General features: G+C 43.0%; 1 protein-coding gene across 5 annotated transcripts; it reads left to right on the forward strand.

Moving 5' to 3' along the window:
* The first annotated feature begins 19,074 nt into the window (after nt 1–19,074).
* Nucleotides 19,075–41,440, forward strand: BTBD3 (BTB domain containing 3). 5 transcript variants are annotated; one of them, XM_054196872.1, is made up of 5 exons: nt 19,075–19,136; nt 30,912–31,176; nt 31,760–31,850; nt 32,354–32,472; nt 36,528–40,912. In XM_054196872.1, the coding sequence occupies exons 2-5, from the start codon at nt 31,034–31,036 to the stop codon at nt 37,558–37,560; spliced, it is 1,386 nt and encodes a 461-aa protein (XP_054052847.1). In that variant the 5' UTR covers nt 19,075–19,136; nt 30,912–31,033; the 3' UTR covers nt 37,561–40,912. The 5 variants fall into 5 exon arrangements, 4 of the variants coding, with proteins under 4 accessions (XP_054052847.1, XP_054052848.1, XP_054052849.1 ...); XM_054196873.1 differs by lacking the exon at nt 19,075–19,136 and adding an exon at nt 19,191–19,288; XM_054196874.1 differs by lacking the exon at nt 19,075–19,136 and adding an exon at nt 19,473–19,595.
* Nucleotides 41,441–71,569: the final 30,129 nt, after the last annotated feature.

Below are 71,569 nucleotides of genomic sequence, written 5' to 3' on the forward strand. Positions count from 1 at the left end.
GAACCAAGCAGCAAACAATTGGCACCTGGGCTCTATTGAAGACTAAAAGTGGAAAAAAATGGCTTAATTGAAAAATCTGCCCATTGTGTGTGACTGCTAGCCTCCAAGGGAAACAAACAAACCCATTCAAAGGGGGGGAGGCGAAGAACTGGAAAATCCTGTGCTGCTGTGCAGACTTGGGGTCTTTAACTCTTCCTGTCCCAAGGCTACGGGTAGAAATATTTTTCATAACCAAAACGCCATCTGCCTTGTTAAAACACTTGGTTGGATGAATAGTTTCTTAACTCATCCTGGCATCTTCAGCTGGAGCTGCTGGGGTCTCCCAGGGCAGCGCTGGATGCACGGAAAACCCTGATGGCAGGGGCACGAGTGGAGGGATGGTCGCTGGTTTCTTCTTCTGTCTCACAAGTGTCATAAAAATACGGACATCTCTCTCTCCCGCTTGCTTCAGTGTTGTTTGGGAGGTCTCCACAAGTTGCCTAGATGTGTTTTCAATCCATTTCTGCTTTAAATTAACTTTAATAATAACTTTCTCTAAGAGAGTTTGCAGGTTTCTGCTGCAGAGCAGGGCGGCGGGGCTTGGTTTGCTCCCTGCCATCGTGCCCAACCTTCCTCAGCAGTGAGTTGCTGAGACCCCCTTGAAGACAGCTTGGGAACCCTCACGTGATTCCTGAACCTGATCTATGCTGAGGATGTCTCTCTCGCAGCAACACGCCTGGTGCTCTCCGGTATGTGGCACACTTCACTTTTTTTGGTTTATTGTCTAGGAAGAATGTCTTATTTACGCAGGGCTTGCCAAAATTGGTGCTCTGATAAATACTGGATAAGCTAGGCCAGTGCCGGCTTCTTTGGACAAGCAGCTTTTGTGCCAAAGCTCCTAACAATAGTGCTGGGTGGCTGCAAGTTGTCATTTGCCATTGAATTATGGCATCCAATTTTCTTTTGCAGAGCACATAGAGGCTTCAACCCCGTTGTCTGCCACGTGAGATGTCACAGCCCTGATGGCCCCGGGAAGCGTTACCTCCAGCTCGAAGTGCTCTGGGCTTCAGCAGGCAAAATGCTGTTTGCAACAAGATATGAGTCCCGAGTCCTCAAAGAGGTCACTTCTTCCCATAACACTACAGATGCCCCTCACGCTGTTTGTTCTGCCTGCTACCTTTTCATTTATCCAATTGCCGAACCGCTCCTCCTGCATTTTTATAAAGCTATGTTTGAATATTGGCTGATTTGCAGGCTTTTGAAATGTGGCTCTTTGGGGTGTCTCTCCACGTTTAACCTTGCTGTTGAAACAAGTCTGACGTGGCTGGTGTCAAAGGCTAAGGATGGAGCTAACTTTAGACTATTCATAGTTGAAAACGTAAGACTTTCCCTTCCAAATTTGGCAAAACGAACCATGAGGCAATTGGGTTTGTGTGCTGTAAGACATCCCCAGCAATGACTTCATTGGACAGTGAATTCCATTGTTTTGAGGGCATGGTATTATTTTTTTTTTTTTCAAATTTAATATATATTTTGCTAGCATGACTTATTGTTTCAGAGATATTTTTTTTATGATACAACCTAGTAGAGCTTCTTTTATTTTGCTTTTTCCTTTTTAATTTGTCCTTGGTGCTGCTAAAGCAGTTGTGCTGATTCTGAGGTTTTAGCGCGTGAAACAGTGGTGGTGGCGGGTTCTTACTATACCGGATCTCTCTGGTAGTGCTTGGAGCTGCTGCAGCATCTTTGTGATGTTCAGAGATTTGTCTTATTTCTGTTCTACACAAGCAGTGGCGTCATTTCAGAGGATCAGAAATCTCCATGCCTGTGCCCCGAGGGGATGCTGTCCTCAAGGCACTAGAAAGGATCCATCCCATGTCTGAAGTCCAACAATATCTCCATGTTTCTGCGCAGAGGTGCTGCTGCTACATCCTTTTTTAACTTGAGCTCTCCCGTGGTTTGAGCACTCCCCAGAAACACAGAAGCCTTGGGTCTCAGGCTTGGTCCATGGAAAGCACCTTTATTTTACGTTGCCCGTTACATTTTAACAGGCTGCCCAGGGAAGTGGTTGAGGCACCATCCCTGGAGGTATTTAAAAGATGGACAGACATAGTGCTTAGAGATACGATTTAGTGATGGTTTTTGTCAGAGTTAGGTTGATGGTTGGACTCGATGATCTGAAAGGTCTCTTGCAGCCTAGGCAATTCTGTGATTCTTTGATTTTAGATCTGTCTCTGGTGCCCCGAAGCTGCAGTATCTTTGCATATTTTCCCTTTCCTTCCTGTCTAACAAACCCTTAATTGTGCTGTAAAGAATGCCAAAGCTCTAACAGGAGAGTCTTCTCCTATCCCAAATGTTCTGCAGCTTTGGGGTGATGGATGCGAGTCCCCTGGGGGGTTTCTGCTGGGGTCTGTCCCTCTCTGGTCAATGCCCTGATGGCTAGGCTGGGTTGCTGGAGCTTTCTGTCCCGTAAACAGGCTTCCAAAGGTGTCCTGCTTGTTGAGGGAACCACCCTGGTCCCTTTGCCTGGAGATGTCTATGCTGTTGAGATGCAGGTGTGGGAGCGGGCGACGAGCACAAAGGATGTCTGTAGAGAGGAAAAAAAGCTTTTCCATGGACTGGAGGTTGGCTAACTAGATGGCTGTCCATTCAGAGAGCTAGTTGCTGGCAGTCCTACTCCAAGGGGTCTTTTTCTCATCTATCTTTAATAGAAAGCGCATACGCCAGAAGTTCGACTCGCTGCGTTACGGAGATAAGTCACCTGCCAGTGACTGTAGCGCTCTTTGCAGACTAGCCCCGGGCCCCGCTCTAACATTATCATCTTTCATATTGTTAACACAAATAATAGTGCCGGCGTGTCAGGAGTTCAACCGTCTGGCTAAAAGCAGCCCACAGAGCCATGGTACGTGCCTGCCTTTTTACTGTAATCTAAGACTTTTAGCAGCGTTGAATTATGAAAGCACTGCTGGCAGAGGCGGCAACGCAAGGCTGCCACCGAGCTGAAAGCCCTGCTCTCGTTTCCCACGCCGTGGATTTAATGCCTGTTCGTGTCACACATAAAGCAGGTTCCAAATCAGGTCCGTAACTACGTATCCCCCATCGCAGAGTTGCTCCATGTCTGGAAAAGCATGGAAGAAGCCCGGGCATGGGAGAGCAGGAGTGGCGTGGGCTGCAGCGCTGCTGGGAAGGGGAGAGGGGTTTAGTTGTTTGCTGAAGCATCTGCCCGTGCTATGCTTTCCTCCACTTGGTACCATCAGCCCCTTATCAGCCAAGGTTTTACCTTGAACTTCCGGAAAGGCACTGGGAGGGTCCATCCTCGTTGGGAGGATGATGTTATTAGAAAGGCTTTTAACTAATCGTATTCGAGCTCTAAGATTCCACAAGGAAAAAAAGGCCATAAATTCACATCTGCTTCGGCGTCAGGCACAGCTCGCTCCTGGTGCCACTTTAGGAAATTGCTCCGTCAGCCCTTACAGGGCATCACCACCCCCTCGAGGAGGAGGGCAGGGCAGGACTGAGCTCGGCGTGGAGGCGGCGGCGGCACTGCCAGCACAGCAGCAGATTAATATTTCAGAGGACATGAGTGAGCGGTGACTTTGTGGCAGATGAAACCAGCCAAAATCCCACGTGCATAAATACTCCTGCATCTGCTTCCTTCCCGTGCCGAAAAGGCAGCTCTAATTTGTATTCCTCTCAAAACCGAAACAAATGGGAAAATGTATCAATGTGATATTGTACTTATTTGCATTAAAAGTAAAGGATTCTCTCTTAGGATGCGACGGCGGCGCGCAGCGTGCAGCCTGAACATGTATTATTAACGCCATCTATTTGGCTACGGCTCTAGAAAACAACATGCAGAGGGGGTCCGGGTTGAGCTTATGGGTAAAGCACACCACGGGGATGCTGCAGCCCCAAGAAAGTGCACACTCCCGAATTTAAATTCAAACCTAAATTTAAGTTGCTAACATTTTAAAGAGAAGCACAAAAACGCTAAGGCATAGAAATGCAAAAACAAGCACCCAAGCCACGTCGACTCTGCCCTGGAGTACTGATACGAGTGGGAAAAGCGAATCTGGGATTACTCTCTTTCATTATTTAGTTTCCAACTAAATTGACTTAGTCACGGTTACTTGTCTGATTTGTGACGAAGGAAGAATTAAGGCTGTTGACTTCAATCACGAAATTGAAACAAATGTTGTTTCCAGCCTCAAATATCTGAAAACAGGCTCATTTTCCAGACTGTGGGGCTTGCTGGCTATTGCTTATTCCTCTCCCCGACATTATATTACACCTTACGCGCTCTTTCTCTTTTACGATACTCTCTGGTGTGCCCGTACTTATTAAAGAAAAAATGAAAAGTTCAAACACAGAGGATTGAGACTTAAAAATGTTATGGGTAACGGTGCAATAGTTGTCTCTTCTTCTTTCTCCTTTTGGCATTTTTATAATAGCTAAAGGTTTAGGAGCTGTTTTGTCTTTAGCACATGCAGTAGATGGTCAGAAGACTTATGTTGCCTGCATTGCTTCGCGGAGCCTTTCAATTTGCTCTTCTGTCCTCTCAGCGTGAAACGCGGGTCTGTTTGCTCCGCGAGGCCACTGTTTGAAGCCTGTCACAGCAAGGTGACCGGCCGTAACCCTCCCCAGGCACTCTGCCAGGCGGCCGCTGCTGCGCTCTCTGCAGAGGAACCGGAGCCCAGGGCAAAAGACATTCATTTGGTGGGGCTGAGGAAGCAGACAGGAGCCTGCTGTTGCTCCTCACCCGCCGGTGTGGTCCTGGAGTGAGGCAGTCAAGCTTCAAGAGCCATTTTCTTCCCATATTCGTATTTATAATTCAAGCTGTTGTGTTAGTATAAAAGCCCCTTGAATGGGGATCCCTGACCAGGGAATGGATGTGAAGGGACCAGGCGGGTGTCAGTAACGCAAGGTGGGTATTCAAAGTTTGCTTGGCACAAGAAGGTAGGAATGTCCTCCCACCTTTCAGTTCATCCCTGCACCGGAGCCTGTGGGCAGGAATGGAGTTCTCTTGCCCCTGCCCCTGAGAGGTTCATAGCCTGAATCCCTCAGGGGATTTCCAAGTGTTTGCACCATCCAAGTGCTGCTCTCGAATCTACGCAAGCACCTGCACCTCAGCATCCTTGGGCAGGGAGGCCCCACATCTTCTCCCTGCCCTGTTGAAGAACCATCTCTTCTTGCCTCTTGGAATTTGGCTCTTACTAGTGTCATCCAAAGGCACCTCCTTCTTGTGTTGGAAGAGAGAGCGAGCGACTGATGTCTCTTCACCTGCTCTGTGCCACTGGGGGTTGTGCTCTCGTCTCGTAGTTGATGAGGGCTGGAGAAAGACTTAGATCTTGGTGCAGGAAAATGGGCTGCCATCGCCTTTGACCTTTCATTGTTCTCCTCCAGGAGCTACAGCTGTGGAAATGGAGGACAACTACAGCTATAGCATTTCAACAGCTGCTGTTGACAGGGCTAATAAACACCATTTTTTTTAACTGCTTCCTGGGAAAAGTAAAAATGTGGTTCATACAGGATGCGATGCACAAAATGTGGCTTCCCTGAAAAACCCATGGCCGTAAGCTGGCAGTTAAACTTATCAACGTGATTGTGAAATGGAAGAGTTTTACTCGTGGTTTAAGTGCAAAACTTCAGTATGGAATTGAGCAGGGCGCTGTTACAGCATCTCTCTGCAACCGGTTACTAAGACAAAGATGAGAGCCAAGAGCAAATTGTGAAACTGATTTTTTTTTAGATATTTAATAACTCCTGAGCAAGAGCATAGCATCTGAATTCCAAACTAAGGAGTCTAGTGTCAGTTCGCATCTTTGTTAAGGTACAAGCTGCTGGAACTAGAGGTTTCATGAGAGTCAGTTTGCCTTTTTTTCTTTTCCTTTTCTTTTTTTCTTTTTCCTTTTTTTTTATTATTTTTAAAGTAACACAAGTTTCAGAACGTGTGGGGGGAAAAAAAAAGCTGAAAATGAGACCCAAATGTACGCTGGCAAAGCTCAAGCACGTCAGAACAAATAAAAGACACCTCAGTTGGTTATTTCTATTTAAGCCGCAGCAGTTTTGGAGGCTTGTTTTGGCAGATCAATTAGTTCCTCTGTGCTTTTTCACCTTCCGCAGAAGCAGTGGGAGCTTTACAAGTACCGTTTTATAATCCTCAAACAACCTACTAATGCTTTCGTTTCCCATCAGTTTGTTGCCAGGCACAAAGGGGTTTAATCACAAAATGATTGATAACTCTATTTAAACAGAACATTAGCCTAATGACGTATGAAACTGTAGCAGAGTTGTTAGCTTATGTACAAATGTATTCCTTAAAGAACGGCTGAAGTTGCCTTGTCTGCCTTCCGAATCGCTTCGCTAATCTCTCTGCAAATTTCTCCTTCGCATTAATCTTCTGCTGATGAACGCTCATTAGGCACATTGCAAGCACTCGCTTGGTGCCTGTGGCACTTTCCATCATCTTGGGAGGGAGTCGGTGGTGTAAGAAGAGACTTAGATGGTAGGTGACAACAGGACACCTATGTGTCATCCTACAGGAAGGACATGGACCTGTTGGAATGGGTCCGGAAGAGGCCATGAAGATGATCAGGGGGCTGGAGCACCTCTCCTATGAGGACAGGCTGAGAGACTTGGGGTTGTTCAGCCTGGAGAAGAGAAGGCTCCGGGGAGACCCTGGAACCTCTTCCAGACCCTGAAGGGGGCCTGTAGGAGAGATGGGGAGGGGCTCTTGAGCAGGGAGTGTAGTGACAGGATGAGGGGTAAGAGTTTTAAACTGAAAGAGGGGAGATTTAGATTAGATGTCAGGAAGAAATTCTTTGCTGTGAGGGCGGTGAGCCCCTGGCCCAGGTTGCCCAGAGAAGCTGTGGCTGCCCCATCCCTGGAGGGGTTCAAGGCCAGACTGGACGGGGCTTGGAGCAACCTGGTCTAGTGGGAGGTGTCCCTGCCCAGGGCAGGGGGGTTGGAACTGAGTGATCTTTAAGATCCCTTCCAAACTAAGCCATTCTATGATTCTATGTTCAAGGCTATGAAACGCTGCGCATAGCCCACGCCATCAGTGCAGCCCACGCTGCTCCACGCTTTCTCGCCATACAATGTGCTCCATCTCAGAGGTCACGAGGCCACGTATTTGAAGTCTTCCTGAACACTGCTATTATCTGAATTGTAGTGTGATTTTTAAATTTTTTTGATTTTTCAGAAGAGGTGAGCCTTTCAGCTACCTTATCCAGCGGTTTTCTTCAAAACACTGGTAATTAAGAGCCAAAAAGCACAGCGGAAGCCTTTAGGAATCTGGCCAGCGGCATGATCTCCTGGATGCTCTCTGAGCCCGCAGACCATCCATGCTACAGATAGGACTCGCGTCCTAGATTACTTTTTTTTTCCTCCCAAAGGCTCAAGGTGGCAAAACTCACGGAGGGTGAGCAATACATGGAAATAATGATGAGACAGCAAGAGTCTAATGCCGGCCGTACAACGATCACCATGTTTTGCAGTATGACATCCTCTACTTAAGAGCATGGCTTAATCAAGTCATAGCTGTGTTTTGCACAGTTGGGGCCTGCTGATACAATGGATATCTGGCTCTGATCGCTGTAACCGGTCAGCAGTTATTGGTATATGCCTTAAACCGCCATGAAGCTTTGTTTATTTCTAGTGGTCCCAGACATGCAGCTATTGTCTGGGAAGCAGAAGGACCTTGGTGCCACCTTTCACCCCTCACAGAACCCCCCCCAGCAGCACGTATTTTAACAAAGGACTTGGCCAACAGGACCCTGCAATTGCTGCAGATGCGTTAAGGGTTGTCTAAGGGAAACCCGGCTCTGTGTCGTATGCCTGGGCTCGTGTCCCAGGCAGCTGGGGTGGTGGAGCTTCTGCTGAGCCCTGCGTTTGCCATCTTCAATGGGAGATGTTTCATGAAAGGCTCCGGGCTATAATGGAGTTAATCTGCATGAACCGGAACTCACCTGACCTCCATGTGAAACCTCTGGTACTTTTCCATTATCACACACTTAGAGCAAATCAGTTTTTTTTTTTAGCCAGGGCATCTATAAAGATTATGCAGGCTACATCACCATTTTAGAAAGGCTTTTCACTGCACATTTATTTTTCTTCACTCCCTTTAATTAGTATTTGGCCAAGGAAAGCTCCAGTTCTAATGCTGCTTGTCCTTGGGTGACCAGCTAAGGAATACTTCACATGTCGTTACGCGGTTATCCTCTGTCTTCACCCCAAATGTCTCACTTTTGAATGAAAGGGTCCCTCCTGGCAGCTGATCCCCGTGTGTCCTGACAAGTCCGTCAATCCCGCTCCGCAGGGCATGTGTCCACCCTGGATACCTGATGACAAACGAACTATGATTGATATTCCCTTCACACCCTGCAGCTGCTGGAGTTGTTCTGTCACACTAAAGATTACCGGGAGAATGGTTTGCAAGTCTTTTATACCTAAAACACAGCTATTTATATCCTGAATACTGTACAGGAATGATGGGAAGTGAATCATCAAAGATGTTTTGATTATATGAATAAGATTCAATTTCAAGTTTATCCTAACGAGGCAAATATTCTTCCCTGGAGAAGCATGCGGAGTCTCCTGCCGCACCAGCAGCTGTACAGGGTAGGGCTTTGTCCCTTTCAGATCTGGCTAATGAAAGAGAAGGGCCTGGTCAGTAATTTGGTGGGAGACTTCTACGCCAAATTTGGCATGAGGGAGCGATTAGTCACTTTTATTCATTATGTCACAGATTTTTCTATCTGAATTCATACCAAATCTGCAGACCACACCATCCAGGAAGCAACTCAAGCCTCGGGCAGCTGTTTTTCCATTATTTTTTTTTTTTTTCCAGTTTTTCCAGTCCATGTCTCTTTGTAGACTAAGGAGCGTCATCTCAAAATCTGTGCTGTGCCCGTGCGGAGGTGACCTGGCAGCAAGCCGAGATGCAAAGGATGCAGAGAAGCACGTGCGATGCTGAGGGGACAAAAGCAAGAGCCCCCTGATTTGGGAGGAGATCTCCCAAAGCACCGGGGGGGGGGGTTATACCTATTTAGGACATAAGCTCTTCTTCATAGTGTTTTTTTCTGGGTTATCTCTCTCCTACTATAAAGTTCTGATTGTGAATAATAATTTATTAAAGAACTATATAATTTATTGTTATCGTTATTTATTTTATTTTATTAAGAATAAAGCAAAACAAATACTCATTTCTGTGGAAGCACGTTCTCTACCGTGCAGGCTGCCGCAGGTCGATTAGCCCAGTTTCGTGCACAGAAAGACTGTGCTGGTGGTAACGTTCTTCTGTCTGCCTGCAGGGGGAAAAAAAAAAAAAAAAAAAAAAATCCTTTTTTTTTTTTTTCACTTGGAGAATTGAAAATCGATGTTAGTTTTACTGGCTGGAGCTCAGCTATAGCAAAACTTGGGCCAAAATCTCCGCAGGTGTAAAGTGGTACAGCTGCTCTGGCTGGAGGGCGCTGGCGCCAGCTGAGCCAGCTGCTTTTTATTGCTTATTTGATCAAATTAAAGGATATTCACGTCTCGCGTCAATTCTGACAAAGAGACTTGCAAGCAGGAGCGTTAAGGATGGCAAAAAGTCATGCATGTGACCACTTGTTACTAAAAAATGAACCAAGCTTGCATTGTCAGCACAGCATCCCCAGGCTGTTGCTGACCCTAAGACCTTCCCTGCTCCCAGCGAGGTCAAACTGGGTTGTTATTGGCGTGGTGTGAGCAGTGATCACCCTAAAAACTGCGCGGGACCCCACTGTTTGCACCAGCGAAGGGCCTGCCCCATCGCCTCCAGCAGTTCCCAGTCCTGTAAAATCCCGGGAGCACACAGCTCGCGGGGACCGGGTGGTGTAAGTGGTGGGATATGGTCCTGACGGAGGAGGGCTGTCCCCTGCGGGTATCGGTCCCGTCAGAGATGCTGGGCATCTTTATTCATACAGTTTCTCCTGCCTCCGCAGAAAACCCGCTCAATTTCTTCCACGAAACCCAGATAAGCAAACTTTTCATCGTCTCCTTGAAAAAAAAAAAACCAAAGAAAAACTGCAATATATCTGCCTGCAGGTGATGACTACAATTGTCTCCCCTCCCTTCCCCACCCCCACAGAAAAAAGCATCTTTCGCTGCAGAAAAATCTGTCCATCATTTAGCGAAGCCGGCAGCTGTCGGGAGAGGAAAGACGCAGCTTGACAGGGGAAAAGAAATAGCAAAAGAGCTCCCAGAACATCGTACAGGAAAAAAATAATCTTAAGATGTTGACCTGGCACAGATGTGTGTATAATCAAAATAAAAACCAGCAATATAATGTCCTGGTTATCTCCTAAACGGGAATACTGTATACACTGCAAGGTGTCCCACTCCGAGAGCCTGCAGTTATATTTTTCTTGTGATATTTTTTCCTCCAGAACAGGAAATCTGGCACGTTTAGAGGTTGGTCCCCTTATTTCTGAAACCCCTGCACTTTTCTTTTCTTTCCCGTCTCCTTTCTTGATCATATTATGGTCTGGTTTTATCAAATTACTTTGGGCTTGGTAATTTGCAAGGGCACTGGTGCAGTTGCGTTAAATTTGTGACCTGCGTGAGAAATCACACGCTGTATCATTAAAACCCAAACAATTTAAAAAAAAAAAAAAAATTAAAATTTCTTCCATCTTCTCTCCTTGAGTTCGTGTAGTCTTTGGATTTTTCCTCCGCTTCAATATTCTTTCTGTCTATAATCCAGTTCACTTCCAGACCCTGCTGTTCAGCTGTTACTGAAATGTCGTCTTCAGAAACACCGAGCGGGGAAATGTTGATTTGTTTTGATCTCAGGGGAAATAATGTAACTCGGCGACAAGCCCACCAACAGCAACTCTTAATACACAGCTAGACACCTCGCAGAGAAATCACCTTGCTGGTAGGCTGCGGACATATATTTAATTGCATTTAATTCTTGAACGCTGATACAACTCATTTCAGCTGTTTGAATAATGGGGGTTTTTTGGTTCGCTGGCTGAACCAAAGCAGAGGAAAAAAAAACCAACCGATAAAGTGTTTGTTTTCATTTTCAGGTTCTTTAATCCTCTTTGCTACGTGGTCTTTTAACTCTCTTCTTGTAGTTTTTATTACGAAATGAACAGACAAATGGCGTTTCCAAGTGAAAAGCTGAAACGTTTCATGCAGATATTTCCTAAAGATAATTTGGAGGAGCGGAAAAATAAACTAAAACGCAGCATTTGGGTGCATGCCTCCAATCAGGCTTTCGGGTAACTCCTGCCCAAGCTGGCACCGTTTTGGCTGTGAACGTGCATTTTGCCAGGCAGCACTGGGGCAGGCACAAATGCGAGGCCAACGTGCACCAAAAGGACCCTTTTTCCCTGTAATCGCATTGTATTTCTCCCACCAGTTTTCTTACAAATGCTGAACCCTCAGACTTTGCGGCCTCTCAGGCTACTAATGTCACCGTGCTGGGAAGAGCTTTCCCACGAGCCATAATTTGCTCACAAAACGAGACTATTTCTTCCAGTAGCGACTCCTAGAACCCCGCAGGGCCTGGCCACGACTGACGTGGGCTTTACCAGCTTCCCAGGCTACCTGCTGGCCAGCCAGCTTTCCGAAAGCAAAGTATTTATTCAGAACAAAAGCATTTCAGAGGAAAAAATTATTAGAGCAGCGATGCGATGCCCACCTCATTCCAGAGGTGGTCAACCCTCTCCCCCTGCTCCAAGACCCAGCAGGCTGGTGGTACCGTCACCCACCGATGGTGCTATAATGGGACCATCACATGCGTCCTTTGAAGTGGCTTCCCAAATGGGGCGAAAGCATCCTCTGCCATCAGTGAATAAATCATGGATGGATTTGTCACTTGCATTATTTCCACATTTGGGGAATTGTAGTCCTTATCCTCCAGTATATCTAGTTCCCACTTGAAGCTTCTTCTAGACCACCTATTGAGCTTCAAAGTCAAGCCGCTAACCCAGACATCTCCAATGCCAGTTCACATCAAGGGCTAAATGCCTCCTGCTTCCACAGCACTTGGAGTTGAAACATCGGCACGTCACTATACCATTCCTGAAATACCCTACGCTGGCAGGGTCCTCCCCGTACCTCACCGTCCCCACACTATTCCCCCTGCAGGCAACCGCCCACCCTCTGGTGAGGGGGTGTCGAGGACCAGATGTGGGAGCAGAGACGAGGGGAGGGATGGAGGAGAGGAACGGAGCTGGGGGAAACCCAGTGTGGAGGATTTCAAGGGCCGCGGTACAAAGAGGTGAGCTGTCAGCCAGGTTCAGGGCCCTTGGAGCAGCTTGATACAAAACGAGACTAACAAATAAATAAACCCTGGGTTTTAATTAACGCGTTCTTTCATTCAGGCACAAAATTAAAAACCCATCCATCCTCAATCACCATCATCTTTTTTCTTTTTCTTTTTTTTTTTTTAATTAGGGTTTTTTGCTATACTAATTGTTACATTTGTCCAATTCCATCAAATCAAATCAAACTAATGACAGCCAGATGGTCGCAGCTCTCAAGATGCCTCACTCAGGGCCAATCCATGCCCTCTGCTGTGCAGAAGCAAAGCACAGAGGGAGCCTGCGCTCTTCCTCCAGGCACCGAAAGGACAGGATTAAAAAACACATAGTTAGTCAGCAGGAGGCAAAGCTGGTGACGATCGCTGCAACTGGCTCTCCTCATGGAGCTGAGGTTGGATGATCCACCCTGTTCATACACCGTAATCAAAAAACACGCAGAGGGGTGGAGGGGGGAAGAGTAAGCTCCTCTCTCTGGAGCAGGAACAAGGTGTGTTTGATCTCTTCGCGCCCTCTGAAGGATGTGGTGGAGGCCCCATCCCTGGAGACATTCGAGGCCAGGCTTGATGAGGCTCTGAGCAACCTGATCTAGATAAAGATGTCCCTGCTGACTGCAGGGGGGTTGGACTAGATGAACTTTAAAGGTCCCTCCAAACCCAACTCATTCTGTGATTCTATGCTGTGAAGATTTGTGCGTGCCCCCTGCCTGGCGTGCTGCGTAGACGCTGTGTGCATACTCTTGCGCACCCTCGACCTCCTGCTTGGCTCGTAACCTGCGCGCACTGAATTATGAAGGGCAAGATTTGTACCCATGTCTTTTGCTCCGCGATAACAGACTCGAGATGTTGTTCCCGGCAGCTCCTGCTAATACATCCATATTAATAATTACAGTAGTTTATTTAAGAAGCGGTGGGTCAAACCTGTTGTGATCACTTGAACAATACTTGAAAATTATTTACAGGGTGCACCCATTGTAAGTTGGGATAACTAAGGTTGCTGTTATTAACACTCTGCCCTTCCCTATTGCCAGTTTAATTTCCTTGAACAGTTTTACATCCTAGTCCTCATCCTGCCTTGGGGGTTTGTAGTAAAATTCAATAACCATTTTCCTTTCTAATTTTTCTATTAAAGCACCATCTTATTTTTGCCATCACGACTCAGGAGCGAGTTAAGCCCCCCTGCAGGCTCGCCTGCTGTTAGCGCTTGGGGCCGATGGCCCCAGCCAGAAAGCGGGGCAGCTCGGGCAGCTCTTTCATCACGTCCCGCAGCGGTTTTCTTCAGAGACCCTCCCGCTTAATAGGCGTCCCTCCAAGGACTTTGAGGCAGGCTTTAACACCCACGGATTTTGGGCAGCTTGACTAGTTGAGCACTGGAGCAGACTTTTCAGAGTCATCTATTAGTTTTGCCGGATATCTTTTTACGCCCTTCATGCTGGTAGACGCAGCAGGTACGTGCATCCAGAAGATATATCCCGCCCATCCTATGCCTTGTCCCTGTATAAAGTCCTGGCTGAGGAGCGCCCGCCTCCCCAGGGCACGGAGCAGAGGCGTGCAGCCTCTTGGCACGCCACCAGTATGGCTTATTAGGATGTGAGTGCCCACGTACTGGGCAGGACTCTGCCTGCAGCTGCGCTGCATCCGTGTCCGTCCCAGTGCCAGCGCACGGGCATGCATAGCCGAAAACTTGGGCAACACCTCCCCGATGGAGGACTTTTTTAATTCTCTGCATTCCCAAGGTCAGGAGGAAACCCACAGGTCTGCCACAGCCATAGCCACTACCAGCTGCAGCCTGCCTTTACCGGGAAAAACTCAGCTTTCCACCTTTCCCTGTTTTGATGGGCAATGCTGTTAGGAAGAAAAAAAAAAAACACGACCATGGACTGTGGTTCCTCGCTCTTGGCTACCAAAAAATTGTGGCTCATTTTTTTATTTAGATTTTTCTACGGACGCAAGCAGAAGCTTGTTCACCTGGCATTCAGGCAACGCTGTCTCACTGTAATTTGAATGGTTGAGCCAAAGTTTCAAATTAAGGGAGGCTTTCCTTCATACCTTTCAGTCTCTGGGAACATTAAGGTTCCTTCTGAGGTAACCCTTGAGCTCTGTTTCCAAAAGGCAATGCTGAAGAGCAGCTTTCTGGGGTTTGGGATCTCTTGGCTTGCATGAAACCCCTCACTCTGGCGTGTTTCAGAAGAGCAGGTACTCCTGCAGATACTGCAGGGCCTTCAGCTCTTTCTCAAGCTCTCAAAATATGGCTAAAGACAGCAGGAAGCGACCTTCTGGCTGTTTAAAAGCAGGTATTGCTAGCAAGGTTGTGATGGGATTTTTCTCTGCGTTCAGGCAAGGCTGACCGCCCCTTTTAGCAGCTGGAGCGTCGCTGGCATTGGGAAGGCTCCCATCATGTTTTTTTCCATGTCTGAAACTGTTTACTCTGAGGCTCCCATCATTTTTTTTTCCACGTCTTAAACTGTTTACTTTGACATCCAGACACCAAAACAAGTGGCACTGCAGTCACAAAACAGAGAGGCATCACCTGTAGCCAGGGTGGGTTAAAAGGAGGTTAATCAGAAGGGTTAAAAGGCACCTGGCCCTGTTGCACCTGGGGCCTAATGATGATGGGCTCCAGCTATAAAAGGCTGCAGGAGGAGCATAGGTTCTTGAGGTAGAGGTGTGGGGCTGTGTCTTGGTGTGGTGTTGGTACAGAAAAATGTGTGTGGCTGGTAAGAATGGAGGTGTGAGAACTGCCTGCTGCTGAAAGTAAGTGATTTTTAGGGGGAAAGGGGCTGGGGTGCTGGTGTCTGTGTGGTGGAGAGGGGCTGGTGCATGTGGTGAGAGGGGCTGGAGGGTCCTTGTTGGCTCTCAGATAGGAGTCAAAGATTCCTCTGCTAATATCATACTTTCCTCCCTTGTGATGGGTACTGCTATCCACTTGTCTGTAGATTTTTATCTTTAGAAAGGTTAATGAACATTTAGTTAAGCCTGAAGGGGTTTCTGCCCCATCCATTGTCAGGAGGGCAGAACTGGGAGGGATGAGGAAAACTGTCTGTGCCAATACACCAGACCAGAGATCCCCATTTTCTAGCTCCACTTTCATAGCCTATGTGACCTGACCTTATGGGTCAAGGGGCAGACAAAATTCAACACCATCTGCTATTAGTTAGCTAATACTTAACCCAAAAGTTGGGGTCGGCAGCCTCAATGAGCTAGAGCTATGCTGGAGATAATGGGTTTAGCTTTGGGAGGCATCTGATACCTTAATAAACCCAGGGGACATGGTAACCCCTGGGGACATCTGGGACAGTGCTGAGCAGACCCCCCTGGCCCCGCTTCATGCGAACCTCCTGTGGTCTTGGGATCCCTGTGCATCTCCCTCTGGCTGGTACCAGTTTGGGTGCCCACTTTCCAGCCTGTATAGCTGTGAAACATCTGGGTGTTTAACCATGCATTGCAAGGATCTTGTCCTGCCTGCCAAAAGCTCACAGCAGCTGCCCGGGCTAATTTTACAAGTCAGGTGTTTGCCTCTGACAGGCAACTCTTCATATCTTTATGACTAGACATTATTATATTGTTCTTTCATTTGATAACTGCTCCAGTAATAGCTTCCATTTGCAGTAAATCTCCTCCGCTGTCTCTTTTCTTTTTTTCCCCCCTATTAAACCTAAGATGATAACCTTTGCAGGAGGCTGTGTGCAGAAATTCAGCGAAGCTTTCAGAGGTTGGGGAGGAGGGGAGATGCTGGGGGGGGAACCTACGGTCAGCACTAGCAAAGAGCCTGGTGGGAAGATACTTTTGGAGAAACTAATTATACCCTGGAGCACTTGGAAGAACCTACCTGGCATGCAAGTTGAACTGGAAAATGAATATCTAAATGGCTCTTCGAGTTAGTATGTCTTTGGGAAGTGCTGCTCAATACCTGGAAAATATACCTGTGACATAAGAAGAGATGAGTCTGAATGAGACTCAACGCAAATATTTGGCTTTATTTTACCACCACAGAGCACAACCTGTCCCAGTTAAGTGGCTTTGCAGACACCAACTAAAATACTTTGATCGGCTCTCCCCAACATACGGCCGGTTCAGCTTCACCTTCCCCAGCAGTGCAGTCCTTGGTTTGCAGTGGGCAATGCTGGAGCTGGCCCAAAAACCTGGGCTGGGAGCAGGCAAGACCCCAAAGCCATGAAGGAGCACGCAAAAGACTTTTACTGCAGCTGCTCTCAGGCTACAGCTCCTCTTTCTTGTGAGCTTTTAGACGTAGCCACCCTGGAGGGTGATGGCACAAGGAGAAGGGACATCAACTCCCAGCACCACTAGGAGCTTTGCACCTCTCGTCCCCTGTTGCAAGGTGATTTTTGTGGCCCAGTACTGCAGCCCTGGCCAGGTCTGGCTCATCTGGCGGCTCATTTGCTCTGGAGTTGAGCTGAAACTTGTCAGCGAGCTGCAGTGCAAGGTAACTAAACACATCCCTGAGCAAGGCAGGGAGCTGCGCAGAGGTCTGCTGAACTCGGGCGGGTAACCACACCTCTGTGTCCTTCACGGCAGGTCACCAACACTGGGTGTGTGCATCTGCAGGAGGACGAGGAGAGACTGCAGCTCCGAACGCCAGCGCCTCAGTAGCAAGCAGCAGTGCTGCGAGCAGGGGCTTGAGATGGACCATGCGGACGAGCTGTAACCTGTCATCCCACGTCTGTAAGTCACCACGAGTGAAGAGAGCTGAGGGTGAGGTGGGACTGATGCTCCAGTGCCAGGTATGGCCTCCTGCATCACTGTCTGCAGTGGAGCAACTTCAGCTGGTGGTGGTGACTACTTCAGTTTAATTCAGTGGTGATACCAGTATTAAACCAGAGCCTGGAGCCCTTTGGAGGATGCAGGTAGTCATGGTCCGAGCCCCTGCATGCAGCTGAACAAGCTGGGCTGGAAATGCAAGAGAGCTCTAAGGAGCCCAAAAAAGCACAACAAATGTTATTAGGAGGAGCCTCTAATTTTTGGGACCTAATTTGGGCAGCCCCTGGTGCCTTTCAATCAGAAGCGCGTGTGCAAGAACTCCTCTTGTAACTCCTGGGTGTGCTGGGGTTGGGGCCAGAAGATGCTTTCCCTCCATGGGATCTCAAATTTGGGCTGCAAAATTTCCTCCTCTGAAGGGGAGGAAAGGGCTGCTTGCCCCCACCCCTTCCCCATCTAAATTACCCCAGTTGCAAAAAAAAAAAAAAAAAAAAAAAAGGCCTCTTACCTTCAGTCTGAAAATAGGATGGAAAATTACAGTGGTTATCTACGGTGTGTTTAAGGTCACTTCAGACAATGACTATTTTGTTGGCTTCCCAAGTCCCAATTAAATCAGCATTTGCACGCTGTAATTTAAAGCATGTACTCTGCTAGCAAAATCCATAAGAGCTATAAAGCGCATGTGTGTATACAGTCATTATAGTTGCTACTTAGTTTCTTATCTGTTTTGATAGCGAAAATATTAAAATAGGAAAAGCAAAATACTGATTATCCACAGATACGCCTAATTTCACATTGCGAAGGTATCTGCTAAAATAACACGTATATAATGTAGGTAAATGAACGTCCATGGGAGAGTAAAGCTGGCACACAGCAGCGATTCCAGAAATAATTGTTTCTTTGGGGGGGGGGGGAACCCCACCACCCTAAAGCTTCAAATAAAGCCTCTTGCTAAGCTTTTAAAAATAAATGCTAGCAACACATTTTAATTTCCCATGTGGTTAGACACACGGGCGTGATGAGAAATCCCTTATTTATGAAGCTCCTGGATAAACCTGGGCGCTGATCCTGGAAATGCCTCCGTCCCTGTCGATTATTTCTTCATCAGCTCAAAAACAAAAAGTAGGGGGGGGGAGGTTCTTGTTTGGATTTTTTGTTGTTGTTTTTTGGTTGGTTGGTTGGTTTTTTTAACCCAGTGAGCAGCAGGATGGGAACAGCTTGTCCAGGGAAGGGTGTGCGGCATTAAGCTCTTCTTGTGTGATTATTTGGGGAAAATAAAACCCAAAAAAACCCCCAAATGTGGGGAGGAAGAGATGGTGGTTCATCCCTCAGGCCCCAGATGAGGTGTGGACGCTGCAGCCAGGGTTTATTTTCCTTTATTTTTTTTATTTTTAGAGGGACAGAGGCCAAACAGCTTTTAACATGGAGAAGTACTTGGTCATTGTACCTTTGCAAATGGAAAAAAAGCTGCTGTCTAACGGCAAGGGTGAACTCTCCTCCAGGTATCATTGCACACAAATAAAAATACCGCTTTCTTTTTGTAAATCCTCAAAGCTGTTGGATGCGCTGAGCTGAAAACACGCTCCTGTTTCAGGCACTGATGGTGTTTTTAATTCAGGGAAAACTTATCCTGTCAGTTTGTCTCCCACATCTTCTAACTTTTTTCAGGTTCCAAAGCCCCATTTTTTTTGGTGGCAAAGCTTCAAGTTTCTGCCGCTGTGTGCACCCTGTGGGCTGTGGGGCCAGGCCCCTGCAGGCCTCTGGCGTGGCGGGGGCCGGCGGTGCCCTCTGGTGTGTCAGGGCCTTGTTTTTGAGGGGAAAAAAGACCCCGACCGACCGGGGGGAAGGGTCTTGCCGGTGCCCCCACGCGCGATGGCCCCACGGGAGGCGGGAACTGGCGGGGTAGGGGCGGGAAAGAGCCCGGGCCCGCCGGTACGCCCTTGTCGCCGGCCCTTGGCGAGGGGGTGTCTGTGTGAGGCCGTGGGCTCCGGCCCACGCGCGCCCCCGCCGCCACGCACGGCCTGCGCGCACGCGCCCGCGGGGGAAGGAGGGCGTGCGCGTGCGCGCAGGGGGCGAGCGGGCGCGGCCTCGAGGCGGGGCTGCGCGTGCCGCTGCGAGGGGCCCGCGCCGCCCCGGGAGCGGGGGGCGCCCTCAGGTCAGTGCGGTGAGGGGCTGCGCGCGCGCGCGCGCGTGAGGCGGCCGTTACAGCCGTTAGCGGACGCTCGCGCTGCGCTTGGAGCGGGGGGGTGGCGGCGCGGTGAGGGAGAGCCGGGGCGGCCCCGCTGGGCCCCGGGCGTCCTGCGGCGGGTGAGGGAGCTGCCGCCCGCCGCGGCGGCCCGGGTGAAGGGAAGCAGCGGCGGCGGGCGGTGGTGGGGCATCCGGGGCAGGCAGGCGGCCGTCGGTCCCTAGCTGCCCCGCGGGGCCGCCTCCGTGAGGGACGGGGCGGAGCGGCCGCACCTGTGCGCCGCGCCCGCCGCGGAACTTGGGAAGACAGAGAGGAGCCGGGGGAGTTTGTGTGGGGAGCCGATCCCCCAGCGCCCGGCACAAAGAGCCCCTCGGGAAGCGGTCCTTGCCCCACCAGAGTCATTATTTGTGTCTGCAGCCGTTTTGAGAGGTTTCATTCTTACTTTTTTTTTTTTTTTTTTTTTTAAACTGAGTGTATGCAGCTGCCTTTTGTGCAGCAGGAGGTCGGCTCCGTGGCGGTGCCGGGAGGGAAGCGGTGGTGATGAGCCGCGCTGAGGCTGGGGTGGTTTGGGATCACACGGGGAGGGTGAGGAGCGGCGAACGTGGGAGCCTGGGCAGGGGGCTCCTTCACGGGGGGCTCTCTGGAGGCTAGCACTTCCACTTGGAAAAAATCAGTTATGTAAACCTAAAACTTGGGGTTTGTTTTTCCTGCTTAAGCTAATGCTTCTTTCAAATAAGAAGTATTTTAAGTATCAATTCAATAAACTTCCTAGAGGAACAATGAATAATTGTACCCGGTTTGACATAAATACCACCTTGCTTCCCCCACGTTGTTGGCCGAACTTCCTTATGTATGTATGTCTGAAGGCTGAGTCGTTTCAGTTAAGGGCCTGCACATTTGCAACTTACTGTTTTCCTGTTTGTTTTGAGAAAGTCCATCTGTGGTAACCTTTAAGTTTATAAAGTCATTTGCTTGTATTGTTTCCTGAGTGGTGATGCCTTTAAAAGCAGGAGGGAGTAGTGGATTGTTCTCACTCGAAGTGAGAAAAAGTTTGAATTGAAGTTAATGCTATGTAAGTGTTCTTAAAATTACCATTAATAACATACCTAATTAAAACAACAGACGGACTGTGTCTCATTTGAAGAGTGCTGGTGCAGGTTTTCTGCATTGTTGTTAGTCTTCACCATACTTTGTTTTCAGCATGTGATTTATATGTCAAGCTTTAATCCGTGTCCTAGGCTTTTTGATTGTTTTTTGTAGAGCAGGGTGATACAGGGTTATAGGTAAACAATACTATATTTGATTCTGCTCTGACTGTTCTATGCTACAGTCAAGCTCAAAATAACTTTTCTTTTGGTGTGAAAGAACTGGTCTTGCCATTTCCTACAGAAAGTAAGTGCGGTACGTCATAACGCACAGTATCTTGGCTTCATTGGGTAATTGAACTTTGCAAACGAAATCTTTTAGGACTTTAATTATTTGAAAGAAGTTCTGCAGGATTGCCAAAGTTGAATGTACAGTGCAGCACCTTTTTCTTTTTTTTTTTTTTTTTTAAATCCCCCACAGTAAGTACACCGCAGCTAACTGCGCAATAACTTTTCTTGTGTTTCCCCTCCAGTGGTCTTCCGCTTTGCCCTGGAGGAAACACCTTTCAGAAGCAATATAGAATTCCTTTAGCTTGCCCTTTAAGGGTGAGAAAAAAAGATACAAATTGCAACAGTAATTTTTATTATTTGGAACTCTCTTGTTAGAGCAAATATTTTTTCTAAAGTTACCAAACAGTTATATTTAGGATGGAAGCATCAGTGCTAGGCTTGGCTTAATTAAAACAGAGGTCTGATGATCATAGTCTGTGTGTTACGTTGTCAGAAGAAATCTAGGTCTTAACCTGTTCTGTGAACTTCTGCAAATGACACTAGTTTTATAGGAGAATGTTGTTCATGCCCAGCATTAGCTTTCTCTGATAATTAAGATAGTTCTCCTGTGGTACTCTCTCTACTAACTCTTCAAACCTTGCAGGCTTTTGTTTTGTTTTACATGAGCAAATATTCAAATACTGAGCTGGCATGGAAACCCTATTTTGTGAGGCAATATATAAATAAGTGATAAGCAACAGTTTCTATCTCAAAGAGCTGACAGATAGGGCAAAAGAAGCAAATAATAGATGGGAATCTTGGAAGTAAAATATTAAAAGCGCTGTGTGGTGGAAGTTGTCTTCAGTTCTGTTTTCTGCCATAAAGTTGAATTCCAATCCCATGCTTTAATTACAAAACCACATGATATGTATGTATGTCAGAAAACTGAGGGGGGTAAAGCTTAAGTAAAAGGTCACTTCGTTTGAATTTGTGAATTTCCCATTCTGCCAGCCTGGCTTGTCTGTTTCCTGATCCTGCTGCCCTATCTGAGTTTGATAAAACCAAGTGAGTCCAACATCTGGAAAGTGTTTGCATTTTAAAACACCGGTGAACTGGCTGGTGATCTGTGAGTGTCTGCTGCTGTCCAGGGCATGTAGGGTGTAGAAACACAGAAAACAGATTTGGAAGGCATCTTGAGACATCACCTTGTCCAGCCATGTTACATGTATCCTGAGGTTACCTGGTATCCTGAATAAATATTTCACCAGAGGATCATGTACCACTTCAGTACAGGGCTGAATGACTTGTTGATAACATCCTCCTGTGACAGGATCTTTATGTACCAGGTTATGCTCTGTATCCACCCTAACTGCAGGTTATCCTCTTCGCATCCAAAGCAATTTAAAGCAGTCATTTTCTTCAAAAAACTACATTCCCTGGAACTGCAACTTTGCTGCCTCCCTGTTTGCTCAGGTTGCGAGGGTTGTCTGACAGTATGAAAAGAAAGCAGCTCTTCAGTCATGTGGCATGTTTACTTGGGTCTGATAAGGTGTGAGGTTTTATGTGTAGGCTTGCAATAGTTGATGGAACAAAGTCCCTTTAAAATCTAATCCATGAATATGCCACATGGTACAATGGTGTGTCGCCTTGCCCACTTCTTGGGGGAGGAAAGTGCAAGCCGTACTCTTTTAACACTGGGGAGGAGCTGAAGCTATGCTATGTGTTACTTACAACAGACATGTATGCAGTGGCTTACACTGTCCCTTTGTTGCAGTATTTTGCCTTCCTTTGGAGGTGAAAGAAATCTCTGCCCGATTAGACAGCTTGCTCAGTTTCTGTCGAGGAGCGTAGCTTAAAGGAATACTGTTGGTGTTAGGGTAATATAACGCACTTAAACACGTACAAAGTGCACCTAGGTGTGTTCGATTTCTTAGTGCTACTTGATTTTGTAATAGTCTCCTGTCAAACCAAGGTGATACTATTCCATGTATACCAAGAAAAAGTAAGGGCTTTCATACTATATAAAACTTTATAATGCATAAAACTAGTGTGTATGTATGTTTAAGGTGCACAGTCCCTTAATTATGCTCTTATGTTTGATTACTTGCTCCTTCCTTAATTTTTTTCTTTTTCTCTACTAAAGTTCTGACATGTCCTAGGGTCTCTGAAACAGAGTTATTGTTAAGGAGAACAGGCAATTAGGATATCCTAACATTGCTAGACAAATACGTCTTAATGCTTAAAAATATATTCTGAAACCAGAATTTGAGGAGTGTGTATGTGTTAGTCTTGAAAATTCATTACTGCGAAGTAGCTGCCATTCACTTGTAAAGAGGAGGAGAAACTGATCGAAATACTAAAGCATAATTGATCTAATAGGCAAGTGTGACTGAAATATTTGCAGCAAAGGAAAGTAAATCTGATTTTCTAAAACTGTTAAGATGAAAATTCCGCAACATCTTTATTTCCCCGTGGAACAGCCATTCGAACAGAAGCTGTGTGTGCTGTGAGAGTCTGGAAACAAGGGCGAGTAATGACATCCACAAGCTTCTAACGTGTGGCAAAGGAAGATTAATTGAGTACCATGCAGTTTAATGGATATAATGTTTGGTTCCGTTCCTTGAACTATTTGGATGGAGCTCAGGTTAGCATCAATCAGTCTCTCATATCTAAAAACTGGGGTTATTAAACAATTGTAAAAATGCTGTAAGAGTTGTTACTCCTGGGTTTTGACTCTCACTTGAGAAGTGAAGAGCCCCTGTGTTTGAGAATGCATTTCTTATCAAATGCATGTTTTTCCAATGGACTAACCTGTTCCTCTTTCATCTAGGGTAATCTTCCTCTTTCGTCATATAAAAGTACCAACTAGGGTAATCTTCCTCTTTCGTCATATAAAATGCAGTAGAAACAAGAAGCTGTACCAATTTTTCCCCCTTTTTAAGCTCATTTAAAATGCTTTTACTTCATGGTTACAGATATGCTCTTCTACTGTAAATAGAAGTGTATCAAATCACTGATCTGCTTTGTGTTTTTAAGCCACATGTTTTACACCTAGTGAAGTTCAGGGAACGATGGATTGGCATAACGTAGTTTTCCCATGACAAACCCTAATGACATTTAACATTAAAACACCTTAACAACCTTTCCAAAAATCCCCTCTGTTTTTCTTGACTGTGTTGGAGGGTGCTGGTAGCACAGCAGTCCCAGGAGACTGAAGTTTGCAGGCCACAGAACGGGTATGGTGTGGATCATAGCAATATCCTCTTTTCTTTTGTCCCAGAGTGTACTTCAATGGTATGGTTTGATGTGGTGAAAGTAGGTTATCTGCACATGAAAAATATAGGCCTTGGATTATATGCCAGCATAATCAACTGTAATGCAATCCCCCTGTGGATACTCATGGGGTAGTTACTCTTCCAGTGCCATAGGCTCTCACAAGTGAGGACTCACTGGGAAAGTGCCTTCTCTTTCTCTGCGTTTGTGTTTGTGTTTTTCAGACTTAACTGTGTGTAGGAAGACAAAGACATTTAGGAACCGCTGATGTAAAGGAGTAGGACCAGTCACCTTCCAACCAGCCCTTTATAGAGCCTATATTAATTTAACTATTCAGTTTAAAAAGAATAGCTCCTGAGCTAAGTTAAAATTAGTATAAAGGTTTGTCTACATAGTCAAGATCTGCCTGTAAGATAGGAAGTTCTGTCTGTAGTCATCTGATCCTGATCTCTCCCTTGAAATAGGCAGCATGTGAGTACTAATTGTAGTGGTGGCTTTTCTGAAGTGCACTAAGATCACTACCTTCTTTCTCACAGGGCACTGAACGATCATTAAATGCTAATGACTTTTGATTACTGTTGACCTCGGTCAATTTAGAATTAGTGACCTAGAGACAAAAACCACTGTATCTCGTTACCAATTTCCTGAGCGATCTGATCTTTCCTTTGTAACTCAGTTTTGGTAAGAAGCAGACTAGAATTAAAGTTGACCTCTGTCTTAGAAAAAGGGCTGAATGCTTTCAGGTTTGCAATATCATGTTTAGAAATAAATAAAAAAAAAATGGCAGCTGCTAGGAAAACATTTTTTGACCCCACAGATTGTCAAGAGCCAAACTCAACATGAAGTGAAACAGACGAGCTAGGGTAGTAGTGGTGAGGAAGAAATGCATAATTTGTCACTTTTCAATTAGTAGAAAACCAGTTTATTTCCTGTAACCTTGTATTGAATTTCTCATTTTGTAGTTGCAGGTTTTCTCATCTCAGAGTTCATTTATAATTCTCGTTTTTACTTTGAACTATCAAGAAGCAAATTAATGTTTATAGAATAAATTACAAATTCTGCTCTGGAATATTTTCTACCTCCAGTTCCCAGACTGTGACATCGGGGAATATGTCTCAGCAGGCTGCTAAAACCACATATTTCGTATTGTAATGAAGCATTTTGCATTCTTTCTGCCCATATGCACAGGAAAGAATGTTTGTGTGATAATTCACTGTAACAGGATCAAATACATTGTCCACTGTTGAAACGTAAGCCTTTCTTTATACGGTTGTGGTTTATATGGACTGTCATTTGTGCAGCAAGGTATTGAAATCATAATGAAAATACAAGAACAGTTTAAACATTTTTTTCTATTTTGCTTTAATACATTAGCTATATTTATTTTGACCCAGCTGGGAATAAAACCTTTAACTTTAAAAGCGAAACTCAACAGTTTAGAGAAATCTCTTGTTTTACATTGTGTTTGGGACATAAATATAAAGTTATTGAACCTCTCACTGAGGTTAAATTGCAAACTTTAAGCAGCTAAGCAAGAAAGGAACAGGAAAAAAATGACAGTGGAAGATGTTGCACTTGGTGTAGGAACAGGTTCATGGCGAGCCAACTGAAATCCACACAGACGGAAAGTGGATGTTTATTCACAAAGTAAACATTAGGGATAAATGTTATTCTTAAATATAATGTTTTGGTTTCATTTCTTTCTCTCAAAAAGGATATTGCTGTAAATCAAAAGGGGGCAGTGAAAATGACTGCAGATACAAAAAGGACAATTAGGGAGTAGGGAGACCAGTAAGAAGTGCCATGCAGCGACATAGCCTGTAGGCTAGTAAATAGTACAAGAATGAAAGGGTAAGACATCTGAATACTCATTCTTTAAGCTTCCATTTTATGTACGTTTGTATTTACCTGTTGGCTGGGCTGCTCAGGGCTTTCTGCTTTTGTTTTCTTTAAAGCATTAAGGGCATTTAGGAAAAAATGTAAAAACTATCTTAGTGGATAATATTATGCAAATATGTAAATCCTCATACTTTAAAACTAAATGCTAAGCAGAGTTAAGAAGAATATTTGCCAACAAGTAGGTTGCTAGCGTAGCATAAGAGCTATAGCAAAATACTATTCAGCTATTTTTGACTTTGTTTTAAAGCTTTTAGTGTTCAAGATGCAATTCTACTCTGATGCTATTGTGCTCTTTCCCAGCTCTTGTCAATTCTGGGAAACACGTTTAGTCATCTTTTTTTCCACAGAAGACCTTACTGAATAAGACTTCAAGGCCAGCTCTTCCACGCAACAGAGAGAAGCAGATGCAATCTTAGTTACTTTCAGTGCTGCCAATCAGAAATTTGGGAGAGAGGAGGTTGGAAGATTTTGTCAACTGTAATGCAGTTTTTTGTTTGAGGAAATCAGGAGTATAGCTATCAGTCCCCTTTCCAAATGAGCATTTTTGCAAACAGAAGGGTTGGAATGGTGATTGGGAAGGATTCTTCCAGGTCACTAAATAACTCATAGGTAGGTCAACAGAACTAGGCTCCTCAGCTGTATGCGTTGGGTTTTTTGGTTGGTTGGTTGGTTGGTTTTTGAACTTGTACATTCCATTTTTAAATGAGTATTTAAAGTCAGCTTAAATTCCATGAAAATTAGCAGCGGACAGGTAGATTTGGTACATAGTAACATTGTGTGTTCATTTTGGTTAATTGAAATGTATTGTCTGAAATCTGTTTCCTTGTAAGGGGAAATCCAGAATTTAAACAAAGAATGTTAATAATGCATAGGCATAATAACTGCTAAGGGAGAGACTTGGCAATTTTACAAAAAAGAAATATATGCATTTTCTCATTGCCTACTCGGAATTCATTCCTTTATTCAAGATCTGGTTGTAACATACAATTAGGAATTGTGATGAAAGCTTGTTTTTTGTAGAATTGTCCAGTTCACGTTACTACATGAGGAATGGACCTGTAAATGAGAGATACAGAAAAACACAACTTAGAAGAAGGGAAAAAAATAGAAAAACTTTGGTGTACTTAGTAATGTAGCAGGAGAGACTGATGTAATACGAGGAATGCTACTACCATCAACCCTGGAAATTAAATAATTTCTCAATTGGAATTTACCTTTAGAAAGACATAATTATAGGAGTACCATACTATTAAAAGTTGTACCAAGATTTGGGCTATAACATGACTACTGTGCCAACTGTCACAAGGGTGTCAAGGTATATTATGGTCTGAAGGGATGAATCAAACTGGGATTGTGGGTATTTTGCATACATTTGAACAGCAAAACTGATGCTTCAGTTGTTCACAATATTTAGTCAGGAGCTGATTTCCAAGGGTTTGTATCTTGCTGCTAATAATTTGAATTAGGCATGTAACTTGATGCGTAGTATCTCAGCCTTGGAATATAGTCCTTTGCTTAATTCTTCACTTCTGGCATTTTAGATTTTCATTAGGCCAGTGTTAAGATTTAAGCGTGGAATTTCCTACACCCTTTAAGTTAAAATATTTCTGGTTTGACAACTTCGCTTATAATACAAAAATTTATGCATCTTTGAAGAACTATGTTTCCCTTTTTCTAAGTTGTGTATATCAGGTTTGGTTCTGTTAATATATAATTAATGAAGAAAAATAAGAATTGCTGAAGAAGATTAGGAACACATCATAATAAGCTTTCAAAAATTGATAGATCTTTGTGTGAAAGAAGGTCAATTTCCTTGATCCTCTTGTCGGAGACAGACTGATTTGAACTTGGGATTTTCACTAGTCTTTCAGCAGGGAGTAGTTCATAGGTTGCTTTTACTGACTGCTAACGAATTGATTTGTAAATTCATTAACACTAAGCGTATAGTAAAAGAAGAAAACTATGTTGCAGGAAAATAGATGGAAGTTGCTGCCAAAATGGCAAGAATAGTGAGTGCAACTAGCACTAATTCGTTGGCGTTTTTTTTCCCCATCTCGCATGCATCTAATGATTGACTTAGGAGACGGTTTCTGAGCTGATGAAGTACAGTGGAAGGTGGTATAAAGCCTGTAACAGGTTTGTAGTTTTTCGTAGGGACTTTTTCGGCACTATTTTCCAGTTACAACAAACCAGATTTTGGTGGGTGGTTTAAGAAGAGACAAAGATGGCAGTTAGGCCTTTTATTTACTGGAGTGGATTTTTATCCTGTTGTCTTGTCTGATTCCTGGATTCAGGCATAACATAATTCAGCTGCAGCTTCTCCCTCTTTTCCTTCCCCGGGAAAGTGCAATGTGCTATACATGCCTTGTGTTTTACACAAGTCAAAGGTACGGTGGACTTCTACAGGTTCACATTTACGATCTGTCTTTCCCAGACTGAGTGGAATGGTCAGTCTGTCTGTCATTCTCTTTCTCTTCTGTAGCCTCCCAGTGACCTTATCTGGTGTGTGTATAATCTTTGGGCTTGTACTGGTCAAACGGTTTGAAAAAATGTGTGAGGACCTTGATTTTTATATATACTTTGGTAGTCTATAAAATGGATTTATGGAATGAAAATCAAATATCCCATGTGAATCTCCTAATCCCTGCTATCTTTTGCCTTCTGCAAACTGCAGTGCTGAGAACCGTAGTTTTCTGAAGAGTGTATGGTTTTTCTGTTATTTTTAAGGGTAGGGTTTTTTTAAACTTCTTCCTTCCGAAATGTCTTCCCTGTGCAGTGGCAAAAGAGTTATTCTTGTAAGTAGAAGGGCTGGAAATTTACATAAGGAGGGGAAAAAAACTTATGCAAATTCAACAAACTCAGATTTTGTGCTGAGAATGCCTGCTGTGTCCCTGTTATAAACTCTCAGCTGTGGGGAGTTATAAACATCCCGTTTGTGGGATGAGTTTCCTTCTCCTTTACTCCTTCTTTTACCTCTGCAGTTCAATCTGGCTTAGGTTGTTATTTTCCCTTTCAAATCAATCTGTTGCAGATATAAAAGGAAACAAAATAGAAAGGGGGGAAGAAAAGAAAGAAAAGCTTGCTAGAAAATATTTCTTTGGAAATTGCATAACCTACCTTTTGGTGTATTTAGGAACAGACCTGATTTTCACACTGGTGAAGGTGATTTTGCACTAAGGCATTGGGTTGTGAAATGTAGCAACTGAGGCATGGATGCATATCCTTCTGTTTGCCCCTTCCATGAGCAGTGGCTTCAGACAGAGGGGACAAATGGGTGTCTGGAAATGGTATCATTTCAAACCTCTGCAGCAGAGTCTCTAGATGGCCAACTGCCAGGGTGTTTAGTTAGTGCTCGATATGGAGCATGTCCCAAGGATACCTGGTAATCTTTAAAATACCTGTACTTAGGTTTTTCGGTTTCGGGTTTAAAGACATTTGGAGATTGCATGTTACAAAACCATAGCTGTGATTTAAGCAATTGTGATGGTGTTTCAATAAATAGCCAGAGTAACATTTCTGTGCTTCAGTTTAAGTCAGTGGCAGATTTCTGTCAGGGATTTCAGCAAGGTCAGCCATTTCTCCCCCAACCTTTGATCACTGTAATTTCACTGTTGTACTCTTGTCCAGCAAAACTAATTAAGGCTAAAAGTGGCTAAATTTGCTTTGAAAGCAAAGAGAATTTTTTTCTTTAAAACTTGAAAATAATTATGAAATCCTATTTAATTATCCCCCCCTCAGTATTTTAAGGTGTGAAATGTTGACATCTATTACCTAATATTTTTTATTTCCCTGCTTTTGTTTTTAAGTGGTTGTGCTTGCTTAGGTTTTTTTTAATACACTTGACCTGCTATTAAAGAAATTTGATCTAAATTTAAGTTCTAAGTAAACTAATGACTGAAAATTAGTCATCTTTGCTATTTAAATGGCTTGGTTGGCATAGTTTATATCCTGTTTATTTCAGAAAGTATTTGTGAATAGAACTGGAGTGTGGTTGCATCTCAAGTGATTTCTGGCTGAGATTCTCTAAATCATTAGACTTTTTTATTTAATGCTTTGAAGTATTGATTAAATATATTCACTCTGGTTTGCTTTAATCCGATTGCACATCTAAAGTTTTCTTCTGATGTGGTGCAGCCATGTCTGGTGTAAGCTGGCTTAATTAGCACTGCTTAGTGATTCAGGACCCCTGTCAAAGGCTATTACATTGTCTAGAAACATAAGGAGTTAAAGCTAGAGCTGTGACCTCATCTCTATTCATGTTACACTGGAGTAGAAGCTGCGCTGAAAGGGTTTGTTTAACTGCATCGCTGTCTTTGCTGCTGCTAGTTGATTGCTTTAATTTGGTTCTGCTATCTATAGCGTGCTTTTGCTGAACATCTGTTATGGTAGGGATTTGTGGGAATACTGGAGGTATATGAAGTCATGCTAATGTCAACTGCATATGGAAATAGCTCCCGTGGAAATATTTAGACTCAAATACATCTTTCTACCTGATTTCAACTTTTTATTGCTTCCCCTGCGAAAATTTAAGCAGCATCGAGGAGAGCTAAAACACATGTACTTCTGGCCAGTCATGCACTTACACAACTGTGCATGCCATTTATGACTTTATTACTTAGTGCTAGGTATGAAATGAAGAGTGTAACTGCTGTCGCTTTAATGTCAGAGCAGCATACGTTACAATAGGTGTCACTGTGCGGCTGGGTCCAATCGTTATTGGTGACTTCAGCTATTGGCTCCGAACGCTGGCTGACTCCATCTGCAGGGCTGCAATACCTACTCTGTTCCGATCCGTTCAACACACAAGTTCAGCTCGCCGAGCAGACTGGCAGTGCTACCGTGCGCGTCTTGCTAGCCCCCTTCGGAAAGCCATTGCTACAGACACGCGTGTACCCTCTTGGCAGAGTGTAGTGCTTTCAGGCAAATCCTGATCAGGAGATCTGGAAATAAAACTGGCAGGAATGATGGGGATGTATTTAACAATTCAAGTACTGGATCAAACTTAAAGCCAGTTTCTTACTCGGTGCACTGGAAAGGTCACCTTGTCTTGCTGGAAAAGAAGCAAACTCTCAGCTCTGCTGCTGTCTTTAACAGCTTCCATGTGCATTTCTTAATGTTCCTGGCTAGTTAGGCTATCTAGCTTTACAGACAGGTATACTCATGGTAGATGAGAAAGGAAAGAACATGAAATGTCTCACCTTCTTCTTGATGCTTCCAGAGACGGTCAAGAACAGGTCCAAGAAGAGCTCTAAGAAGGGAAATAGCAGCAGCAGTAGCAGCAGCAAATTGCCTCCAGTTTGCTATGAAATCATTACCTTGAAGACCAAAAAGAAGAAGAAGATGGCTGCTGATATTTTTCCCCGAAAGAAACCAGCCAACACTAATACAACTGCTGTCCAGCAGTACCACCAGCAAAATCTCAATAACAACAACACTATTCCGGCACCTAATTGGCAAGGATTGTATCCGACCATCAGAGAGAGGTAAGTTCAGGGCAGTTTATTTTTGCTGTTTGAATGGAGTCGTGAAAAGTAGCAAAATATTTGCGTGCAAAATGTTTAGTTATTCGTTTATTTGCTGAAGAAAACACAGTTCTCTCTTTTCTTCTGTGTGTGTGTGAAACAAGTATTTTGGTAATGGAAAATATTTTAATATCTCTTTTCCAGGCAGTGCAGCTGTTTGTCTTGAGTAAATAAAAATGTTGCTGGAAGCTGCAGCGTCCCCGTAAAGATTTGCTTTTAGACCTTAGTGGGGATTTTCAGTGATACATGCTCTTGACTTTGATTTCCACTTTTTGAAAAGTTCTCATAAGTTTGGGGTTGTTCTGTTTATTGCACATGTGCACACACCCCCCCACCCCCGCTTCCCCCCCTCCCCCCCCGTTTCTGCTTACTTTTTTCTTTGGTATATTTGTGTGATGATGTGTAAACTAGCTTAAAACAAAGTGTGACCTGCATTTCTTTACTAACATGCCACTTTAAGTTGTTAAGAAATTGGATTTCTTGGGTCGGGGGTAAGCACAGAATTACTGGGCCCCATAAATTAACACGCTGCCTCTGTTTGTAGAAATGCAGTGATGTTCAACAATGACTTGATGGCAGATGTTCATTTTGTGGTCGGGCCACCAGGTGGGACCCAGCGGCTGCCAGGACACAAAGTAAGCAACAGCTGCACTATCAGCTCGGACGGGGATAGCTAGAGAGAGCTCCCACGGTTACACCAGCACATAGCGTGGGAGACTCAGCTCTTCTGGGACAGGCATAATTCTGTATTTTAAGAGACTACATGCAGTGAAATCATCTGTTCCTTGCTTTTCTTTGTGTTCTTGGTTAAACAGTACACTTGTGCTAAGGCAGTCATTGTAAAGTTAGGAATACTGCTTTGTGCTGCTGATTAATATTACTCTTGAGGTTTTCTAGAAATAGCTAACTTCTGTGGTGGATATGAGCGTTTTCCAGTAGCTAGTGCATCTATGCCCGTGAGAGTAAAATGCAGGGAAAACGTGTAATTCTGTTCTTAGCTTTGACTTCATTTCTTACCAAAGCGTGTCTGTAGAGTCTGTCAGTGAAGCCCAGTGTGCTCTGAGTGGCTCTCCCACATTGTTTTTGTTGGCAGGGCTTTCAGTTTAAAGCATGAAATAAGATTTCCCTTTCTCAACAGTATGTCCTGGCTGTTGGGAGCTCTGTATTCCATGCGATGTTTTACGGAGAGCTTGCTGAGGACAAAGATGAAATCCGTATACCAGATGTTGAGCCTGCTGCTTTTCTTGCAATGCTGAAGTAAGCATCATTCATCTGCTGGATATGTTTTCCTTTTTGATGTATACATACACTGGTAATGTCATAGTTAAAGTATTAGACTTGCTTATAAACAGAAAGAAAGCAGTTGCTTAAAACATTCCTCTCTTTGTGTTTCATGTATTTTAAACTTGTACCTCATTTTGCTTTTCCCTCTACTTCCAGGCACGCATGTATTAGTCTAATGTAGGCAGTTATAAATAATAACTTTGACAGGGGATCCTTGGGCACATTGTATACTGTAATGCCTATTGATCTGATTTGTCACTATATGTTACACAAAGGAATGGAGTTACTAAAAAGAATTGTCAGCTGTAACCAAAAAAAACCTGTTCTACATTGCAAGCATAGTGAAAAGTTAAACACACACAAAAAATCAGAACTGCTGGGTTTGTATATTGACATCATTTCAGCTCTTTTATAAACTTGCTGTATGCGGGTCTTGTCTTAGAAAAATGATGCAAAGTTATTGAATATAGCCTCTGAAAATTAAATTTCTCCTCATCTATCATATTGATGCATTTGGAGAGTGATAAAAAGGCTGTTTACATGAATAGCGTTTTTTATTCTAACAGGGGAAAAACAGTCAGTTTACATGATCATTATTTTTCTTCTGGCAAACTGCATAAGAAATACTATCTTATCCTAAATGAGCATAATGAACCATCTTCCCTGCTGAATTGTCCTTGAATGTATCTATAAATTATTAAAGAGAAATGCCCTATCACAAAAATGCTATGACTTTGATGGTTTTTTCCCTTCAGCTTTAGTAACTGTCATTGCTTTCTGATAAAGAATATATGTTAGTATCTGATAGTGATCCTCTAAATATGCTGCAGATTTTCTTGCATGTAATGGTGTAATCGCTAGCTACCAATGTATTGTATTTCGTAGGTTGTTTTGACTAGGTTGTGATTACAGAATGGTTTCTTTTTTTGTTTTACATTTCAGTGGCATTGTAGGTGAACTTTTGAAGTTGCATATAGAGTTTGTTGCATAGAGGGTTTTATAGGTTATCACGAACATCAGAAATGTTCTGTGCAAATATCAATAACTGTCAGGAAAAGCTGAAGTCACATAGTTGTTCTATGTGGAATACAAAGTTAAAATATGACATTACGTAGGTAGGTGCATTATGGATACCTGCTTTGGGCCTTTCTGGTTTTGTGGGTGTTTTCTGCAGAGCTCAGACTTGTGCTTTACTTTCATGCAGATTTCTACAGGGCACTAATACAAGATACTTGGATTCCTCCAGCCCTCCTTCCTTTTTGAACGGCAGATCTATTTCACTGCGGCTGAACATGATTTGCCATATAAAACCTGAATGTTTTCTTAATTTATCATTAAGAAATGTGTTCAGAGAGCAGACCTGAAAAGAGAGTATCAATACTGACATCTAGGTCTTGACATATTTTTTAGCCCATGGCAATTTAGGAAACTATCTTTGAGATCATGGCCAGAACCATGGATTTCTCACCTTCCCAGCTTTTATTTAAAAACAAAAACAAAAACCAAACAAACAAAAAAACCACAAAAAGTTTGTGTTCTGTGTGGACGTTGAGCTACCCTTGCCAGTGCTAACTTCCAGTGATGCAGTATGCCTGAACCTGCAGAGTGCTCCTGTGTCTGTGAACACCAGGGGTGTCTGCAGCCATGACGGTGCAGGGAAGGGAAGGGGTTGCTGCTCAGTTCCCCTTGTCGCAGGATTCAGTGCATGTGCTGCACTGGGCGGAGCTTGAGGGGAGCCACAGTCCCCATCATTCCTCTCCCCCTGGCAAATTATCCCCATGAATGTTCCTTGGAACTGCTGTGAGCAGTGGATGGCAGAAGGCTCATGACACTTTTCCTTCCTACAGAAGGAAAAGACCTTTTACCTATCCCAAAGCAGCCCTCTTCTTCATCCACTCCTTTCCACAGTCGGGAGGGATGCGTCATAATCTTTGTCAGAAAATACATTGAATTTGGTTTTGGCGTTGTTTTTGTTTGGGTTTGGGGTGTTTTTCCCCTGAACAGTGAATTCTTATAGCATAAAATATTTTTTGTGTTTTACTATATAGTGGGCATTCTGACAACAAACATCAGACAAGGTATTGCCAGATGTAATATAGGAAATAATACCTCAACTGGTAGATACTAATTATTCTCCCAGTAAAATTGCTTTGGCTGTTCTCTACAGTTTTAAAATTGGGGTTAAATTCATAGTCTAGCTGACACATTGAATTGGTGTCTTTAATGTGTTGTATGTTATCGTAATCTTGACTGTTCAAGTTAGAATTGTGGTCTCAATTTATCCCAGGATGAATGTGTTAGTAAACCATCAAACCCTGTAGTCGAGCAGAATCCTCTGTTTAAGAACACGGTGAAACGGGAATATCAGTAATTGCAGACCAGAGTTGAGGTGCATTGGCAGAGTGAGAAGTGTGGAATATTGCTGACAGCCGATCTGTGCTGTGTCTGTTGTAAATCAGTGATATTAGTTCTTCAGTTTCATGAATATTAAACTAGCAACTTTTGTACTATTTCAGTTTAAAACAGATGTCATCATTCTCTGCTGTACTAGCAGGCAAAGAGAGGTAATAGAAGGGAGAAAAGACTTGGAGAGCAACGAGGAGAATCATAAAAAGGAAAGAATTGATAAATAGAAATTTTTTTGGATAGTAAAGGAGCTAAGCCTGTAACCAGTGATATATAGATGTGCTCTTTGTTGTTACAAATAGCCCAGCTGAAACCAAGTAATAAAGGTTTAAAAGAAAAAAAGGTTTGGATTTGTGTAAGTATCCTGTTTCTTTGTAACCTCTTAGATTTTATTATATTGCTTGAGCAGTATCTGCTCTGAGCATGTTTTCTAAGCGTAGCTTGGAGGATAGTACCCTACACCTGCAAAAATACAAATGAAGATATTTACAACTATAATCAGATCAGTGTAGGTACGAATTTCACTTTATAAGCACATGTCTTCTGCAAAAAATTCTTTGTGTTGGGAAACCTGCTAACTAGAAAATTTTAATTAGTACAGGGTTGCATATAAGTTCAGGTTTACTGGAGGAAGGCACTTCTATCAACCATACCCATCAAGGCTTGCTTATCCCTATGAAGAGTAAAATTGCATTTGGTATGGTTTTAGCACATTGCATTCACCAGCTGCAAATGGGGCCCCAAAGCATGAGATATTAAAAAGAACAAACTGTACAATGCTTCATTTCTCTGAGCAATGAATCCCAGCAGTTTAGTCACATAAATAGAATTTCACCTCCATCTCTTCCACCACACTAGCATAGCAGTGAAGCTTTTTTCCTCCTTATGCAATGAGACTGAGAGAAAACACTGTACTAGCAGAGCTAGGAAGTTGTAAGCATTAAGAAACCTGAAAATTAGAATTCTGTGCCTTTTCCTTTTTCTGTCTGCTTCATCACCCAGTTTAAAAACAAACAAACAAACAAAAACTAAAACACACCCACCCCACCCCCCCAAAAAAGACCCAACCCAGTAATTCTGAAAATGGATAGCAACTAATATACTTTGATAGCGTTTCTCTTCTTAGGCTACCTAGTTACTCCAAATAAACTTGTTTCCATTCCTGTATTTATATATACACTTCACTAAATCATCATTCACCATCATGGGACATCCAGTCCAAGTACTCTTTGTAAAACGTGTTCCAGACTGTTGTGTTAGCCCAGTAAGATAGCCCCTGAGGAGCTACTGCCTGGGACAGATAGCCTCTCATTAGCCAAAGCATGTATGGAAGGAAAACAGAGCTGTAGGGGCCATAGTTTGTAAACATAACCATTGTCTACACAGCGTGTACCCCAGGTGTGAAGTTTGATTCACCTTAGATTTCAGCCTGTTCTGTTCATGGTCTTACATGAGTGATGAATTTGGTTTGTACTTTCTGGATTTAATCAATGCTCCCCAAAATAATGCTTAGTTTTAATGTGGAGTCATTTAAATATTCTTTGTTTATAATTTTCAGATGTTGTTGACAAATTATGGTTTTGCATTAAGCAGCAGTGTTACATATATGTGTTTTATTTCAGATACATATATTGCGATGAAATTGATTTGGCTGCAGATACTGTACTGGCCACTCTTTATGCTGCCAAGAAGTATATCGTCCCTCATCTTGCCCGGGCCTGCGTCAACTTTCTAGAGACAAGTCTAAGCGCAAAGAATGCCTGTGTGCTGCTTTCCCAAAGCTGCTTATTCGAGGAACCTGACCTGACCCAGCGCTGTTGGGAAGTGATTGATGCCCAAGCTGAGCTAGCTTTGAAGTCTGAGGGGTTCTGTGACATTGATTTTCAGACACTTGAAAGCATTCTCCGAAGGGAGACTCTGAATGCCAAAGAAATTGTTGTTTTTGAAGCAGCTCTGAACTGGGCTGAAGTGGAGTGTCAGCGACAAGAGCTAATGGCTACCATAGAGAACAAGCGCAAAGTCCTCGGGAAGGCCCTGTACTTGATACGCATCCCTACCATGGCACTCGACGACTTTGCAAACGGCGCTGCTCAGTCTGGGATTCTGACTCTCAATGAAACCAATGATATCTTCCTCTGGTATACTGCTGCCAAAAAGCCAGAGTTACAGTTCGTAAGCAAGCCCCGGAAAGGCCTCGTTCCTCAGCGGTGTCACCGTTTCCAGTCCTGCGCTTACCGCAGCAACCAGTGGCGCTACAGGGGCCGGTGTGACAGCATCCAGTTTGCTGTTGATAAGAGAGTGTTTATTGCTGGCTTTGGGCTGTACGGCTCCAGCTGTGGATCGGCAGAGTACAGTGCCAAGATTGAACTCAAACGACAAGGAGTTATCCTAGGGCAGAACTTGAGTAAATATTTCTCAGATGGTTCTAGTAACACTTTTCCTGTGTGGTTTGAATATCCAGTGCAGATTGAGCCTGACACCTTTTACACAGCTAGCGTGATTCTGGATGGTAATGAACTCAGCTATTTTGGACAAGAAGGAATGACAGAAGTTCAGTGTGGGAAGGTGACTGTTCAGTTTCAGTGCTCTTCGGACAGTACAAATGGCACTGGGGTGCAGGGAGGGCAAATTCCCGAACTCATATTTTATGCTTGAATGAAAGTTTGTGGAGACAAAGCATTTTGCTATGAAGAACCTGTCTGCTTCAGGCCTACTGACACTTAGCTTTTTATCTGCAGATATGTGATCAGTACAGGTAATATGTAACTAAACGCTGTGGGCAAGTTACTGGCTTGCTGTACTTGTAGCATCGTTGGTGATAAAGTTTAAGTGTAATATTTAAACTGGAAGCTCTTAGAACAAGCAAGCTTTGTAAGAGAGGTGCCTGTTTGCTGGTGATGCTGACTTTCTTTGATGCACCTGTGAATCACCAGAGGATGTCCTCCTCTTGTATCTCACTAAATGCTGTCCTCGTTGATCCATTTTCTCTTTCTCTGTTTTCCTGCTTTCTGCTTGTAATTATTTGGGGAGGTAGGGGTAGAAAATGAGGAGCCTTGTTTTATAGCTCTCCTGTCTGCTCTTCAGACTTAAGAGATTCTGGTAAATGAGCTGCTTTTGATCACGGGAGCTGAAAGAAGTGCTTCATCTGTAAGTAGAAAAAGCATAGCTGTAAACCTTCATCCTGTGAGATTCTCCTGCGGCGAACTATTTGGGATGGCTGCAGGGGAAGATGGAGAGAACCAAGAAACTTTCAGGAAGCTACGCAGCATGCCAACCAAGTCCATAGTGCATGGACATGTTTTTGGGGGGGGGGGGGGGAGGAGCTTAGCAAGTTACCCTCAGAGTTCATTTTCTAGGAATCCCACCTTGAAAGCAAGGAAGCACTTGCACATGTTGAAATCATACGTGCAGCTCTTGAAACTCTACTCCCATGACATAGTTTTTGCTGCATTGAAGTTGATTTGCTATTTAAATGGCTTTTCTTTGAACCCTTGCTAAATAAATAGGAATTAATATCTAGCATCCAATGCAGGATAATTTTTTGTTTGGTTTGGGTAGGTTTTTTTTCTTCCTCCTAAACATGGTAGAGGCAGATTATAGAGGAACAAAAGAATGTACCGATCCTGACTTGGACTTTTTTCTGTAATATAAGATTTCTTCTTTTTATTACCGTACTTTATCAGTGGAAATTTAGACAAAGACAAGAAGATTCCCAACTGTGGTCATGTTACACTTAGTGTATATCATCAGATAACAGTGAGGAGGAGAGAGTCCTTCTCTAATGGTTAGTGCTGGATCTCTTGCAACTGCTTATGGTTACACATCAGAGGATTATGTGGTGCAGAACTCTTTCTTGTCTGATTTTTTTTAATTATTATTTTTTCAAACTTCTTGTTATATGTATATGTTGTCTTTGGAGAAGTATTAGGGATCATGACTCCTTTATCAGGGAAGGAAACCAATATGAATAAGAAATACAGGTACTATTTAAATATACGAAAATCCTTCACCAATGCATTGGGACAGTTGCTTCTCGGAGGCACACTACCTATTGTAAAACATCTCATTCTTATTTCATCTCTGAAGTGGGTTCTGTTCATTGTGTATGTTTTAACAAAATGAGAGGACCAAATGATTCTTTAGACAGGCTGAAGATTAATGTTACAGTATATCAGCACATTAATGCAGCATAACCCTAAATTCACTTGTCAGTTTTGTAATAAAAATGTTTTTCTCATATGATTTCTTACCAGTTTAATACTATTACTCTAAAGTGTTTCTTGACGGTTGGAATTCTGGCCTCTGGCCATCGTAAAGTGCCAATACATCTTTGCAGTGTCCAAGATACCGTCTGAAGTAAGGAAAACTGGAGCGTAGACGTCAAACAGTTTATGGCCAAATCCCAGATCTTCTCTCTAGGTAATGAAAGGAGAGCCAGGTAAAAAACTGCCCTGCAAGATCTATGCTTTTCATCCATCATAGTGTTTAGTGTTTTATATACATACGTACATATGAGAGCGTGTGTGTGTAAGCAATGTTCTTTCTGAAATGTAAATACCCTCAAAATACATAGAAAAATGTTTTGGTTTTTTGTAACAGATGTACATAATCCAGACTGTTAGTGACATCTAAACAGAATGCTCCATGGAAAACTCCCAGAGAGAGATTTAAAAAAACCTCCAGTTAATTATATTTACATCTGCAGCCTAAAATAGACACGAGAATAATTGTATGGACTGGAGGAAGAGTTGCTGAAGAGACTGCAAAAAGGACTCTTAAGATTGTGATGAGGTAATGGTCATCTACTTTTAGACAACATCTGAGCAGCAGTTCCATTTATTTAAATATATTTGAAAGCAGAGAAAGACACTAATCAGCTGATTAAGTTTTCTTACAGCAAGCGATTGATGTAGATGTAATTATCTGAGTGATGATCAGATTGACAAGTTGCTTGCAGTAGCAAGCTGCGTTCTGAGTTGTTTGGAAGAAAATCAGGTGCCTCAGCTAGTGGGACAAATCAGAATACTGCACTGGTATAACTAGGCTTGGGTTCTCACTTTTAATTTATTTTTTGGTTTTTACTTATCTACCAATAAAGGTGAGGTATCTACTACGTTCACTGGCTGGAACAGAAGTTAGGAGATCAGAATACTGTGTAGCTGTAATATGTAGAAAATGAGCTGTTATTTAATTATTCTTTTTATTTGCGCCTTTCATGAAATCTTTTTGACGAAGTAGGATGAAAGCAGGCTCTAGCTTAATTCCTCTGAGTCCATTCCAGGTTTTAGGAGCTGGTGCGTGTAAAGCTTTCCAATAGGCATGAATAAACATGAGCACCCCAAAATACCTTTTGATGCTTACAGTGTGACTTGATTCTGAGCGCTGCTTGATGCTAACAGGTACTGGTATATGAGAAGGTGGCCAGTACCAGTCACCTTAGGACATCAGGGCACTTAAATAGGTGTCTAAACATGGATTTGGTTGGCTTAGCAGTAGCATCCCAGCTTGAATACTTTGACTGACATTTTGCAAGCGTCAGCCATATCAATCTGGAATGTAAGCATAATGTCAATAGAGATTCTTTCGTAGATTCTGTCTTAAACTGTACCTGGCCATCTTTGCTACTTGTATGTTTGATTTTCCTGGTGAGGGGAATCTGTGATGAGAGAGTATAATGTAATATACTTTCTGCATATCTAAAATAGTATTTAAGTAAACATTTTAATTTCTACATACTTATTGCACTGAACTGTTCTGGAATTATTTTTTTTTTTTGATTTGTTGTGATAAACTCAGCTAACTTCAGGTCGCAGCACCCAATTGTGCTGGAGCAGTGTTTGACCTTAGCAGGCTTACAGCATTATTTATAAAGGACAGATATATATAAATATGAAGTACCTCATGTTGAATGTTATTGTACTGTATCTTTAATGTCACAGTGCAGATCTTGTTGGACTCATGAATGTGTATAATCACGTTAAACATACAAATAAAAATGGTTCTTAAATGGTTGTTTCCTGCAGTATCTTTGAAGCATGAACTGTGAAAGCCTTTGCTTAGTTATCTCTTTTAGCTGTTTCTATTGTTGTACAGTTGTGCACAGATATTTGTTGGGCTTATGTATTCAGAGATCTTTTGATCCCCAAAGAAGTAAAAGTCTAAGGAAAAAACAAAGAAGAACAATGAAAATGTTAATCAGTTACATTGTAAAAAGGTTGACGATTAAGCTAATGAGCTAGAGTGAGTGAATTCATTTATGTGCTTTATGAAAGACCTTGTCTACTAGCATTAATATTTTAATGTTCTATTAATATTATTAAGTATGTGGAGATGAAGGGGGAGGGTTTCATGTTTATTCTAAAAGACAGTTGGCACGGGAAAGGTCATGGTTTTCAGTCTCTGATATATCAGAATAAAGGACATGGTTAGTGCCAAGAGGCCATTCTCTGCTGATAAGTTAATTATATAATATTATTCAGAATTCTGACTGTTTCCTTACCTAAAAATTTTTTTCCAGGAGATTTGAAACTTCATTTTAAGTACTTTTATGGTCAGTGAAGCTGAAGCCCCACTTCTGGGTTGCCCATCTCCAAGACCTTTCAGATGTTACTAGGTAATGATAAGAAATAACTCCACGGTGTGATGCAGAGACGTGGAAATTTAATTGAGGAAGTCTTCCCCAGTGAAAACAGTACCGTCAGACTTCATCCAGTATTCTGATTAAAGCATGTTGACAGACATCAAACTTGTCACTTCTGGTAAGTTGTTTTCCTAGAATTCTTACTGCAATAGTTAGTGCCACGGTGCTACATTCTTGATCCAAATTCTTTTAGGTGTCCAGTGTTTCTCAGTAGTTTGGAACTGGCTTCAAACAGGAGCTGTGCTATGCTACCTTCTGTGCTAATGATGCCAGCTCTTACATGTGTGGTAGATGTCAGTGTGATGTGGTGCAGGAAGGACCACATCGGCAGCAGCAGTCTAGCTAGGTATGTTGAAGGAGACTGGTGCTGCTAGTGGCTCCAGTTTCTCTGATAAACAGGTAAGAACTAGGCGGACAAGATGAATAAAGGATGGTCTAGCTCATCCAAAGGGACATTCTCCTCTGTTTCTGGCTGAAATCTGACAAAGTGCTAGGACACTTGCTTTGGAGATTGAAGTTAGGTAGAGATGTGTCATTCTTTTGCACCGTGTTCAGCAATGCAGAGAAGCATGTGTGTATTCACACCAGAAAAAAAGCAAAGTTTGAAGCGGAAGGAAAAAAGTGATAGGATGTTTCTGGGTTTGGGAGGAAGACTCCAAGAGTTGAATTCCGTTGTTTGTCTCACAGGTAAAATTCTGCTTGGTGAAGGAGTCTCTTCCCACTTAGTTGGAAACTTCTTAGCAGCTGACAGCCACCACCTCTCACAAAAGCAAGGTCCCATCTAAAACAGGCTCCTTGCGAGTGCTCAGTTCTCAGGAGTAGGAACCCGAGATTTCTTGGCCTCCGATAGCCAAGACTGCTTATCCTACAGCCCAGGACAAGCCTGTACCTCCTTAAAGATGCTGACTGGGACTGCTGTGAACAGGAGGGTCTTTTTGGACCTCCCAAGCTTAGTGGAAGCTGAGATCCTGGCACAGGGGTGAGATGGGGACTTCAGCCCATCAGCAGTGTTTGGCCGCTGTGAAAAGCAGCAGCTTTTAAGCCAGCGTATTCTACCATGCTTGCAAGCAATCAGTGAGAGCAGGATTACCTGCTGATTTCCTGAAGGCAATGAAAGGAGCTGCTTTCTCACATGGCAGTGTGACCATGTTCAAAATAAAATTAAAAAAGGGCTTTTTGGCATGCTGCTCCATTTCCAGAAGTCTGAATTTATTTTCTCCCCAAGACTTCCCCATAAAGTGAGGCCCTGGCCCAATTGAAATCAGTAGGAGTTGCCCTAGTGACCTCAATAAACCCAGGATTTTCATTTGCGGTGTTCAATTTGTGTGATTATTCCCAAAACACAACATAAAACTGCCCAAGAAAGGGAAATTCATTTTTGAAATCCCACTGTAATCTGATTATGTAAAATATAGGTAGAAACCTTTCTATTAAATCTTACAAAACTCCTGCCTATCAGATTTTATATGCCTATCCCCAAGCTTTTCTACAAGTATGCTTTATCTTCAGCCATGAATCTACAGGCAAACCAGCAAATCTGTATGAAATTTTTTGTAGATTTTTATAATCTGTGTATGGAATTCATAGCATATAAGATGCATAGTATGGATAAAGTGTTTTTAATATTAGAAAGTGTGCGTAAATTGCCCATAGTCTGTTCAGCATGAAGGAAAAACAAAACCAGCTATTTTACTTGAATGCACTGGCATTTTGAAAGAGTGTCTTGAATTCTGCTGAGCTTGTTGATAGCATCAGAAATGCATTTATATTAAACCTTTAATTGTAGCATTTTAAAATGAGCTTTCTAATTGTTTTCTATAGACAAAGATAACATAGTTGGCCTTCAGGGATCCTCCATCCTGCTTCAAGGGGGTTTACATATGAACAGATACTAGCAAATGCAATTTTCTGTATCTCATTTTAAAGCTTCACAGCCATGTTAAGTGCTGCTTAGGGAGCACCAGCGTTTCAAAAATAGCCATGGCTGGTTTTAGCCTAAGAACAAATAGGGGCTTGCGTGGAGAGATATCTTCGGTGGTGGTACTGTGGTTAAGTACAGAGGAAGGGTTTCCATTTCCCTGAGGTGGAAACACCTTGTGTTGCCTTATGCTAACAGCAACCATGTGCTGAACATCATGTCTAACAATTCAGCCGCCATGTAGAATTGGAAGGCATAAAATGCAGTGGGGGACTACCGCATGAAGGCAGCAGCGGAAGCTCCCAGCTGCAGGGCTGTAGTAAACAAGCTGATTTCATGAGTCAAAGAACTGGGATCTTGGATCATAATGCTCTCTGTGATGGAAGGTTAGAGCTGGGCTGCTGAATGGCACGCGATTGTGATTTTTCACTACTCTGAATCCCATTTTGCGTTTCCTTGTTACTCTGAGAGGGTTTCCAGCCCTCCTCTACCCTGAGCTGCCTATTTCTGCTCTGTGCCAGAGGCTTCCATGTGATTGAAGCCCAACAATTCCCTTTGTGCCGAGACTGAGGGGACTGGGAGCACCTGGTGGAAAGGACTGGCTGAGTGAGGGTGGGACATCGCAGCGCTTTGGTGAGACGCTTGCATGCTCTCCTGGATGTGCTGAATGCTGACCTAGCGTGGCAGGACATGGCAGGATAACTCATTTGTGTGTATGTATGTATTTCAGTGTTCCCTAGCCTCACTTTCTCCAGCCAGTTGCTGGTCGTGGTTAATGAGTATTAATTCACTTTTTTGTAGGGTGTAAGAATTGTGATTCTGCAAAGACTAATTCATGCTTCTGTCTTTATGAAGTCAGCAGTCCCAGTGTGCTCAGGGGAGGTGGTAGAGGGCAGGACTCATGTCTACCTTAAAAGCATACATGGAAACATCCGCTTTCTTCTCTAATGCCTTGTTTTTAGGAATAAATTAATTCACAGAGAGATGGAGCTTGGCATGTATGGCTTGTTTCTGTAGTGGGACTTTTTATGTATAAAAGAACCAAGGAACTGTATTTAGCTTAAAAGTACTAAATCCTGCAGAACTTTTAGAGCACGGGGGTAGCACAATATAAAGGACTTCTAGATGTAAGGATATTGCCCTTTGGTTGCAGTCTTAAGCTAAGGTGTGACATGTTGCTTTTCTTCTTACCCACCAGGGCATGCTAGTAGTGGTACTTGCATCAGACACCATTAGTGCTTAGGGAGAAGAGATGCTGAGGGAGGTCAGGGATCTGGAATACAGAGGAAAAGTACCTAATCAGAAATAACAGCTCTCATCAGGCACAGACAATAGACAGTAAACTGGCTTCAGGAGAACTATTCAGGCATCATGGGAGCCAAATCAACAGACATAAGAATACAGTCATGACAACTATTTAAATGATTTTTAAAAGATGCTTATACTTGAGACTTTCCTAGGCCCTACAAAGGGACCAGTTGTTTTGCTGCCTTAGGATAAAGCCCATACATGTTTTTTCTTTGTCCTCTGTGCTTCATATAGTAGTTTCTTTACAATATATGCTACATAAGCTGTTTTTCCTCCACAGTGTCAGAGCATGAGCGGGCTGGCTGACCCTGCTTAGGAAAATAATTTTCAAATATAACCTGTAATTGTCACATCAAGCACTCTCCTTCGCCCCTCTACTTACAGTCTTTGTTGGCTTGTAATGAGATGGCAAAGAGCAGGAGTCCCGAGATACAGTTGGGAGAGGAAGCTTTCCCTGCACCCCCACTGTGTTTCCAACAACAGCAATAGCAGGGTCCTGTGTTCACTTATCAAATACACCGATTTGATGTGAATCAGGCATAGGGTCAACATGATGCCTTTCTGGTGAATTAGTTGGGGCACACAGGACGGCCTTTGCAAGTTCTGTGATTTCTGCATCACCTTACTGCCAGCTGGGAGCAGGGAGGATGGATGATCCCAGATACAGCACAAAGCCTGCTGATGTTTTGAACAAATATGAACTGACAGGGTGAGTTCATATTGGGTCGGCATTTCATGGCATTTCTGAACTGGTATTAGGAGCTTTAAAGATCACTGAAGTGCAACATGAGATATTTAAAAGTCGGGGTTCCTACCAGCTCATGGCAGTCATTTTTGTTCCCATTTTACAAGCAGAACTCCCCAACAGAGCAGTCACAGTGATCATGGGCATCGCTAGCTCTGGGGTACTGGGAAAAGGCAGAGGCTGACAACTGAACACTGAGCTCTAAAGGCAAATTGTGGAATGGTCAGTAAAATCAGCTGAAAGATACTGTGTTGTTCTGATTCATTCCTTCCTTTCCAGCAATGCAGTCTGCACTGGCAGGCTTGTTGTCACTGGTTGAGGGTATATTTTTATGTAATGAAATATGACTCCCAACATTAGCAGGGCTGAGAGCAAATGCCTACTGTTTCCCACCTAGGAAAGCTGGCATTCAGCACTCCATGTCTGCCTTTGTAAGAAAAAGCAGAGTTTCCTTTCAGCACTGCCAAAAAAAAGTGAAATTAATTGAACTGAGTCTTGGAATGAAATGTGAGCGTGACTTGATCTGCTAGGCGGGCTTACAGAATGAAACTGAAAAATATGCAACACAGGAAGGAACTAGCGCATTTAGGTTACAGTAGGACTGATGAATTAGTAAGCATAGTCTATCCATAATTTCAATGAGCTGGGACAGGTAGGAGAGAGGAAGATGTGCATAGAAAAAGCAATACCTGCATAGTCAGGCCAAGATCAGGACACTTAAAGGAAAAAAAAAGTCAGCCAAGTTAAGGGAAAAGAAATCTCCTACCCTTGGCTTCTGCCATTTGTCATGCTGCTCAAGTGATTGTGTAGATGAAGTGCTTTTGCTGAGCTCCTGTTAGGACACTGTAGTTAGAGAAATGAATTACCCCAGAAGGCCAGAATGAGGTCTTTCAAAGGTCATTATCAGAACTGGTTTCTCATCAATACACTACTTGATTGGAGGAAAAGACTCAAAATTGCAGGGCTTTGATTGCTGAGGGGGAAGCTTTTAACCGCTTCCTGCTGTTCTGTCATTTTGTGCTAACCCTAAATGGCCCCGTTACATTGATGTCCTGTTTCCCATTCACTGCCCACAAATCACTCTTCTCCTGTTAATATGTGAAACATTTGCACATGATAGGAATTGGAGTGGCTAAAACAGTAAATCTTAAAGCCAGTAAAGAACTCAAAAGTTCTGATCACTCACCTAGTGATGAAGGTGTTGGTTCCCTCCTCCCCCCAGCACTTCATAATATTTAGTTGTGAACTTTATTAAAAAGTACAGAACCTCGTGTCTGCTTTAAGGGAATCTTTGCACAAATACTGTTCCCAAATAATGCAAGGTGAGTCAATCTGATTTCTGTGGGAATAGCTAATTTCTTGCAGCTAATCAGAAAATAAAATGAAGGCTAGGAGTGAAGCAGCTGTTCAGGCAATGGGGTGTCATCGCCAACACTGTGTGACACCGGGTGTTGCTGCTGTGGCTTAGGTAAACAATGAAAAAAGCACAACAGCTCTGTTTTCTCAGGACAGCAATCCTATGAGATTGCCTGGAGCCTGGAACCTCTTCCACCTGAAGATGAGCTGGAGGCTGAGCCCCAGAAAGGTTTTTCTTCACTTTGATGGATGTCGGAGCTTACACAATCTTACAGATTTGCACATACGTACGCTCTTCTGTCCCGAATTGAATCATGCCTCAGGTCCTTCCATTCACAGCATTTTACTGAAGTCCACTTTTACTGTCAGATTAAACTAAAAGACGCTGACTGTGCACTGGGGTGATATGTGGTCCCCTGTTGTACCTGCTCTGCTGCCGAGTTCCCCCGGCAGCAGAGGGAAGTGCAGGTAGCTGGACAGTGAATCCTAAAACAGGACTAGGTAGCACAGGAGTACTCTACTAATGGTCTCAAAATACTTTGTCATAACTTGAGAGGACAGAGTGAGCAAGCACCTCGTAACCTATGGTGTTTGTTGTGAGCAAACCAGAAAAAATATTAACCCTTCTTCTGCTGGCCTTCAGACAGTACTGTTTCCTTCACTGCTCTGTATCTGTTTGCCCCACTGCAAAAACAGGTGGATCAAGCGCCCCTGCAAAGTGCTTTGATATCTGCTGATCAAAACTGCTCTATAGGCTGCAGGTATCAGGACAAGTGCAGTAAAGCCCTGCTTTCCGCAGGCAGCCGAGATCACTGCCGTGCTCTGTCACTGAAAGATTTCCAATATCCTTAAATGTCACTAAACTGAGAAAAGTGGCATTACTGAAAATCGGGATGAAAGGAACCTCAGATGTAAATCCTTTCTAAAGTCTTTGTAATCCTCAGCTGCTTTAATTCCAACAGATCTTCCCATAAAATGAACTGCCAGCCAAAAGGTAAATATAAATGCAAAATATCCCCAAAGCAAACATGTTACTGGCTTTTAAAACAAGTCCATTTAAATAATGTGAAAATATCTTAAAGAAGTGAAATCTATTCTGCTTTATGTTTAAAGATGAATTAATGCAAATATCACAGGTTTATCCTGCGTTACTCCCTTGAGAGAAGTCACTGGGGAAGCAATTTGTTTCCTGTTAGCTAAGACAGGGAGCTTTGAAGTTAGTGAGTTGTCTGTCTCTCAGTAACCCATTTAATCTTGAGGAAAAGTGTCAAATCTAAGTTGGAGTGAGTTGTGTGTCTGTGCATTATTTAAAGCTCTGGCAAGATTTCTGGAAGAAATTTTTTATTGGCTATTACCAATGGACATGCAGTCCTTATGAGTGGCTTTCATGAGGAAGGCCTCTATTGTACCTTTTTTTTTTTTTTTAATTGATTACTATGAGGCTAATGGCTTTCATTAATTGCTTTTTGGTGATAACAGGTGAGATTGATTTCAGTGGGGACTGGTTGCTGGGAAAGCCACCGAAAGTGGCTTTTTTTTTTTTCCCCAAAGACAGTCTCCATAGTTTTAGGGATGTTCACATACTCCTGCTCCCTTGGTTGTGCTCATGAAATTGTTTCTGGAGCTGCACTGTAGCTGGATTAGGTAAGTGACCTAGAATTAATTTCAGCTTGGAATATTTCACTGATTTCATGTACAGGATCACCCTATGATGAGTTTGTTGGTGCAACTGTGTAGGCAATGAGTTCTGACTGGTTGGGTGATGGGAGCAGGTACCTCTTACAGGCTGTTCCCCCTGCACAGAAAACTTTAAAAGTTGTCTGAAACTACAGAACCATCGAGTTCATAGCAGACTCCACCTTCATCCCAGAACTATTTTACAGAAGCCAGTTTTTCTACTCTTTAATTACAAATCAAACCCTCAGCTATCAATCAGCAGAGCTCCACTGAGCTGATATACATGAGCTCTACACAGTGGCAGCTTTTAGCCTGAAGACACCGGCCGTGGGGCATCAGCTGCAAAGAAATTCTCTGCAATGTGAACAGCCTATAAAGCAATTCAGGGAGGTCAGTATGCATCCGAAGATAGCTCAAAACAATAGCTAGAGGGGGAATATAAACTGTTTACTACAATTGGATTTGTGCTGAAATATACTGATGCAAAATTCATAGCCAACATGAATTAATTTGCTCCTGATAATTTCTTACAAAAACTCCATCTTCTCCCCCCACCCCCTAATGACTTCTATTTGACAGCTGTGGATTTGCAAAGCAAACTGCAGTAGCAGAGTAGACATTAATGTTTTGAAACAGGACTAAAAACTGTGACTTGAATTGCTTTTGAAACTTTAAAGTTGCTGCCAGTTTGTACCGAATTAAACTTGTCATGCGTTTGTGGACTATGCTTAATCTTTGAGCATCTATTCCTTGATTCCATGATGTCATCCAGGGGGACCTGGATGAGTTAGAGAGGAGGGCCTGAGCCAACCTTATGAAGTTCAACAAGGCCAAGTGCAAGGTCCTACACTTGGGTTGGGACAATCCTCATTATCAATACAGGCTGGGGGATGGTGTGATAGAGAGTAGCCCTGTGGAAAAGGACTTGGGGGGTACTGGTGGATGAAAAGCTGGACATGAGCCAACAACGTGCGCTTGCAGCCTAGAAGGCCAATCGCATCCTGGGCTGCATCAAAAGCAGCGTGGCCAGCAGGTCGAGAGAGATGATTCTCCCCCTCTAGTCTGCTCTCGTGAGACCCCACCTGGAGTACTGTGTCCAGCTCTGGAGCCCTCAGCACAAGAGGGACTTGGGCCTGTTGGAGCGGGTCCAGAGGAGGGCCATGAAGATGATCAAAGGGCTGGAGCACCTCTCCTACAAAGACAGGCTGAGAGAGTTGGGGTTGTTCAGCCTGGAGAAGAGAAGGCTCTGGGGAGACCTTATAGTGGCCTTCCAGTACCTGAAGGTGGCCTACAAGAAAGCTGGGGAGGGGCTGTTTGTAAGGGCATGTAGCGATAGGACGAGGGCAATGGCTTTAAACTAGAGCAGGGTAGGTTTAGATTAGACATTAGGAAGAAGTTCTTTACAGCAAGGATGGTGAGACACTGGAACAGGTTGCCCAGAGAGGTGGTGGAGGCCCCATCCCTGGAGACATTCAGGTTTGATGAGGCTCCGAGCAATCTGATGTAGTTAAAGATGTCCCTGCTTACTGCAGGGGGGTTGGACTGGATGACCTTTAAAGGTCCCTTCCAACCCAACACGTTCTATGATTGTCACCTGTGCGTGAAGGAGAAGTGAGGCGCAGGACATCCCAGACAGTCCTGGAAATGACTCTGCGTTGCAGCACAGTTTTACTCAAAAGAAGGCACTTGCTCACCTTTTCATGTTAGCTGGATCAGCTACAAGATCTCAAATTGGTTTTCCTGGTGTGCCACAGAATTTAGGTCAAGTTCTCATTGGGGACCAGGCAGTGAGTGGGATGTGCAATGTTTCTCCTGCTTTGTACCAGCACCTCGGCATGAGACTAGGGTGTTGCTGTTTCAGAAGATGTCCCTGTTCCTCCTCTGAAGGGTGAACAGAGGACTGTAGCCGAGTTAATGGCTTCTGCAAATGCACTATAAAGTCTGTTTATGTAATGACCTGGAATTTATATCTTTGCTCATGAAACAAGAGCTGGTGGCTGTTTTAATGACTAGCGTGTAGTGTAAATACTATACAGAGCTGACTTTTTTATTTTTTTTTCCTCAAATAGTCCACGTGTGCTGGTGAAGTCAAGGAGAACTGTGCTGGTATCCAAGGACAGAGGCCGGTTGCTTGTCTACTTAGGATACATTGAAAGCATTAGAAATGGTATTTGAGAAGAAAAAGGAAGGCTGTTTACCGTGTGGAAGAGAGCTGCCTTGCAGATGATTGATTAGCTGCAAAATGACTAGTTAAGGGCTGCAGTCACTTGCCCCTCCCATGGTTCACCTGCCTTCTCTTCTGTCATCAGCCCAGGAGTGACCCTAGGAAATACCTTAAAAGGACAAACTCTGCAGTAAGGATGTGTAGTCCAGTGTAGCCTGTTGAAAAGGTCTGTTTTGTCTGAGGAGCTGAAGGTATGAATGGTGATATTTGTGTAAAAAATTACAGTAAGAAAAAAAAACGCCCTAAGAATATTCTGTAGCTAAAAAGAACCAGAACAAATCAGAAACAAATGAGGTAAAAAGATGCTTTGCTGATATGTTGTGATTTTGGTGTGGGGTTTTTTTTTGCATTTTGGTTGTGTTTTTTTTTTTCCTTAAACCTGCTTTGCTGTATAAGCTTCTGTAAGCAGTCGCTGTAGTAGTACATCCTGGCTCTAAACTCTGGCTTTGGCTTTGCTTCCCTGGTACCATTAGCATTTAGAGCTATGGCAAGAGGACCAGCTGTATTTACCATTGAATTCTGGTAAACTAAAAAGAACTCTCACACCTGCTCATGAAGTCTGCAAGGATGGGGATGGGAAAGTAGGGAATTTCAGCAGTTCCATGCTTGTGTACAGGATATGAGGAAAAATGAGGCCTGGCTCTTCTCAGGCTAATTGCAATGAATCAATGCAGAGGAAGATCACTTGCAAACAGGGTTAGAGTTGAGGAGGATATATAACATCATACAGAATCTTATATTGCAGAAACAGGGTATCAGATGTGAAGTAAATTATGGGGCTGGTTCAGGTCTAAAAATGGTCTACAAATCCTTGGACCGTGGGTTCAAATACGATTTGGCACTTGTGACTGAAGGCTAATTCAGGTTTAGAAATTTGTGCAGCATGAATTTTGTAGCCCTTTAATAGTTAGAGAGCTGTTATATTAATAGTATAAACCAGGCACTGTGCAGACTGGGTGGGAAAAGAGAGCTCATTTCCCTTGTCTAAAAGAGATCCCTCGAAAAGTGAGATTATGGCAGCTGTGAAGGGAAGACAAGAGAGTGGTACAGGGCGACAGCCTGGGTGGAAGGCCTTGTTAGCCGAAGCAGCATCTTCTGTAAGTAAGGCCTTCACGGGAGAATTAAAAATACATCTAGTCTAAGACCTTAATAAGTGGTTTCCAAAGAAGACACGTGGCAGAAAGAGCTCAACAGAACAGGCAGATCCTGCTGGCCCAAGTGGGTACAAGCCAGGAGCAGGGGGACTGTGGGTCTGCACTTCTGCTGGAAAATTATAAATAAAAGAACAGTGGGAAAGGGAAGGTGTAAGTCATGAAACAGCCGGAATTTGTTTAATGTTTCTCAGGATTTAAAGCTAATCTCAAGCTAAGTTTACCCTCATGATTCCTCCTCCCACCCCACACCTCCAGGATCTTCTAATTTATAGCCTACCAGATTCCTGTGCTTTTCATGAGGATGATGTACGTGAATGGAGCAGTCTAATATCTCAGGGGCTCCAGAAGCCTGACAGTGTTTTCACATTGCTTCTCACTCCAATAAATCAAAGCGTTCAGAACTACGCACTGCATACCCAATAGAAGTCCTATGGTAGGCAATGACGGCTGTTTATGCATTTTTACGGCTGTGAATCTCCTGGATGGCAGTTCCTGCTGACTGGAGTGCCTTGCAGCAGTTCTATAATTGCAAGTAAAAATTTCACTGTTTTGCCAAATTACTGAACCAGAAGGGTTTGCTTACTAAAGGACCGGAGGGAAGAGACTAGAAGGGAGACATAAAGGGAAGAGGCTGTATAAACTGTTGGGTTGTGATCAGCATTTTGATCATTTTAGGAATTTGTCAAAAGGGGGAGGGGGAAAGTTGTGCGGTGAGAGATGGGTGAATAATTAACCACCTATCATTTACTCAATGAGTTTTGCTGATTGGGGATTATCTACAAATGTGTGTGTGTGTGAAATATTATTCAACAGCTCTTTTCAGTGAATAATTTTTGAGTTGTAGCTTTATCCTGAGGAGTTCATTTGCGTATTTGGTAATTAAATACCAAGAAAGAAGTGAGAGTACTAGCACACCAAAAAGTAGTCACATTGATGACGCGTGTCTAGTCTCATTGACTTCTTAAGGCATAAGACAGGGAAAGTTTGTTTGATTTGATCTTTCGCCGTTGTCTAGTCTTTGAAGAGATCACTTTAAATCTTGAGAGCAATGAAATTTCAGGCATTTGGAGTGAATTACCCAGCCCTATCATCATTGGATAAACCCAGCTTTTTGGGGATCTGACTACCTATCTGCCCGCACATGATTATGCATATGAAACTCTCGTCTGCAAATCTTATACAGGCAACTAAGCCTATTTCTTTGACTTATTACTACTATTACTCTTTCTTTACCTCCTATCCCTTCATTAAACTGCTGAGCTCCTCCTAGATTGCATTAGAGCTTATTCAAAAAGGGCAGTTTCCCCTAAAATATTTGCAATGGAGCCTAAGCATTATTCTCAAATTTAAAGATCTTAATAATTATCTTTAGTATTAATTTCCAAGGCTCTGAGGAAAACGCTGATATGCTTTAACCTCCCCTTCTTGAGTAACCTTGGGCAGATCAATTTCTTAGAGAAGTTTTGTTATCCCCATCTTACAGCTAAAGCTCGTTTGGATGATAAAAATCACTTATGAAATAAAAATCTCAGAGACCTGCATCACCAAAGCTGGAATAGTAGTTAGGGGAATGCATGTTCCAAGGGTCTACAGCACCTCCATCCACAGACCCGGTGTCACAGCAAAATGCAGAACACAGTGACCTGCAGATGCTGCTGATGAAGTAGAACTGCAGGTGAAAAAGAAAAAAAAGAAGAAGAAGTAAGAGCACACATTGTTTAGGTGAAAGACTTTACTGGACAAGGTGTGGATTTTTAAGCACCAGCTTTTGTTGTGACAGGTCAGTTGCATTTTGCCTGTTCAATTTAAATTGGCATCCACAAGAAACCTCTGGACACCCCCATGGAGCTCAAGCCAGGGCAAAAAATTGTCCTGAATTGAGAGTACTTAGCTTTGCTTTGTTTTATTAATAGTTAAATAGATGGTATATCCATTCATGAAGGAGGAAGTTTCAAATAAAATAGAATTCTATATTCTAATTCTATATTGCCACATAGCTTTCTCCTGCGGAGTTCACACTCCAAGTAGCACAACCGGCCTTTCAGAAAAACGTGCTCTACTCAGCTTCTGTGCATGTGTTTGCAGCTCACAAGCAGATTGCTAATGTTGTTTTTTGGTTGTTTTGGTGCTTTCTCTTAGTAGGCGATGCTCATGACAGTTTGATTACTTGGAATTTGAGGTGAAAATGTCCAGCCAAAGATATCAAGTTGAGAGAGAAAAATCAGCAGCACCTTAAAATAAGAAAATCAGGCTTTTTGCAAAGAACACAATTACTTGTTCACATGTTGCTGAAATGCAAAGGTACTTTTAATAACTGTTTAAACCTCAGCTTTTTCTAGTAATCTTCATAATCCTCATCTAGGATTGCCAGGGAGTAATTTGTGGCTGCAGTGTGTATGACAGGGAGAAAAGCAAAGCTGCTTGACAGAACATCAAAGGTTTGTGCCACTGAAGTTTTATGCAGCCATTGCTAAATCTTTCATGCTTGAAACAATGATGAAAAGTGATTGTCAGCTCTGAAACCAAAATTATATAAATGTGCAGGGTTATGGGTTTTTTTCTTCATTTGAAAACATGACCCAGCCTAGCACAGTTCACTTGCCAACCTCAAGTGTTCTGTCAGGATTGAAAAAGAATAGAACTGAGTCAGGAAAGGTGAATGCATTTCATGCTTCACAAATGTATGTTGGGGGTGGGAAGGAGAGAATGCTGAAAAATAAAATCAAGCGGGTCAGTGCTCAAATACCTCATTCTGATTGTCTTTATGTAACACATGTAACAGACAAAGTAGCTGCTTTCTGAATTTCCAAGGGGAGTATTCAATGTAGAGTAGCTGAAATGGAAGCTAAAAGTTACTGTAGGCTTCAGTTCCCCAGCAATGCCACTGCAGGTAATTTTTCTAGCTGCAAATAAAGCAATCCTTAAAGCTGGATGCTGAGAAACAGAAGTTTGGGGGTCATTTGGCTTGTCATCTCTATCACAAGCTAGTCTTAATGAATAGCTTGTTAGCTACTTCCACACCTGCTCTTTACTACGCAGAGCCCTCCAGGAAGTACCCAAGAAAGGGGGCGAGTGGAGAGCAAGAAATGTGAAGCTTTAAATTATCCTCCTCATCAACACTGCTTATGTCATGTGAGAGGGGCTGCAGGTAGCTGCTGCTGCAGACAGAACCCAGACAGTGTGCAGAGTGCGTGCACTCGACCTATGTGGTTGCACGCCTGCGGCACGATGGGCTGCCCTACTGGGGTTGCTGGGGGAGTCCTGTGAAACAGAAGTCCTCGGGCCTAGACGAGGAGAAGACAGATTGATGTCAGCCTGTTCAGCAGACAAGCTGAATCGTTCAGCACCTTGCTGCTCTGTGAGGCTGCTTGTGTGGTTCATTCTGGGGGCTCACAAGAAAAAAAATAAAATCCTCTCACCAGCTGTGGCAGGGGGACTTTATCTAGACAGCATCCATTCTGCATTGCAGCTGATTTTTTGTGGTGGTGGTGGTTGTTGGAGGGAAAGAGGAGAGACGTAGCCTGGCTACTACGCTCCTCGGACATGAGGGAGAGGTCCCATCAGCCTAGTGCCCTCAGTTGTCCCATTGCGAGGGCTTTTTTTCTCCCCAGACTCCATGCTGATCAGCCAGAAGCTGATGGGAATCAGATTATCCCATCCGAAGCTCTGTTTTCTTCTCACTGACGAATATTTGCTGATCTTCTCAGACATTTGCTTAGCACAGTTTTGTTCTAATATCCCGATTATAATTTGAAGCTGATTAGCGTACATGCACACAGTCAGCCTCAAACATATGCGAACCTTTCAAAGATTATATTAATTCTGAGGAGATGCTACTCGGTGATTAGTCACAAGGTCTGTGGAATAAATTGATACTTCTCTCTGCCTCTGCTCTCCTTCCCGTTGCTACTCCATATTTTCTGTACCCTCTGGCAGAGGTGTTGGAGGTCAGACAAAGAAAGAAATGAAATACAGTCGAGCAAGAAAAGGTTATAAAGATAAATGGTACCATTCGAATGTGATGCACTTGAAAATGTGCTGCGTAGTAAGAAGTGCTGCATGTTGATGAGCTGTATTTGTTTTCAGTGCTTCTTCATCTTCCATTGTTTTGCTGTAGAGCCAACGACAAAGATCATGTTAAGCCATTTTATCTTGAAAATCCAAATGCTTCATTTAGACTTGTTCTGCTCTTTGGCTAGAGAGGGCAGCCCTGTGCCAGAGCCTTGCAGAAGTCATCTGTGAGAAAGATAATAATTTCAGGCAGTTAGATAGGTGGGCATTGTCCTCTCATTAACAACTCCACTGTTCACCAAAAAAAAAATATAAAAATATCTCTACGTTGTCAGGTAATCTCATTGCTCAGGAAGCTCCCTCAGTAAGATCTGGGCCTACGAAGCCCTGCATCTCTACTGCTCCTTCAGGGACTGTGCATCTTGGACGTTAGGCAGAAGAAAATCACCTTCTCTCTGCAGATAGCATCCTTCAAAGACAGTTCCCGTGCAGTGGGGGTGTGCTGTATAGCGTGGGAAGAAGCAAAGGGGTAAAGCAGCGTGACAAGACCAGAAGCCAGCAGCTGGTACTGTTTTACTTGTGCATCTGTATTATAAGATTTTATATGATTAAATTGTTCCACAAGGTAGCTGTAACTAAGTTATGAAAAGTCTCATCAACGTTCCAGCCGGTAGGTAGCAGAATGTGAGATGCAACTGATGGTCAAATGTATGCTCTAATTAGTCATGAAAAATTATATTTGATTCACTTAGGTTTACTCGAGAGCATCTTTAAACTAAAGGTTTGGTCAAAATACCCTTCAATTTTGAACCTTTTTTTGGCCTAATGCCTAAAGTCTGAATACGCAAGAGCTTCACATTTGACATTTCAAGCCAGAACATGGCTGATCCTCATGGCTTAAACCTCTAATTATACAAATGAACTAATAAAATTATCTCTTCTACAGTGATGCTGCTTTTATCTCCATAGCTTTCCTTGGAAAGCTCTGTAACGTTAACTAAGAAGGGCCTTGTTATAAGCTTCTGATTTAAGTCTCAGGTGATATTTTTTTGTTTGTTTAGTAAGCTTTTATGGAAGATTTTTTAAAATCTTCCTTACAAGAAGGCTTATTTTTAGAGATGTCCTACTTCTGTGCTTTGGACAGCATAGCCTGCTGAATTTAGTCTTGGTGAGAAACAGGTTTTCTTTATCGGCACCGTCTTGTGTATATTGTGTATGAATCAAGAGCGCCTAAAAGGAAGTACCGTGTTTCAATGAATAAAAGGTGGGGGAAAGTTGGGGTTTTCTGGTAGGGGCAAGCATCCATAGGCATAGTTACCCTTCAGAATATGTTTACCATGGTGTAATCTGTTTGTGCATCTCTCTTGCTGGTTTTTAAATATCTTACATCCTCCCCTCCCTAAGTACATTGCATGCACCTAATTGCTACCCCTCATCCTGCAGTTCAGTTCCTGGTGTTCACAGTTTCCTTTATGTCAAATATACAAAGGTGGTAGAGCATCTTTTTGGGGATGTGGGGAAAGAACTGGTCTCCGCTTCATTCTTGGTGAAAGTAGTAAGCTATGGAGAAGGTGTACTTCGCACTTTTGGTCCCCGCTTCATCCGAGTTTGATTTTGCTGCAATGGAAATCGGTGAAAGCAGAAAAGCGCACCTAGAGATTTGCTCCAACTTAAGTTTTAGTAAGAGGTTGCTCTAGATGTTGTAATATTACACATGGATAACAATGATACAAACCCTATAATACTGTGAGTTTCAAGCCATTCAGTAGTGGTGAAAGAAAGGAGCAGGGGGAAAAACCCAACAAACACACACTCTAGTGGAGTTTGTCAGGAAAAACTCCCATTGATTTATTCTTCACCAAAAATCGTTTCCTTTATAATGCTTTTTCATCTAAAAAATGTCCAAGTTTGCAGAGCAAATCAAATCTATTTTTCATTTTCTCCTTTTTTTTCAGCACTGTTGTGCAAAAAGTACTTAATATTCTGCCCTAACAAAAATGCAAATGCAGAATAACGTCATAGACTATGTGCATGGTACAGTATCCCCTAACACTGTCAATGTCCACGGTCTATTTTCTCTGTTACTTTCACAGGAATAAACTTCCATGTCTTAGGTCTTCTCATACCACTGGACAGTACAAAATGCCTGAAGTGATTGTGCAGAACACTTCATAAAAAGAAAAAAATGAGGTAATCTGTCCTAATCAGGTCTTGTCCTGCATGCATTGTTTGTTAAGTCCTTAAATGAAACAAGTTTTCTTTCCCTTCCATTATACTTCGTTTTATCATTAGCTATTGTAACTGAATGTTGTTGCTTCTATAAAATCAAGTCCTCCTTCAAATCTGGCTGAGTCTTTGGCCACAATTACATTGCAGCACTTAGTTCCACTTAGAGTTTCTCCCTCCAGGCTTTTCTAATCACCAAAAATACCTTCTTTTTGGAAAAGAAAAATTAGTCTTTTAAAACAGGTTTTTCATTTAAGAAAAATGAATTGAAAAATCCAGAATGGGCTCTTCCTGTCCTGCCTTTTCAAATAAACTCATATTCAGGAAAAGGCTTAGTTGGGAAGATGTCATACAGAAAGCTAAAAGCTTTGAAAAGCTATTGGAGTTTTTACTGGAAACTGGTTATTATACTTAGAGAACCAAACAAAAATAAATGATCAAAGACAGAGCTCCTTCTTGGAGAAGGAAGGATGAGAACCTCATCATCTAAGTTGCAAAACTGGGGCAGGAAGAAAAAGTTTTGCCCCATCACTGTTGCATCAAATTAAAGGTTAATATTCTGCAAAGGAATTACAATAATAAGGAAAACGATCTCAAAGCAAGGAAATGGGGCAACAAAGGATACAGAAACACTGGAAGCTCCATATCAGATAGACCTATGGATTTTCTAATTTGGTATCTTCCATTTTAGCAGGGCCCATTCCAGCCACATCAGAAGATGGTTCAAGAAACTTTATAGCAGGGCAATTCTGGCCCTTATTGCGTAGAGCTTGCTTTCCGCTGTTCCACCTGTTATGTTACATACGTATCCATGAAATACATACACGTGTGTTCAGGCATACAAAGCCCCTCTAGGTGTTTTGGTTTGCAGTATGCTATGGGTTTTTTCATGCTTTTTGGGAAACCAGCTAAACTGCTGAGCCATTTGCTGCTCTGTAGCATAAAATACTCAGGCTAATAATACACCCTTGGAAAGAGCCTGTCCTTCTGTCATCTCTAAATCATTTGCCTTTCATTTTATTGAGTGCCTTCTAGTTATTGTAGTAGAGGATGGCAAGATGTGCTCATGTGAACTTCAGGAAATTTTCGTATTTGCTTCTATTTCCAAGCCATTTTAAGAAACCTTTCCTTTTTTTAACTTTAAATTTTTCTCTCTTGGGTACTTCAACAGCTGATTGAAATTTTATTGAGATGCAGGGAGGAAAGAAAACAAAACTAATTTAATCATATCAAGGGGAAGCAAGTTCATTTTCTCAATGAACCCAGAGGACTGTCTTCAAGCTCCCCCCTGGTGGAAGGTCCATGGGTTTGAGTACTGCAGGTGAATGATTCTGGCCCAGAATGATTTCATCTATCAGAAAAGGGAGTTAAGTGTGTGTCAATTTTGTCTAAACAACTGCCAGGTTTTCCTAGAAATAGCGTTCCAGGTTTTCATAAGCCTGGAGACATTTTTGTCATTTCAACCTCGTTTAGCTTATTATATCCTGCCAGCCATGTCTAGATAAACCACAACGAAAGCTGCTGCCTCCATTATAAGCCCACATCTACTCTATCAACAAGCCCTCGGTACCGTGACCATTATAAAAGGCCTAAAATTTGATCTGCCACTGATGATAGGCAAGTTTCAATTTGTGGCTGCTGGCCTGCAAAAATGATCTACAAATGGCATGTTGCAGGCTGTTATTTTGTGTCCTGCAGGATGGTGTTCAAGTCCTCTCTCTTCCCTTCAATGTGAAGGTCATTCCTCCAGATCAGAAATTACTATTGCTCTAAGTGACATGGGGAACTATACCAGAAGCTTAATTTAGAATAAAAATACAGGCAGTGGAATAATGTTTTCTGTCAGTTTCTTTTTTTTGTGATTTAACAAAGATGTTAATTTCTCACTTAGCTGGAGATAAGGCCAGTTTTTAAGAGAACAGCATATTTGGGAATATGTTTCTGTATTGTTCAAATTGGTGGATTAGTCCTCAAATGATTCTTGCTTTATTTTTAGTAGGAAGTGGTCTCTTATTTCCTCCATTGCCTTTTTTAAAGCAGCGAAGTGCTTACCGACCACCTTTTTGCAGCTTTTATTTTCACCAAGCTTTCCTGAGACTGTAACTGTTCAGTATCACAAATCCATGTTTCCTAGTATTGATGAATCTGGCTCTTGGAAAGTGTGACTTACAATGATTAGCTATCCGATTAAACCAAGAAAAAGAACTGCCTTGAGGGTTTGAAACAAGTGCCCTTCGGCAGATTTAATTTCGTGATCTCTCTAATCAGTGTTTTCTAAGTTCAGCGTACATCTTAGGCACATCTTTTAAAATAAGTGCAGATTGCATACTGGTTTATATTGTTATCACAAATTAGCAGTACAATATCAGTTTCTCTGATGCGGGGAACTCTGAACAGGAATCGTTTGCATTTCTATTTGAGTGTTCTGGAGACAAATGTAATGAAATGAATAGCCTTTTGATTTAATTGGCTTCCAATGTGAGTCTGAGAATAGAAAGCACAATACATCGCGCAGTTACTGTAGAAACGGTTGAGGTCAAAAGCTCAGCATGCAGACCCTACATCAGTCACCACTGGTTTTGTGCAGTAATTTTTTTTTAATTCTCACTGCATCTCCATCAGACCCCAGGAAGCCAGATAATTCAGCGTTAGTATTCCAAGTGGAAGTGCTGGGTCATTTGTCACTGATCAGATCATGCTATGGAATCCATTTTACAAAAGCTGCCAAAATGAAAAACTACATTGTATCAGTGCTCTTATATATCAGCCACAAGAATAAGATCAGGACCAAAAAAAAGAAAAAAGAGAGGGGGGGAAAAAAAAATCTCTGTTTCCTTCTCACAGAAGAAAAAAGACACAGAACAAGGCAAGAAAAAGTGGTACAAAATGGATAACAGTCTGCCAAGAAACTCTTTTTCCAAAACATCTTTCTATTACAGATTATAGACGGTTAAGATTTATGTGCTGTTTAGTGGAGCCAGCCTTGCTGAATACAATGCAAGCAAAAAGGGAGATAATATCTTGCTAATATTCAGAAGTCCTACACCCTTTTGACTGTAGAAATAAAGAGATATAGCTCTTATAAAACTTTAGGTAGCCTGTGAGCTCATCAATGAACACATAAACCCTTCCACACAGTACTAAATGTAGAAAAGGGATTTCTTTACTATTTTTGGACTGGCTACTGAGAGATCTGTGCTTCTGCTTCAGCTTGAATTCATTCCTCTGTCTGCAGAAAAGTTCAGAATTCCTCATCTGTGTCTGATCCCATATGTTTATGCTGGTACAAAAAAATGACAAAAAGTGCTTGCATATTTAACAGACTCGACTGCACAAAGGGGATCACATTAACCTCCCATTTAATTTTTGGATTATTGATTTTTAAAAGCACAAAAGCTCTTTTTAGGAGGTCTTGCATGAACAGTTGTTGGCATTTTTTGTATTTCCTATTACAACACAAAGTTATTACATGGAACTGTATTAGTGTTTGCTGAAGGAGATGGAGGAGGTAGCACTTTCCAATTATAGATATCCAAGCAGGCAGTGTTTTTTCCAAGGAGGTAGAGGACTTGGGTTCAGCTCCCCTTCTGTCCAGAGGAAATTCAGTCCTTTGCCTTACATCTGTGAGTTAGGTACCCAGACTGTGTGCAAGCTCTGGCTCGGTCATCCACTTGTGCAAACCCAACTACTGTACAGAAAAGGCAGATACACTGAGAGAAAAATAGAGCACAAGCTGGTGTGTGGTTCTGTAGCCTGTCAGCAAAGGCACTCGCTTGAGGAGGACAGGATCCTTAAGCATCTGCTCATTTTGTCTGCGGTGCTCAGCACTAGCAGGGAAGCAGTGCTGTGAGCAGAGGTTGAAAGCCAAGGTCCCCGGGAATAGACGCAGTCATTGGGCTGTTTGTAACAGGGTGGTCTGCAAAGAGCAGCCCCAGTGGGCAGGGATGAGGCCTCCTCAGTAAAGGGAAATGTGCTGTTGAGCAAATGTGCTGTTGCAGGTTTTTGTGGAAGCTTGACAGCTAACACACCCAGACAAATCAGGTACATCCTATACACATGGCCTACGCTGTCCTCTGTGGAAACAAACTCTGCTTAATTGTGGTCAGGCTGCTGTCAACAGGTATCCATAAGGTGGACTCATCCAGGTTGACTCCTCTGCCTTGAATTTGAGCCCTTAATTACTTTGAATTGATTTCTCTCAAGTACCCCTGTGTAGATAACCCTGAAATCGAAGGGATTAGCCTCCAGTTTAACTCCATTGAAAAAGCTAATTAATTGGGGAGAAAATGAAAGGAAAGCGTGACAAAGTGGTTTTTTAAGGGGAAAGCTTCAATGCCCTATTGAAAAGAAATGTCATCTAAGGTGAATTTGAGAATTTGACACAGGTGCAGTGATGCTGTGCCTGCATGGTAACATTGCATAGTGTCACTTACCTTTCAAATGATTTCTGTATCTGCTATGTTTCACCAAGTCCAAAAAAGAAGTATCTGTCACTTTAAAATGCATTACCACTCCTGGTAAAATTGTGTATTTCTCCCTCTTTGATAACCAATGTTCCTCAGATAGATAATATTGAAACTGGAAGCAAAGCTTTTTCTTTTCTCAATATTCAGCTCTAACCATTGAGAAATTCTGGTCTTCTGTTGAAGAAGCCAAGCTTCAAATAGGACTGTTCCACCTAACCTTGACTAGTCCCCTATTTCTAAGTACTCTGCTTTTCAGAGGAAATCCTGGTATAGTGACCTTTGAATATTTATCAAGTGGCATAAGGTAACTGTGGTGTCCCTCAGGGGTCCGTACTGGGACCAGTACTTTTTCATATCTTCATCAATGACAGACAGCGGGATCAAGCGCACCCTCAGCAAGTTTGCAGATGACACCAAGCTGAGTGGTGCAGTTGACATGCCTGTGGGATGGGATGCCATCAAGAGGGACCTAGACAAGCTTGAGAAGTGGGCCCGTGTGAACCTCATCGGGTTCAACAAGGCCAAGTGCAGGGTCCTGCACCTGGGTCGGGGCAACCCCCAGTATCAGTACAGGCTGGGGGATGACAGGACTGAGAGCAGCCCTGCCAAGAAGGACGTGGGGGTACTGGTTGCTGAAAAGCTGGACGTGAGCCAACAATGTCTGCTCGCAGCCCAGAAAGCCAGCTGTATCCCGGGCTGCATCAAAAGAAGCGTGGCCAGCAGGTCGAGGGAGGTGATTCTGCCCCTTTACTTCACTCTGGTGAGACCCAACTTGGAGTACTGCGTCCAGCTTTGGAGACCTCAGCACAGGAAAGATGGGGGCTTGTTGGAGCTAGTCTGGAGGAGGGCCACAAAAATGATCGGAGGGCTGGAGCACCTCTCCTATAAGGACAGGCTGAGAGAGTTGGGGTTGTTCAGCCTGGAGAAGAGAAGGCTCCAGGGAGACCTTATTGCAGCCTTCCAGTACTTAAAAGGGGGCTTATAAGAAAGATGGGGACAAACTTCTTAGCAGGGCCAGTTGCGATAGGACACGGGATAGTAGATTTAGACTAATCATTGCAGGGGTGTTGGACTAGATGACCTTTAACAGTGCCTTTCAACCCAAACTATTCTATGATTCTATGAGTGTTGTATCCTACCTGTAGAGAAATGCTCTCTGCAGAAGCAATTTGATAATTATACAGAAAAAAAGAACTTGTTTTCCTGCAATGCAAAATGATTCACACCTGGCCTATCCTCACTATGCAGTATGCTAAATAATGCATGCATTTTCTAAAGGATATTAAAACATGGCTGTAAAAAAATGAAACCAAGAGAGAAGCTCATATAATGCACTACATCAGGCGAAAAAAATATCAGTAAGTATAAATGGAGAAAATGGCTGTGTCAGCCCTCATGGAGATAACACATTTTCTTCATAATCTGCTGATGTATGGAATAGGCAGTTCCAAAGAGCAGCTGTCCTGATACTGGCTTGAAAATGAAAGGAAGCTGAAAAACAGTAGAGCCTGCTAGCTGTAATCTGCACAATACCGAAGCACTAAGAGATTATTTCAAAGCATGAAACGCAGCGGTATGCACGCGTTAGGGTGGTAAAGCAGTCAGCAAGGAGACTATAGGTGGCATTGAGTGGGTCTGGGAGAGCGCTGGTACTGCAAGGGTTAAGAGCAGAGTGGGGCATTTCTACCAGGGCCTGCTGCAGACTGGATAATAGGCCCAGGTGCAAATCTCACTTCACTGCCACCTGAGTGATTAAAGAAGTCTTCCCCACCTCTTCCTTTAAGTCACGGTGGGGTTTTTTTGCCTTGTGATTTCAGACTTCTGAATCCAGTCAAACTACCTCTGTTGGAAAAAAAATAAGTATGGGCAGAGAAATACCTCCTTCTTCCGAAATCAGCTTTAAACTGGAAGACAGCACAACTACTTTATTGTGGTAAATCTCAAGACGGTGGGTGGCATGGCAAGATTTACAGTGGGATCTCTTTCAGGCAGCGTGATGTGTACCTCCAAAATCTTTGCTTTGCATGTTGATGCTTATTTTTGGAGTGGTTTTGTCTTCTTAGCATTCCCCTCGCTATGTGCCTCATTCTCTGAGCTTGTCAAACGGTGTTTTTTAGGTTGCCTCTGTAGCTTCATGGGCCTTGGGATGAGTTGCACCTTTCATTTAACAGGGAGTAAGGAGTCTCGCCAGGGGTGCTCTTGTCTCTGCAGCAAGTTTCATATAGGCTGACTGACCTTGCTAGGAGGTGTTGTGATGGCAGGGCTTCGTTGCAGAGGACTGGGTGGCAAGAGGAACAGCACAGGACTGCGATGGCTAAACGGAAGTTGGGTTGCCGCAGCAGAAGATGTGAGGAGCAGGGCTGAAGGGTAACCAAGGTGGAGAATGCCTGCAAGTAGGGCAATACCTTGGTGGCTTTGTCAAGAGTAGCTGTTGGTCAGAGGTTGGATCAATGACTGTACTCAATAGCTGCTATGCATCTTTTATGAGCTATTCCTTCCACCTGCTAGGTAGGTTTGTAGGCTACTGTTTCACTTTTTTAGGAAACTCAGCTATCCTGTCAGGTATGTCTCTTTCATGGGGTATTTTTCTTGCCTGGAGCTGTAAAAAATAATCCTACCGGCTCATGTGTTAAGAGTCTCTGGTCATGTTCTGTCTTGCAGCAGGAACATGAGAGGAGGGACAACGAAAAGAGAAAAAGGGCACCTCATCCTCCAAACGTGCCTCCAAACACCAAGGCTGTCTTTCACAGTTTCAACATTATTATTTGCTAAAAAGGACAAATTCTGCCTTCCTGGTTTTGGTACCGTTCCTGGGAACAGCTGCTGCTCTCCTGTGAATGGATGCCTGTGTTCAAATTTGCAAAGTATCCTATGTCCTGTATGGCATATATGCATTCTGTAGATTTTATCCTGGAAGGGAAGTGAAAAATGTAACAGGTCTAGTGCGTAGTGTAATCAAAGATTTATAAGTAGCCATGCATTTTTAATGCATATGAAGTAATAAGAGCTGTACAGTAAAAGCAGAAATGTGGCATTAAACGGTTGCTCTTGCCAATTTTCCACGAGGTATTATCAAAGGCCCGTTTCAGCAGCAGGGCTGCAAGACTGCATCCTCCAATAGGAAGACAATGATTTGATCCGGCTCCAGTTAAGGCCACGAGCATCCTGTGCTTGAGGGCCCGCTCGGCTTCTCTTGCGTAACTTTAAAAGAAGCTCAGCTGGTCAGACCAAATGGCTAATCAAGAGATGTTTTGTAACGCAGCCTTTTATTTCATTCCCATAACGGACAACTTCAAAGCCAGTATTTAAAATAAATAAAAAAATAAAGGTGGTTGCGATCAAAGCGTTAGCACAGGATGGATCTGTAACCCTCTGGCCCTGGGAACTGCTTGGCAGAGAAGAAATCTTCTGTCCCTTCTTTTCATATATATCTTCCGGTGTATTAATCTTTTCTTTAGTGTTTTCTTTTTCCTGAGCATCCCGCTTTCTCCTTTTGTAGTTAGCTGCCAGAGAGATGTATTTTCCCTTACTAGCTGCATCAGAATTTCCTAAGGTTAGGGAAACCGGTGCTTCTGCAGAATTATTGAATTCAAGTTATTTGGTGATACTTCTTCCTGCTTCTGCAAGCCTTGCAGAACAGCTAAGGCATATATCATTTCATTTTCTGGAACACTTAGGTCACTGATTTGTCTGCTAGCCTCGTAGTGTTTCATTTTCAAATTGTAGATGCACAAGCGTAAAGATCTGTGAGTATAATAAAATCAGTGTGAAAAGAGACTAAGGTTCATCACAGGATTTCTTGCAAGTTAATTGTTGGAAGCATTGGCATACAATCTGGCTTGCTTATCAAATTGATTAAAATGGTTGGAGCACGAGGCAGCATTGTATATAAATTTGGCCAGATTTATGTTAAAAAAAAGTTTGGTTTAGAAATGTAACGAGAAAAAAGTAAATGCAAACAGCGGGAATCTTGACGTTTCATGACCTGCCTGAAATGGTCTGTTTGGAGAATCCTGTTGATGGGGTAGGTCTGGTACGTGCTGCTTTGCTGCTTGATACATCCCTTGCGATGCCTCCTGTGGCCTAAATGAAGTTCTGGTTCAGCAGTTACAATCTGTGGAAGAGATATTGATTATCTGGTGTCCAAAATATGCCAGATATTTTCTAGTTTTGCACTGATTTCTACTATTCTTTGCCTTTATGTAATCAGTGATATGTGCTTTGGAGGAGCTGCGGTATCAAAATTGTTAATTTTCTGCCACTCAGCACGTGTGCCGATATGCCCTCCAGCTTTTCCTCTTTGGAGCCCTGGCATTCTGCTTCGCTCACGTGTTTCCTGTGAGAGAACTAAGCCTGCCTGCGTGGCCCTGGCTTGTTTCTATTTGGCCTGAGAAGCTAATCTTCACAATTATTGTCACCAATTCAAGCCCATCCAAATAGCTGGCTTTGAGAATATTTGAAATACTGCTGCCACTGTTTCAGAGACCCAGATGTACTAGCTTGAAACATTTATGCTACTAAAAGAGCTGTGAGAAATTTTGGATGAAGCTCGTGTTGACTTTGCAGCCAAGATTTCACCCTTTCATTATAAGACTAGCTTTCAAACTTTTGATCAAACCACGAACTAACAGATTTATTTCCCCCACCCCTCAAAATCTAATTTGCAAATATAATCTTCAACCTGAGACTCAGACTGCAATTGCTGCTGATTGAAATAGTGTGAGGAAAATCAGGCTGTATAATTCTTCATGGGGTATCATTAAATGAAATGCCAGCACTAGTTAAAATATCCTTATATATTTATTTATATCCTTATATATTTAAGGTTTATACCTTAAATGCGGTATTCACTAATTGTTCTTTGGGATTTCCGTGAGGGTGGAAAAGACTTCAGTCAGAGGGGAAGAAACAATGGTCTGATCAATCACAGACTCCTTGAATTGCAAATACGGATCAGCAACCAGCTCAGTAAACGTGTTCCCACCAACCTGTGTAATGCTGGTCTGCTGAGCTTTCTGCAGCCCTCTAATGTCATTCTCATACGATTCTTTATGTAATGTACACACTGAAATCTTTCTCACTGTTTTTATTGTTGTTTGGTTTTATTTTTTTAATACTGCCGGTAAGCAAACGTAAGTATGTGTGAAACTGAATGTTATTCATCCCCAAGACAATGGTGCTTTTTGATCTGTAGAGGCTCTTGAAACAGGGATGCTCTGCCTTCCTATCTGCACAGTGCCCACCATGTCAGAGCCAGGGTGACACGTCACTGACAGAACCCCTAACATAAAGTCTTTATCGCACATCAGTTACAAGCAATTATTATCTTGTATATTATGATAAGAAACTAGTAGCGGTCTAAGAAATGGTGCTAAGCTGCTGGTGTAGCCAAGTGCTTAGTGTTTTTATAACTATCTTGTAAGAATGTGAATATGCAGCTGGGTATTATCACCCCTCATCTGCGACTGGTGAACACCAGCGCAGCTCAACTGGGACCTTAACGCTTTTGTGTCGTTGAGGCCTCTGTGACACAGCTGTCACGTCGGGAGCTGCCAGAAGGGACTGCTTTTGCTGCTGCAGAGAGATGCTGCTGGGAACATCTGCAGCTCCCCATGGTCGTCTCTTCCATTAGAGGGAAATCTCAGACGTTCCAAGCACAGAACAACAAATAATGCCTTGATCCCCCCAGGGTTTTCTTTTTGCCATCTGAGAAATCAGTTAACAAGTTTCTGCCATGCATTTGAAACAGAAACCGTCAGTGAGTCGTGTGAACGTTCCCCCCTTTGCCTCACTCTTGTGATCAGATTGAGACTGAATGTCGTCTTCGGAAATACGCTTCAGACAAACCAAAGCCATTGAAGTCCTACCTGTATTCCTGGTGGAATTGTAAAGGACTAGGAAAGATGCAAAGACAGACAAGATAACCTAATCTTTTCTTCTGTCTGTAAGTTGAAAAACTTGATGTAATGTTGTGTGAGCTACGGCTCCTGAGTAAGGCAAGCTTTGTTCAGTGGCGCTTTTTAGTTAGAGATGTGCTCTTTGCTGATGGCTTCAATTCTGTTGAGATCTGGCCGTTGGAAAGGGCTAAAATGTTTTATTATCCTGGGCTTGGATAAGGGCATGTCTAAATAAAAGGCATTTGGGACAGTACTGCTCCCCATCCTTTATGTTTTGCTTAAAATGTTTGGCAAAATTGGATTTTATTCTTGGCTCAGCAATATATAAAGAATATAATTAGATAGCAGCAAGAAGTTGTGCGTAAGGTGATTGTAGTTGCCTGGTTTTCACACTGTTTTCCTACAGGTGTCTGTTATAATAATTTCATTACGCTATGCTTCCTGATCGGATTTTGCTGGAGATCTCTGCTGTATGCAAACATGAAAGAACTTGGAAGCTGCTAAGCTTTCCAAAATGTTAATGTAAACATGTTACATATGTAGGCATAGTGAGCATTTTCAGACCAAATGCACGTTAGAATGTGATTAACTGATTCATTATCTAATAATCAATTGCTATTGGTCTCAGGCAAGCCTGTGCCACGTGGGGTGGGTTTGGTTTGCAGGGATGATTTAGCGTGGCACTTTTACCCTCTGCAGTGGAGGTGTCTCCATCTGCACTGGTAGCTGGTGCTCTCTTTTCAGAAGTGGACAATGAGCACTTCTAGGGAACAATTTCCCTGACTGATCTGGGGCAATGACCACAGAAAAACACTTCATGATCAGTTGCATTGTATATAGCGATCACTCGACATGTAGCTCCTTGCTAAGTAACATAATCAGTGATCACAAGCACAGCTGCATTGGTGTGTACTCATTCATTCAGTTTGCTTCAGTGTAAGGTCAAAGAAAACAAAGGGTAATATGCTATTAGAGAAATCTTGTAAGCTGGCAATTAATCACATTGCTCATACAGACTATCTTGTGTCTTAAACTTATCATGTCATATGGATAACCCCAAACTTTGATTTTTACTTTAATACTCCTTAACCTTCCTGTGAAAATACAGCTCTTAAATGACCAAAATAAGAACATACTGAGAAGACTGAAACTTCCTCATTAATATACAATTTTGGCACAATACAGTGTGGTATTAATGTCATGTACTGTCGTCAGGGCCCTGCCATATCTGGACATAACGGCATGACTTTTATAACCTTGTTACAAAAAGCAATTAGGGGCAACATCCAGCTCTGCAGTTACGTATCATGTGGAGATGTAAGGAGCCTCCAACAGTGAATTTAATTAGCAGCAAACACAGAGTACTCGGTGACCTGCAGTGCAGATAACACAGTTCCCATCCGGCAATATCAGTCTTTTCCTATAAAAGGGTACCTAAACTGCTCTGATGCTGGACCCATGCTAACTGACAGGTTTCCAAGGGACTTCCGGGGAAGGAAACTTCCAATCTGGAAGGCTGAATCAGGAAATGCAATGCCAGCAAATCCAGTCTTGTACCAAGCAACAGCATGGGCAGCTTTGCAATGCTGAGGAATAAATCCAGGAGGAGCTTTGTGCTAATGCCAGGAGGTGCCACACATCTCTCAAGAATGTTTAGAACAGATTTTGGTAATCAAATCAGCACTGCACAGAGTAATTGAATGAGGGGATGCTTCATCTGCATTACTGCATAAGGAAAGTCATGACATACAACTTTGTATGAAAGGGAGTCTTGAGGGCTTGTGTGTTGGCTGTGATGAAGGAATTCCTTATTTGACATTGAGGGGATATTAAAAATGAATTAAGCCAGACCTGGTTTTGTTAAGGTTTGCAGTGCTAAATTCCAGTCCTCTGAAGTGTCTGAGGTTAGAGAAGAAAGCTTGTTAGTTACTCTGTGCTTCTCTCAAGCCAAAAGACCTGATAATTGAAGCCATGGTCAGTTGGGATGTAAATGAGGAGGAGGCCGAGACATGCTTTTGCAGGGTGGGAAAACTGTGAGCATCAGTAATAGAGTGTTACAGTAGCTGGCTTTTACTGCAGACACAGAGCTGGTGCCAGCGCACTAAGCATAACGTCCTGACGCAGCTGAGGTGGAAGGGCCCTGAGCTTTTCCCAGCTGATTGTCACTAGCCAGCACAAACTTCATGGAAAACACCTGGAGAAACAGAACAGGCAGTTTTCGGCTAGCAGGGTAGGGTCTCGGGACTTGTAGGTTGCGTCTCTATCCCCAGTGAACCGCTGAATGGCTCTGGATCTGCTTTGGAGAGCCTCTTTGCATCTCTGCTGTATAGCACAGCTAATGGTGTTCACCCTGCTCTGCAAGGGGCTGGGCAGCCATACAAGAAAATCCCTGTTGGTATTTCTGTGGTCCTGTGGAAAAGCAATACTAACCATGAGAAGGGCTGCTCTTATTTTGCTGCTGACTTTCTGTCCTGCTTGATGCTGTATGTACTGGACGATTGTTGGGTTTCACACAGTTGATGCAGTCAGGTTTTCTGCCTATTTAAATCTTCTTATATCCATTTCCCAACCTGACTGTGCCCGGTGCCTGACTTAGAGCCATTTCTGCTATGATGATCCTGTTGAGGTGCTTGCCGGGGGTTACTTGCAGGTAACTGACTTTAACTTGAGTTTGATCTTTAGTAAAAGCAGAGATTTTTAGGATTGTTCTCAAGTCTAACCTAAAATCTTCAAGCAATGGGTGCTGGAAATGAGCTGTATGTGCACAGAAACAAAAGAAACAGGATTTCAAATAATTTATTATTTAATTATTATTTAATAAATAAATTGGTAATAAGTGGGTTCCCTAATTCTCATCTAAGATGACTTTCATCAGAATAACTTCCTCTCAGAAATGTAATTCAGCTTACTCGCTTCAGCATGCTCGGACTTTCTGAGGTTTGGATCTCTCCAGCAGCCTCAGAATAAAGAAGCTGCATTTGAGGCCATAGCCTATTTTAGTTCGCTTCGGATCTATCAGTTCACCTCCATCCTTTTCGCACC

Source organism: Rissa tridactyla, chromosome 3 (genome assembly GCF_028500815.1).
Source record: "Rissa tridactyla isolate bRisTri1 chromosome 3, bRisTri1.patW.cur.20221130, whole genome shotgun sequence".
Taxonomy (NCBI): Eukaryota; Metazoa; Chordata; class Aves; order Charadriiformes; family Laridae; genus Rissa; species Rissa tridactyla.

Bases quoted from the DNA above. Each gene is read 5' to 3' on its own strand.
- BTBD3 (XM_054196871.1), top strand. From the start codon at position 30,854: ATGGTAGATGAGAAAGGAAAGAACATGAAATGTCTCACCTTCTTCTTG. The intron at 31,177-31,759 runs GTAAGTTCAGGG...CTCTGTTTGTAG, and splicing joins TATCCGACCATCAGAGAGAG to AAATGCAGTGATGTTCAACA. The intron at 32,473-36,527 runs GTAAGCATCATT...GTTTTATTTCAG, and splicing joins GCTTTTCTTGCAATGCTGAA to ATACATATATTGCGATGAAA.